Source organism: Vicia villosa, linkage group LG6 (assembly GCF_029867415.1).
Source record: "Vicia villosa cultivar HV-30 ecotype Madison, WI linkage group LG6, Vvil1.0, whole genome shotgun sequence".
In the NCBI taxonomy this organism is placed as follows: domain Eukaryota; kingdom Viridiplantae; phylum Streptophyta; class Magnoliopsida; order Fabales; family Fabaceae; genus Vicia; species Vicia villosa.
In genome coordinates, this window is record NC_081185.1 from 106,442,766 (window position 1) to 106,514,854 (window position 72,089).

At 34.2% G+C, this 72,089-nt stretch overlaps 3 protein-coding genes across 4 annotated transcripts; 1 reads left to right on the top strand and 2 right to left on the bottom strand.

Moving 5' to 3' along the window:
- Positions 1-20,648: 20,648 nt before the first annotated feature.
- LOC131614292 (uncharacterized) lies at positions 20,649-22,926 on the bottom strand. The gene is made up of 3 exons (XM_058885901.1): positions 22,560-22,926; positions 21,797-22,359; positions 20,649-20,783 (listed from the first exon to the last, which is right to left on the bottom strand). Exons 1-3 carry the CDS (start codon positions 22,924-22,926, stop codon positions 20,649-20,651), a joined length of 1,065 nt encoding a protein of 354 aa, XP_058741884.1.
- A 37,930-nt stretch (positions 22,927-60,856) lies between these two features.
- LOC131609488 (putative zinc transporter At3g08650) lies at positions 60,857-65,768 on the top strand. 2 transcript variants are annotated; one of them, XM_058881190.1, is made up of 6 exons: positions 60,857-61,044; positions 61,357-62,067; positions 62,522-62,806; positions 63,609-63,737; positions 64,448-64,545; positions 64,663-65,768. In XM_058881190.1, exons 2-6 carry the CDS (start codon positions 61,576-61,578, stop codon positions 65,474-65,476), a joined length of 1,818 nt encoding a protein of 605 aa, XP_058737173.1. In that variant the 5' UTR covers positions 60,857-61,044; positions 61,357-61,575; the 3' UTR covers positions 65,477-65,768. The 2 variants fall into 2 exon arrangements, with proteins under 2 accessions (XP_058737173.1, XP_058737172.1); XM_058881189.1 differs by having other exon boundaries at positions 60,857-61,040.
- A 2,829-nt stretch (positions 65,769-68,597) lies between these two features.
- Positions 68,598-70,385, bottom strand: LOC131609489 (protein RETICULATA-RELATED 2, chloroplastic-like). The gene is made up of 2 exons (XM_058881191.1): positions 70,181-70,385; positions 68,598-69,981 (listed from the first exon to the last, which is right to left on the bottom strand). The coding sequence occupies exon 2, from the start codon at positions 69,974-69,976 to the stop codon at positions 68,918-68,920; it is 1,059 nt and encodes a 352-aa protein (XP_058737174.1). The 5' UTR covers positions 69,977-69,981; positions 70,181-70,385; the 3' UTR covers positions 68,598-68,917.
- Between the last annotated feature and the right edge of the window lie 1,704 nt (positions 70,386-72,089).

Consider the following 72,089-nt stretch of genomic DNA (forward strand, 5'->3'; position numbering starts at 1 on the left):
GTAACTTCATGTTTCTATTAATATTCAATATTTTGATGATATTTTTGAAACAAAAATAAATTAATTTTAACATTGTTTAAAAATATTTGATGATAATTAAATTTTTTTATAATAACAAAAATCTTAAATTGACAAATTATAATGAAGAAATATTCTATCAAATTATATAATACAATTAATAATAAATATTTAATATAATTGATTAAACTCAATTTACAAATCAAATATATTATTCCATATATAAAATATTTGAATCAATAGTTAATTATTCCTATATATAAATATTTTTGTTTTGGAATTATTTATAAAACTATTTAAATCAATTGTAAACTTATTCTCGTTATTACATTTAATTAAATGTGTTAATATCAGTACCATATGTGCGTAGGGGTGGCAAAACGGGCCGGGGCCCGCCGGGCCGCTCGCGCACCCACCAAAAAATGGCGGGTTGGGTAGGGATTTTAGGCTCGCCGCTCGCCAAAGCCCGCCCCGCCAAAACCCGCCGCCCGCCATACCCGCTCCGCCAAAGCCCGCCGCTCGCCAAAGCCCGCTCCTCCTCCAAAACTCACTCTTTTTTTAGTTAATTCTAGTAATTGCAATTCTTGATGGTTTATTTTATACATTTATTTATAAATATATGTAATATTTTTTAAAAAAATTTGTTAAAAAATTACTTTTATAAAAAATTGTTTTAAAAAATAAGTGAAAAGTTTAATTAAAAGGTAAAAAAAGCCTATTAATCTATTAAAAAATATATAAATAAAAATAGACGGGTAAGCCCGCCGCCCTCCAACCCGCCATCTTGGCGGGGCGGCCATGACTTTTATGCCCATTTTACTTGGCGGGCATGCCCGCCCCGCTCGTTTTTTGGCGGGCATAAGGCGGGGCGGACGGGGCGGGCGGCCCGTTTTGCCACCCCTATATGTGCGTACCATATAGTTACCTGTGTGTATCCGTAATATATTATTTTGTATTTGGATAGAATTGACCAATTAAAGTTTTAATGGTAATATTTCAATTATATTATATTATATATAGATAAATATATATATATATATATATATATATATATATATATATATATATATATATATATATATATATATATATATATATATATATATATATATATATATATATATATATATATATATATATATATATATATATATATATATATATATTGATTATTGATGAACTTGTTCAATTAAATTTTAAATTTTATAAATGACAAACAAATTGTATGATTAATAAAAAATATCATACAATTTTGATATTATTTATTCATATATTACTTATGTTTCATTTTATTACTACTTATTCATACATTACTTATGTTTCATTCTATTACTATTTATTCATACAATACTTATGTTTCATTCGATTACTTATGCTTATTAACACCCATAGTTATTTTTAAATATTTTTTTTAAAAAAAGTCAATAGATCTAATATATTTATTTTATTTAATAATCTCTAAAAAATTTCATTTATATATATATATATATATATATATATATATATATATATATATATATATATATATATATATATATATAACTTTCATATTTTATATTTTAAATAATTTAGTAGTATTAGTAAGAAATCTTATTAAAGTGAAAATAGAAAATAGTAGTTAGTTTTTCTATACAGAGAATGACGATGGCACATGTTGTATTTTAAATATTTTGAAAATATACTTTATTTTTATAATAATATCTATGAATTTTTTATCAAAAAACTCAATACAATATATAAAAGCAATGATATGCCTAAAACATTTTATTAAAATATGTATCTAATAATATTTATCCTTTTGTTAAATGAGAGGTTAAAAATCTTCTAACAATATGAAATTTGGTTTCAAAATTATGTTGATAAATTCATTATTTTGGAAAGTTTCTATTAAATAATTTTGAAGGAAATCAAGTGAGATAAATTATATTTATTAATTTTTAATGATAATATGATTCACTCAATTTTTGGTGATACAACATCAATATAATTGGAGTACTAAATATATTTGTAACGTATTTATTTTATACCAATTAAGATATTGGTAAGTAATTGATATGATTTTAATGTATTGATTCTATATCAATTAAATTATTCCCAACGTACTGATTTTAAGGTATGGCTCGTTAAAATGGCTTTTATATCTTACAAAGTTAGATAATTTTAGGTAAATCATACAAAAGTACAATATTTACTCAAAATTATATTATTTTTAGGTAAATCATACAATATTGTAAAAACAATATAATTTTGTAAGATATAAAAGTACAATATTTTCTCAAATCTAATAATTTAAATATACATATGGTAAGTACTAAAAGAATAAGAAATCAAAAGCTGCAATCACATGCATTAAATCATAAATTAAAAGTTGCAATCAATCGATCAATGATTACTAAAGATAATTATGATATTTAACTTTTTTATAAGTAAATGATTTATGTCTTTTCATTCTAAACTCTTTATTTACCTAAAAAAATATACTGTTTTTTTCTTTATTCTTTGATTCTATTTTCTTATACATTTCAAAATTATGTATATGTTTTGAATTTGTAATATTTTATTATATTCTATAGTTTTTTTTTGTTCGACCTTAGAATAAATAAATATCAATAATATTTTATAAAACTAACTTTATAAATTATATATATATATATATATATATATATATATATATATATATATATATTGATAAACTTAATTTTTTTAATTTGACCTAACTAAAATATTCTTTAGTTATATGAATTAATATACAATATTATGTTATTTATATATTATAATATCTATAATTTTTATAGCTACTAAGATTTAATATAAATATCACTCAAAGATAAAATCAATTAATCAATGAAATTTATTTATTAAAATTTGCAATAATATACCAATTATTTCCATATCAAGAAAATAGGTGTACTACTTCATTATTTCAACAAACCATTCTTTAAAATCACGTTCAAATCGACCATAATGCTTGGATTATTATGGATAAGAAGTTAAAAATTGTAATCACATTAAATCAAAAAATTAAAAATAATAAATCAAAAGTTGCAATCAGATTAAATCAAAAATTAAAGTTGCAATCAAGGAAAATGATCATGATATTTAATTTTTTTATAGGTAAATGATTTATGTCTTTTCATTTCAAAACTCTTTATTTACCTAAACAAATATAATGTTTTTTTCTTTACTCTTTGATTCTATTTTCTTATAAATTTCAAAATTATGTATACATTTTTAATTTGTAATATTTTATCTTTATTTTTTGTTTTGTTCGACCTTATAATAAATAAATATCAATAATATTTTATAAAACTAACTTTTTATATATTGATAACCTTAATTTCTTAATTTGACCTAACTAAAATATTCTTTAGTTCTATGAATTAATATAAAATATTATCTTATTTACATATTATAATATCTACAATTTCTATAATTACTAAGATTTAATATAAATATCACTCAAATATAAAATCAATCAATTAAGATTTATTTATTAATATTTGCACTTAAAATATAAAAAATTAAAGTTCATTCTATGAATTAATATAAAATATCATGTTATTTACATAGTATAATATCTACATTTTTGACAAAACTTGCGCAAGCATAACCCAGTAATTTCAAGCAGGTTCTCCATTGTATATTGACACCAGCCAACTTGATTTCTACTTCTACAGCTCAAACTTTCGGGACAGTCAAAGAAGAATATTTATTTCAAACGAATCGTATAGACGATGTTTTCTACTTTCTGCACCAGAAAAAAATACAAAACACATATTAGGACAATATTTAAATTGTTACTAAAAAAAATAGAAAATAGGGATTGGAAACAACCCATGTAAAAAACGAACCATATACTATGGAGTGACGCCAATTGGTACTTCAGAATGATACATTACAAATTCAACCTGCAAATAACATGAAACGCCAATTAGTACTTCAGAATGATACACTACAAATTCAACCTGCAAATAACATGAAAGATATTTTCTATCAAGAAAAGAAAGAAAAAAATGTTAAATTCCGGTTTGTCCATGAATAGTTGTGGGAATGGCTGTAATTGCAAAAATAGTATAAACCAAAATTTTCCACATGAATAGTCGTGGGAATGGCTGTAATTGCAAAAATAGTATAAACCAAAATTTTCCACGATTAGGGTTGATGAATATGATAGATACTGTGAAAGTATGATGGTTATATATAGTAATGATAAAAGTGTTTTGGAACGTGGAAGGTGGAGGGCTTGGAAGGCAGGAGGGGGTTGGAAGGCAGAAGCATTATATGAGGTCATTAGTGCTGTAAGCAGTTGTGAGTTGTGAATGTGAATGGCCAGAGAAAGTAAATAATTTGTAACTGCGAGATCATGAGAGGTTGGAGGTTTAAAGTTCAATCCTACAATGGGAAAGGAATGATGTGGAATTTTGTGAGAAGAGATGCTGATGTGGCATAGCTAAGAGATGAGGAAATTGTAGACTTTTCTTATATGATAGATTGTCTTTTAATTTCAATATTTTGACATTTTGTATTATGGTTTATTGTGGGATTGATTATGACATTTTAGCATTTAGATATATGTAGTAGTTCTTCTATTAAGATTTTATTATTGAATGATAAATATGGATGGTTTATTGTAAGATTGATTTATAAGTATAATGTAATATTTATTAAAAAATGTCAAAATCCGTCTAACTTACTGTCTAAGAATGTTAAATATTGTCATGGAGTTAATCCCTAGATTGAAATACATAATTGTATTTCCTTATTATAAAGAAACACAGAAAATACGTAAACGAGGTTAACCCGGATAAAATGGGGTGCCACTCTAGTGAAGTGGTTTTGTGTATAACAGACATATTTTAATTTTAAAATTTAAACGAACTAAGATATTTTAAAATTTTTATAGGGTGTGTGATCACTACATGGAATGTAATGATCAACACCCTTTTTGTTTATATGGTGAGGCTTGTGTGTCATTCTTGGACTAGCATTTTCTATGTTAGTGTGTTGTCAAAAATTGTCTCACCCATGCAAGAATTATTGAAGCAAATCGATAGACCATAGATGGTTAGAAATGACAATCTAATCACTATGAATTTTTCTTCTGCCTTTTCTAAAGAAGGATAAATTAATATACTAACAATGGGACTTGTGAAATTAGCAAAACCAATGAGCATCCTTGCACATAATTTAGATATGTACTAGTTAGAAATGCAAAATATTCATTAGTTAATAGATCGTGTTCTTCTTTTGCTACTGCTACAAGAACATGTTCTACTTAGTAATATAACTAACTGATAAAGATTAGGAAAAAGGTGAGGTTATATTAGACATTTTAATAGAGAATCAAGTGTCTCACTTTTTGACATCGAAGTGTCTTTCTTTGTTATATGGTAAGCCTTATGTGTTTTACATAGACAGGTTTGACATTGTATTTTTGTCACATACAGCCGAATAAAATATAAGTCATGCACAAATTCATGAACTTTGTGACTCTAAGAATCTCTACAAACCTCGGAGGTTATCCCTAGCTCAACCATTCGTCATAAAGAGAACAACAATAATTCCTCATATACCATAAACATATATCTCAAGCTTTAGATTTAGACAATAATATCTAAACCTAGCTGGAATTTTAAGGGAAGTTGGATATTGTCCCGATGGTAGCTTTGTGTTTCACGATGTGGACGAGAAAGGGAAGACACATAGCTTGGGTTATCATAGTGAAAAACTAGATGTAACATTCAGACTCCTAAAAGTGCCTGAAGGAATGCCAATTAATTAGAGTTATAAAAAATTTGCGGGTTTGGGGTGATTGTCATTCTGCAATTTAATTGATCGCAAAAGTCACTCGAAGGGAGATCATTTTAAATTTGAGAAAAAAAAATTAAAATAACCATGTTTTAAAAAAAATACAAAAAAAAACCATAATTTGGGAAAATTTACACAAGTGTCTAGGTTTGGTAGGGCACCCAAGTGCATGAGCCACCTGGGATGGCGTTTACCTTTGAATTTTGTGCATATGCGCCATCTGGGATGGCGCCAATGTTGTCCCTAAATTAGGGTTGCCATCTCAGATGGCGCCTTAGTGTTAGGGTTTACACATAGGAGCCATCTCAGATGACTCCTATGTGTTAGGGCTTTTCTATAAAAATACCCCTCATTCCCCTTCATTTCGCACACAGTTTTCTCTTCCATTCTTCGATTTTCTCTCTGATTTTTTCATCATATCCGATTTGCCAATTTTTAAGAGGGATGGGCATGTTGCATTCTCACATGTGAAGCCCCCAATAAAAATGAAATTTTGGAACATTCACGACATTGACCATCTGAAGAGGTCGTTGATGCGCTGGTTAGAAGGAGAGTATGCGCTGGTGAAATCATTCGAAGAATCCAAAGGGTTAAAACGAGGACATGTATTATCACGGGAAAAACAAAGAGTTGGTTGGCTGAAGTGAAGACTAACCAAGATGTTTGTAACATGATGCATGGGACAAACGACATTGCGTTGGTTGTTGTGATATCGTAACAACTATCGTTAATCCTAATAATGTTATTTAATGTTTGTGTTGTCGATAGTGTTGTTTATGTTTATGTTGATTTTGTGTTTCTTGTGTGGTTGTATGAGCGTTGTAATAAATATGTTTCGCCATTAAATAAAATAAAGTTCATTGCTTCAAAATATTTTACAAAGTTGTTACACAATAGTTGGTGGAGGGCATATAATTAAACATGCTTTGAGGTTGTTCCATGACTAGGACATTTGTTTTTATTGTGCCCAAGCTGACGACAAATGCTACGATTTCTTTCCATTTTGTCATGAACATCCATTTCGATTCGAATACGGGTACTGTTGGGGCGACCCTTTTTCTTTCATCACATCATGTCATGATGCCAAACTACTTCCCCATCATACTCAGGCCAGTAATCCTCCTTCGCTACCACTGGAAATGCGACATTGTATACCTCGAGCAAGGTGTCAGTCTTGTAAATTTGAGATAGTAGTGACAGTGCATCTCAGTGCGCATATGCACATGTTGCTAGGACATGTGAGCAAGGCATACGAAATGCTTGAAACTTTCCACAGTCGCACCAATGATCATCTAGTAGAACCCTATACTGTTGTCTCGATAATCCATCATTGTGGTCCATTGTTACTTTAACACTGAAGGTGCGATTGAATCGATTGAAAGCAGTAACATGATGATTGTTGGCATTTGTTGATTGTTCTTTCAGAAATTTCAGGCAACTCTTGCTGAACAGCTGTCCCGATTCTCTAACAGCACTCTACCTTTTACCTCTTGTTGAGAATGGTGAAGCCATCCTAAAGTAGGTTGCATCCACCAGTGTAGTAATAGGAAGGTTTTGAATGCCCTTAAAAACACCATTCATGGATTCCACAAGATTTGTTGTCATGTGGCCCCATCGTACCCCGCTGTCATAAGCCCTAGTCCATTTCTCCCTGGCAAGGTTATCAATCCAACTTCCCGCATCCGGATTTGACAATAGAATTTCACTCTGATAATGTTGGAATGTAGGTTGGGTTAACGCATATCCTGCATTGACTAGTGTCTTCTGGAGGTGCCTATTCTTAATCTCCCACATGAAATTCTGGGCAATATGTCGAATACAGTATACATCCGTTAGTTAGATTGTTATAAGCACTTTCAATAGAAGCATGCCTATCAGAGATTAAACAAAGATCAGGCTGAGGAGCAACATGTTATCGGAGATTCCGTAGAAAGAAACTCCAATTCGCGACTGTTTCACCTTCCACTATTGCGAATGCTACTGGAAAAATATTGATGTTTCCATCTTGTGCAACAACCATCAACAGGGTTCCTTTGTATTTACCGTATAACTAAGTTCCATCGATTTACAGTATTGGTTTACAATATGCAAACCCTCGTATGCAAGGTTGGAATTCCCAGAAAATGCAATGGAATGAACTACACTAAGAATCCAAGGGGAAATATCGTGATGTACCACCAGCTTCTAGATCACTTACGACCGGAGGATGTATTATCTCTAATGTCTTCATCTTTGACGTACTTTTTTTATTATATGACCAATTTAATTTTTAAGTTTTATACATGCAGTTTATATGGAGACCATATCTGGAACTCAATCATGAACCTAACGCTGAAGATGCCGCTATTTGGACATCAAAGACGACCATTATTCCGTACAACATCGTCGAAATGCATCATTTTGATCGAGTTAAACTCCAATTCAGGATGCATCAAGAAATCCCTAGTCATCCAACTGATTTGGGAGAATGGCACCTGAAACGAGTCAATCATCAATGGAGTGTCCGAACCTGAAAGGAATCCGCTCCGGAATGGCGCCGGATGTGGAAAAATTGTAGCCAACATGTCCTCAACTTCCATGTTAGTGATACTGAAATGAAACCATCAAGACAATATACGAGTTGGTACAGATTTGTTACCACCCCCGATTTATTTGTGGCCGACCCTTTCTACTTAATAGACCCCCGCCAACAAAACTACATCATCCCACAAAAATCACAATATCCACAACAACAACAATACCCAGAACAAACCCAATATCAGTACAACTACCAAGAGTACAACCCATTCCAAACTCAGTCCCAACCACTTTACCAACAGCAAGACCAATACCAAGAACACAACCCATATCAAACCCAGTCCCAACCACTATTTCAACCACGCAGTCAACCACCTCGCCAAAATCGTAGACGACCCACTCAGTACTAAGAGGCAGGCTCCTCTAGATCATTCAACCTACACAACGAGGCTGGTTTCTCAAGATCAAAACTAAGTCCCGACTTGGGTCCACAAGATGAATGTGACCACCGTGACCCACTAATATCAAAAGCCTCTTACCACCATAGCCCATATGGCTACGCAACACTAACCAAAACATTTGCCTATTATCAAGGTAGTGCAAATGCCGCCGAGTGCTACCAACCAGAAATCATAACTCCACCTCCTCCCCCACCACCATTTCAAAGCTATGAGGGAGTGGGTAACCGACTTTACGACAGTTGCTGTAACACCCCAAATCTACCCCAAGATTTAATATGGAATCAGAGTGCAAAATCACAAAAATGACATATTTGAGGCGTCACATTATCAACTTAAAACATATAACATAACCGCTTATTAATAAAGATACATAACACAATCAACGGAGGAATCATAATCCAATAGTCATTCAAAATCAAAACAACTTTCAAACATCACAGCGGAAATCACAAAACTTATACACTTCAAGTTATAACATTCGTGGCAACATGCCAACAAATTAATAAACAACATGTTTTCATAAACGATAACAATATGCAATCAAGCATAATGACATAAAACAAGTAAACGACAAATCCTATGAGTGCTACGTATCACAGCAATAGACACCGACTCGAGCTACAAAGGTAAACGACTACTCCACATCGTTACCTGCACGTTACCAACAAAGGGTAGCATTCAAACAGAAGGGGTGAGATATCAAACAATATAAAGGAACGTATGATAATACTTATAGCAAAGAAAGATCATACGTTGCTCACCAATTCTCATCACCAAACCACTTTCATCTCAACAACAATGTTATTAACCATATACAATAAAGGAACATATGATAATACTTAGAGCAAAGAAAGATCATACATCGCTCACCACTTCTCATCACCAAATCACTTTCATCTCAACAACAATGATATTAACCATATACAATAACATATTCAAAAGCACAACTATATCATCAATACATCATAACCTTCACATCATAAACACAACCATTCCAAATGCAACTCAATATGCGACTTGACTTTATGCATATGCATGTGGTACCATTGGAGTAAAACTTCTGTCTCAAACATTTTCCACTTGGGACATCTCAAACATTTGCCATTAAGGCCGTCTCAAACATTTTTCCATTTAGGTCATCTCAAACAATGAAATGGATGCGACTCAAATGATGCACATCCACGAATACAACATAAACAACACGTCACAACATCGTCTAAAGAACATCAACTCAATGCCAAGATTCTATGGCAACAACCATATCTTTACTATGATAGTAACTTATCACTTCTCAATCACGTCTTTAAGGTATACAACTACACACAAATAATCAGCTTTGCAAAATATCATCAAATTGGCAACATACAATTTAAGAAAGACTTCCAAAAAGGTTTCCAAAGTTTTCAAGTCATTTTCATTATTTAAACATTGATTTAAGCTTCACTGAGGTTCAAACGACACTTTAAAAGGAGTTACAGATCTAAAGATACATCAATTAGGAGTTTCAAAAAGTTTTCAACAGCAAGGTTCGCTTAGCGGGCTCAAGCCCGCTTCGCAGAACTAAATCCATAAGTGAACAGTTTTCACAGCTCCGCTTAGCGGACCAGGGGCCGCTTAGCGGACATGCGATTATGTAGAAAAATAACAGAGATATCAGACCTGTGTAACCACACTTCCACCACCCAAAACCCTTCTCAAATAGCAATTTAAGGCACATATAACCAGTATTGAACATCCATTAACAACAATCATCATCAAAAACATGTTTAGAACATAATTTCATGGAAATCTATCATAAACCCTAACAATTTCAATTCACACATTCATGGATAACAAACATACAATCAATCCCCGCCATAAACTACTATCATACAATCCCTTATCATGAAAGAATCCCACCCTTACCTTGGATTTGGATTGAAGACAACTCTAATCTTCAATCTAGGGGTTGACCTAGATTTCTCCTCTTCTCTTCTCTCTTTCTCTTCTTTCACCAAAAGCAAATTCTAATTTCTATTCTCCAAATTCCCTTGTTTTGTTAAACACTTACTAACTTCTCATAATGCTAATGGGATCTAATTAGCATCTCTCAATTACTAATTCTAACTTAGGCCCAATTATTAATAGTTTTACTAGCTCATGTTATTTACTAATAATTTCCAATTAAATAACACAAAACTAACAAATCACATAATTAAGACATAATTATCAAATAATTCACACAACACACAATAACATAAATAATTAAAAGAAAAACGGTCGTTACATCTCCCCCCACTTAGAATATTTTCCTCCTCGAAAATTTACCTCAATTAAACAACTCAGGATACGAATCTCGCGTATTGCTTTCGAACTCCCACGTCAAACTATCTCCGGTAGCTCCCGACCAAACTACCTTCACCAAAGCAATCTCATTGCCTCTAAGCGTTTTTGTCTCGCGATCCTCAATCCGTACCGGCATAGTCTCCACCGTGAGATTATCCTGTACTTGCACATCATCCATATGAATTACATGAGAAGGATCATAAATATACTTCCGAAGTTGCGACACATGAAACACGTCATGAAAATTCAAAAGATTCGGCGGTAACGCCACCCTATACACCGCATTTCCATCCTTATCCGAAATCTGATACGGTCCAATAAAACAAGGAGTGACCTTCTTAGACTTTAATGCTCTCCCCACACCGGTCACCGGCGCGACTCTAAAAAACACATGCTCACCCGCCTGAAATTCCAAATCTTTCCTTCTCTTGTCATGATAGTTTTTCTGCCTACTCTAAGAAGTATTCATCTTCTCAAGAATCAACTTAACCTTCTCGTTCATCTCTCGAACAATCTCCGGTCCAAGCACTACACTCTCACCAGATTCATGCCAACACCACGGAGTCCTACATCTCTGACCATACAATTCTTCGAGAGGCGCCATTCCAATACTAGAATGGTAACTGTTGTTGTAAGTGAACTCGATCAATGAAAGATAAGTATCCCATGTACCTCCCTGCTCAAGAACACGAGCTCTCAACAAATCCTCCAATGATTGAATAGTCCTCTCCGTCTGACCATCTGTTTGAGGATGATACGCCGAACTCAACCTCAACTTAGTGCTCCTTGCAAACTTTTCCAAAAATCTGAAGTGAACCTCGGGTCTCGATCCAAAACAATACACAAAGGAACACCATGCAGCTTAACAATCACATAGGTATAAATCTCCGCCAACTTCGAAACTAGATAAGTGATGTTAATAGGTACAAAATGAGCCGACTTTATAAGCCTATCAACGATCACCCAAATCTAATCATGTCCTCTCACGGTATTCGGTAAACTCGTCACAAAATCCATAGAAATGATATCCTATTTCCATTTCGGAACTTCCAACGGTTGCATTAACCCTACAGGCTTCTGATGTTCAACTTTCGACTTCTGACAAGTCAAACATGCATACACAAACTGAGCTAAATCACGTTTCATTCCAGGCCACCAGAACAAATTCTTCAAATCTTGGTACATCTTAGTAGCTCCTGGATGAGTACTCAAATTATTTTTGTGACCTTCCTCAAGAATCTCCCTCTTCAAATCCACATCATCGGTGTAACACCCGTATATTTTAATTTTTAATTTAAATGAAAATTTAATTAATAATTAGAATTATTGGTGACTTGTAGGATTTAATTGGAAGGAAGATGGTTTATAGTGTTGGGCCAAGTGTGGTATTAGTAAAGAGGGGGTGCTATGTTAGTAAAGCCCTTTACTAATTAAAATGTTATTTTTCATAAAAATAAGGAAAATGGGGAGAAAGGGAAAAGGAACGTGAAAAGCAGAGCAGAAGAGGTGAGGGATTGGGAAGCTGGTACGTGAAGAGGAGCAATGGAGGGAGAGACCAATCAAGAATCTTTGGCTAAGGTAAGGGGGGACTCTCTGGTTATCATCTATTATCGTGTTCTTAGATAATAATATTGATTAGGGATGTTGTTGGGTCAATTGGATCATATGTTAGGTTTAGGGAGGTTATGAATTGATGAAAATTGCATGAATTATTGATAGATTATGTGTTGTTTTGATGTGTGATGATGAATAGTGATGCAATTGATGATTAACTGCCTGCATATGATGTTTAGAGTCAGTTTTGGACTCAGATTAAATCAGATCGCAGGATCTGACGCAGACCCGATAGTCTGCGAAATCGCCAGTTCGCGCCGCGTCCTAGTGTTGGCGCCGCGAAGGCGTACTTTTTCCTCGCATCGCGCCGCGTGCATAGGTTTGCGCCGCGAACGTGTTTTTGTGGTTCAGGTCGCGCCGCGAACTTTGGTTGCGCCGCGTGCTGTAGCGTTAGTTGTTTTCTTGGAAAAGTTAAATGATGTGTAACTTTCGAACCGTAGGTCCGTTTTTAGTGCTGTTTCGAGCACGATGAATCTTATAAGATAGCCTACGTGTTTAAATGATGAAATGAGGTGTGAATCCAATAATTTTTAAATATGATTTTATTTCTTGATGAATGATGTATTGTACATATATGTGATGAGATGTGTTAAATACATGATATGTTGAAATATTAATCATGTGACGATTTGTTTGATTGGATGATGTATTGTTGACATATATGATGAAATGTGACAATATAAGATGTTGTTTTGAAAATATCATGATGTGATGATTTGTAGAGAATTGTATGATGTTGATTGATTTGTTTTGGAATGATGTGGGTACATGTGTGTTCTTCTTATTGATGATGATGATTAATGTGGACACATGTATGTTCTTTAATGATGATGATGATGATGATTGATTGTATTGAATGATGCTAATGTATATAAACATACTTTGATGATGATGATGATGTTAATGATGATGATGAAATGAGTATTTGATGATGTTACTCATTAGACTTGACGATGGTATAAGTATGTTGTATATGTTGCATTCATTCATGTGCATTGATGATACTGTATCCATAAGGGTGTGTTGGATCAGTGAAGGGCATGATTCCCATTGTGTGGAATCTGTGCTGGCAGGGCCGTATCTGGATGATGTTGGATCGGTCATGGGTTATTCCCATTTGATGAGGTTGGTACCACATGCATAGTGTCAGTTCATACATATGCATACTTTTATAACATGATTGGATGTATTCCAGTGTTATAAATATTGATGATGTGTTGGTTGTGTGTTTTGTTGAATTAATGTTGAGTATGATTGTCTGTTTGAAAGATGTGTTCTGTTGATGTTTGTGTAAACGATAGATGTTCCTGATAATCTGAATATGATGAAATTGGGTGAATGATATAACTATGATGTGTTGTTATTTAAGATGCAATAACATTTGTTAACTGTGATGAGACTCACCCTTACTGTTGACATTTTCAGATTGAGGATAGCTGCCTTCGACTTGGTGAGGATTAGCTCATAAGTCAGCGTATTAGTGTAGCGTCAGGTGTCATGCTCTGATATTGTAACACTGGGGGAACGTTAGATTAGAGTTTATGATGACACTCTATCGTGTTGTTATTGTATTAAATTATGTGGGATATTGCATAGATGATGTTATGCTTATCCGTATGATGAATTTTCCGCTGTGTAAACATGAGATGTTTATGTATTATGACAGATTATTCCTTAGTGAAAGCATGACAATGAATATATGATGAATTCGTTTTTAATTGGAATTGTGGCACCCTTGTTTTCATGTTTTACTCTGAAAATTAATTATTAATTCCCGTGGGGTTTAGAAGGGTGTTACAATAGTGGTATCAGAGCAGGTCGGTCCGTCCGGCCAATTGTTGAGTCAGTTGAGTTGCACGACGGTTGAATACTGTCGGCATTTTTACTCCTTGGTATGCGACATGTGAGTGAATCACTGTCGGTACGTGGTTGTTTGTCTGCAGGAGTTGGGTTGAAGCTAAGTGGGGGAGAAGCTTCACTTCTCAGTTTTGTTTCAGTTGAAGAAGATTGATTCAGTAGGCTGTTGTTGGAAACAGTGCGAGCGTTGTCGGAGTTTGTTGTTTCCCGAGTTGAAGGTGACTTGGAATTAAGACTTCACTGGGAATTGAGTTGGAACATCTGGAAGGAAGGTGATTAGAGGTAATTGACAGTTATTGTAAGAGAAGGAGATTGGAGAGTTACGATGTGTCAGCTCTGCTGGTGTGCTGCGAAGTTGTCAGTTGAGTAGCCTTGCGTCTCGGAAGAGGTTCAGTTACGAGTTTGCAAGGAGGATTGTTGTCGTGATGTTGCAGAAAGCGGACTTCGGCGGGGGAATGTGTCACTTAAGTTATAAGGATGTTTGGAAGTGAAGAGATACGATAAGGGGCTGTTTGGAATGTGATAGAGTTGAAGAGAATGAGTTTGTGAGAGAGATTTTCGTAAGCAAAACGCAGGAAAATTGCTGAATAGCTGCAGAACTTCGAAAATTCATAACTGGAGTTCTGGACATCCGAATTGAGTTCTGTTTGAAGCGTCGGAAAGCTAACGAGATGAATTTTGTTAAAAAAAATAGTTGCAGCAGCTGTAACATATTTAATTGTGATAGGATGACGTTGGTAAGAGGCGGAGTTACGGTTACTCTTGTTCTTATAACTAGACTTGTTTATTGGTACTGCACGGGATGTCAGTGTCAGTTTTGAAGGGATCGAAGGAACAATTAGCAGGTTTGTTGAGGAGTAATTTTAAGAATTGAATTTACCAATTGAGGAGTTTTGGATATATCGTATAGAGTGTCACTGCATGATGTCAGTGTTGCATTTTTCGGACAATGATTGGAAAATTCATATCTTGAGTTCCGAGTGTCGGATTGATGTGCCGTTTGAATCTACGAAGAGGAGGGATTGTGTTCTAATTTATGGGAGAGTTATAAATACAGTAGAGTGACCCTATGAGGAAAGGTTCCGAAGTCGGTTATAGAAGCGTGAAACTTGTTGAATAAGAATGCTTACTACCGTGATTGTTGGAAACAAAATTGAGTGTAACATGTTGTTGATGAGATGTTCGGTAATAAGGATGGTTTGAGAGCCGATGAATTTTAGTGAAGAGTGCATTAGTAGTAAAGATGGAATAAACTTTAGAACTCTTGGAATCGTATTTGTGATGGCAAAGTAACGATAAGTATAAAAGAAAAATTTTAAAGGATTCCTGACACCTATTGAATGTGAGGAAGACTTTGTTGAGATGTCGAGTGGAATGATAATTAGGCACGAAATATGTCGTAGAATTTGGAGTAGGACCACGAGTTATGAACGTTGTCTTGGTCTTGCAGGTTAATTGTATGGTTTAAGATTTGAAGTGTTTTGGGATTATAAGAGTTGAAGTACCTCTTTGATCAGAAAGGGCCTAATATGAGGCGACAGAGATGATTAGAGTATTTTTCTAGGATTATAATTTTGGTTTGAATTACCATTCGGGTAAGGAGAATGTTGTGCTACTGTGTTGCGTATGAAGTCTTTAAATATGTCGGTGCTGATGATGAATGAGTTGGATTTAATTGGACAATTTTTGAGACTTGAGTTGGTATGTGAAGGCACTCCTAGTAGTGTTTGATTGGGTATGCTAGAAGATTACTAGTGGTATTCGTGACGAGATTATAGAAGGCCAGGAAGATGATGTTGAGTTGATCGATAGGTTGACTTTGAATTACCAAGGTAAAGGCGGTGGATTCAGAATCAACGAGAATAGTATAATGAGGTTGAGTGATTAGATTTGTGTTCCTGATGTTTTGAGCTTCGGAAGAATATTCTAGAAGAAGGACACCATAGTGAATTATTGAACTATGACGATGCTATTGAGTTTGGGTGCAAACTCGGAAAGGGACACTATTATGTAGTAACGACGGTTTATGCTTAAATGTGATTTCCAACTAATATTGACAAATTTAGGACTTGATCACCCTAAATCTCTTGTTGGTAGTAGACGGAAATCATATAGATGGGATGAACTTGTTTTGTTACCTTAATGGTATAAGTTGTGATGGATATTAAGCCGTGAGGATAATCACTCACTATGTTGTGTAAACTTATGAAGAAGTGAATATGGAAGAGTGCAACATGGTGGATGATGACTTAAGACGGGTAATCAGAGTCGCGCAGCGAAAGTGTGATGAGGAGTAGTGTTATGAGTACTACTCGCGGGAAGTAAGGAATTAATATGTCGGAAGCCTACATAGAGGATATGTATTGATCTATATGTTGGATTTAGAATCCATTGGATGTAAGGAAGTCGTGTCGAAGAATTATAACTCTTTTGAATAATTGCCGAGATGATGAATATGTTATTACGGTTGTACGTAGTTAACGAGTATGTATCCGGCGAAATTAAAACGAAGAGTTGATGCTATATGACGTTGTAATAATTTTGTGTTGTTGTTAAGGGGTTATTGTAGATTCCATATATAATGAGGAATTATACTCTATGAAGGGAGAAATTGATTTAATTCTTAGAAAAGAGCGAAACTCAATTTGAGTTGTTTTGTAAGAAATGGTATATTGAGGCTGATGAGTGTAATTATAACTACTTGTGTGTACTTGTTCTGATGGTTAGGATGTTTAATAGATGTAGTAACTCAGGGATTTGTTTTGAGTGCGAGTAAGTATTACTGAGTGGTAAATTGGTACCATGAATGATGAAGAATGATTCTTGAAACGAATGAGTAAAGAGAGTCGGAATCGGGTAAAACTCAGAAATCTATTTGGTATAGATGATTATGATGAGTAGTCAGAGTAGTGCGGAAAAAGCGGAATGTAACGTGTTGGATAATTACTGGTGTGACTCAAGAGGAGTCAGATAATTGGAATTCAATGGTATAAGAATACGAGTATTGAGTTTCTTGAAGGAAGTGGTTGATGAAAAATGTAAGTATTACATTATCACTTAGATGGAAAAGTGTGTCTAAGGTTGGTATGTTTGGTAGATGGAATGCATTACTGCAGTGTTGATCAGTGTGATCATACTATGGATTGTGTAATTGTAATTCTCAGTTGTTGAATGTATTGTATAGGTTATGCCTCAACGTTCTATTGTAGTTAACCTTTTAGAGATATAATGAGTGGTACAACTTTTGATGGTCAAATGCGACGTAAGAACTGGGATTTGAATGTATGAAACATGTTTCCTGTTGGTTATGTCAGATGGATTTTGAGGATTGACCGATGGTAATGTTAATTGGGAGCTGGAGAGTCAGGTGGAGGACTCTTATACGAGCTGGTTACTTGAGGTATGTTTTCGAGGACGAAAACTCTTTTAGTGGGGGAGAGTTGTAACACCCGTATATTTTAATTTTTAATTTAAATGGAAATTTAATTAATAATTAGAATTATTGGTGACTTGTAGGATTTAATTGGAAGGAAGATGGTTTATAGTGTTGGGCCAAGTGTGGTATTAGTAAAGAGGGGGTGCTATGTTAGTAAAGCCCTTTACTAATTAAAATGTTATTTTTCATAAAAATAAGGAAAATGGGGAGAAAGGGAAAAGGAACGTGAAAAGCAGAGCAGAAGAGGTGAGGGATTGGGAAGCTGGTACGTGAAGAGGAGCAATGGAGGGAGAGACCAATCAAGAATCTTTGGCTAAGGTAAGGGGGGACTCTCTGGTTATCATCTATTATCGTGTTCTTAGATAATAATATTGATTAGGGATGTTGTTGGGTCAATTGGATCATATGTTAGGTTTAGGGAGGTTATGAATTGATGAAAATTGCATGAATTATTGATAGATTATGTGTTGTTTTGATGTGTGATGATGAATAGTGATGCAATTGATGATTAACTGCCTGCATATGATGTTTAGAGTCAGTTTTGGACTCAGATTAAATCAGATCGCAGGATCTGACGCAGACCCGATAGTCTGCGAAATCGCCAGTTCGCGCCGCGTCCTAGTGTTGGCGCCGCGAAGGCGTACTTTTTCCTCGCATCGCGCCGCGTGCATAGGTTTGCGCCGCGAACGTGTTTTTGTGGTTCAGGTCGCGCCGCGAACTTTGGTTGCGCCGCGTGCTGTAGCGTTAGTTGTTTTCTTGGAAAAGTTAAATGATGTGTAACTTTCGAACCGTAGGTCCGTTTTTAGTGCTGTTTCGAGCACGATGAATCTTATAAGATAGCCTACGTGTTTAAATGATGAAATGAGGTGTGAATCCAATAATTTTTAAATATGATTTTATTTCTTGATGAATGATGTATTGTACATATATGTGATGAGATGTGTTAAATACATGATATGTTGAAATATTAATCATGTGACGATTTGTTTGATTGGATGATGTATTGTTGACATATATGATGAAATGTGACAATATAAGATGTTGTTTTGAAAATATCATGATGTGATGATTTGTAGAGAATTGTATGATGTTGATTGATTTGTTTTGGAATGATGTGGGTACATGTGTGTTCTTCTTATTGATGATGATGATTAATGTGGACACATGTATGTTCTTTAATGATGATGATGATGATGATGATTGATTGTATTGAATGATGCTAATGTATATAAACATACTTTGATGATGATGATGATGTTAATGATGATGATGAAATGAGTATTTGATGATGTTACTCATTAGACTTGACGATGGTATAAGTATGTTGTATATGTTGCATTCATTCATGTGCATTGATGATACTGTATCCATAAGGGTGTGTTGGATCAGTGAAGGGCATGATTCCCATTGTGTGGAATCTGTGCTGGCAGGGCCGTATCTGGATGATGTTGGATCGGTCATGGGTTATTCCCATTTGATGAGGTTGGTACCACATGCATAGTGTCAGTTCATACATATGCATACTTTTATAACATGATTGGATGTATTCCAGTGTTATAAATATTGATGATGTGTTGGTTGTGTGTTTTGTTGAATTAATGTTGAGTATGATTGTCTGTTTGAAAGATGTGTTCTGTTGATGTTTGTGTAAACGATAGATGTTCCTGATAATCTGAATATGATGAAATTGGGTGAATGATATAACTATGATGTGTTGTTATTTAAGATGCAATAACATTTGTTAACTGTGATGAGACTCACCCTTACTGTTGACATTTTCAGATTGAGGATAGCTGCCTTCGACTTGGTGAGGATTAGCTCATAAGTCAGCGTATTAGTGTAGCGTCAGGTGTCATGCTCTGATATTGTAACACTGGGGGAACGTTAGATTAGAGTTTATGATGATACTCTATCGTGTTGTTATTGTATTAAATTATGTGGGATATTGCATAGATGATGTTATGCTTATCCGTATGATGAATTTTCCGCTGTGTAAACATGAGATGTTTATGTATTATGACAGATTATTCCTTAGTGAAAGCATGACAATGAATATATGATGAATTCGTTTTTAATTGGAATTGTGGCACCCTTGTTTTCATGTTTTACTCTGAAAATTAATTATTAATTCCCGTGGGGTTTAGAAGGGTGTTACAATCGGGAATGCAAATCCGATTACGGAATCTCAACACACCTTGTACATACAACTTAAAATCACTATCCTCATATTGATCGATTCCAACCATCGAGTCTACCAACTTCACATCTAACTTCTGAGCCTCCTTGATACTATCCAGAAAATCTTTATTAATCTTCAGCATACCCAATCTAACACTCTTAGGTGTCACCTCACACACCAAACTCATATCTCTAAATCGCTCAATCAATTCCAGTTCCTTAACCATCATTGCCAACATATGTAAAGTCTTTCGGCTTAAAGCATCGACCACAACATTAGCTTTTTCTGGATGATAATTCAAACCGAAATTATAGTCTTTCAACAATTCCAACCACCTTCGTTGCCTCATATTCGACTCCTTATTATCAAACAAATACTTTAAACTCTTATGGTCGCTAAATACTTCAAATCTAGAACCATAGAGATAATGCCTCTAAATCTTCAATACAAACACAACAGGAGCAAGTTCCAAATTATGCGTAGGATGGTTCTTCTCATGAACTCTTAACTGTCTCGACGCATAAGCAACAAATTTATCATTCTGCAGAAGCACACCTCCTAAACCCATCTTAGAATTATCACAATAAACCATAAAAGATTCTTCCAGATTAGGCAATATCAAAATCGGGACCGACATCAATCTCTTCTTCAACTCGGTAAAACTCTCTTCACATTGAAGATCCCACACTAAAGCCTTACCCTTACAAGTCAACTTAGTCAACGGAAGTGCCAACTTAGAAAATACTTCAATGAACCTTCTATAATAACCGGCTAATCCCAAAAACTTCTAATCTCGGTAGCCGACTTAGGAGTTTCCCATCTCAACACAACACCTACTTTAGATGGATCCACAATAATACCATCACTTGAAATAACATGAACAAGAAAACTAACTTCTTCCAACTAGAATTCACATTTGGACAACTTCACATACAACTTCTTCTCTTTCAAAACTTGCAATACCAACTTCGAGTGCTCAGCATGATCTGATTCCGATTTAGAGTAAATCAAAATATCATCAATAAACACCACCACAAACCGATCCAGATACTCAAGAAAAATATGGTTCATGTACTCCATAAATACTCCCGGCACATAAGTAACACCGAAGGGCATTACAGAACACTCATAATGTCCATAATGTGTCCTGAAATCCGTCTTCTGCATATCCTCATCTTTCACTTTAATCTGATGGTAACCCGATCTCAAATCAATCTTACTAAACACACGAGCACCAACCAATTGATCCATCAAGTCATCTATTCTTGGAAGTGGATACTTGTTCTTGATTGTCACCTTATTCAACTGCCTGTAATCAATACAAAGTCTCATACTTCCATCCTTCTTCTTTACCAACAACACTGGAGCTCCCCACGGCGACACACTTGGTCTGACAAACTTCTTCTCAAGCATTTCTTCCAGTTTCTTCTTTAATTCCGATAATTCTGATGCGGACATCATGTACGGTGTCATAGACACGGGTCTAGTACCAGGTACAAGATCAATATAAAATTCAACTTCTCTCTCTAGCGGTACATCAGGAATTTCATCAGGGAAAACTTCAGGAAATTCTCGCACCACCTTTAACTCGTCTATTATAGCTTGATTCTCAATAGACATCGATGCCACCAACGCAAACACTTGCACTTCTTCTTTCATCAATAGGCGCAATTGTCTAGCAGACAACAACTTAACACCTTCTTCTTCAGGAGTAGAGAACCTCACAGACTTATCATAACAATTAATATGAACATGGTTATACTCTAACCAGTTCATACCCAAGATCACATCCAACCCTCTCAACAGCAAGCAAACAAAATCAACAACAAAGTCTTTGTTGAAAATCGACACGGGACACTTTAAACATACGAGAGAAGTAGTCACCGATCCCTTAGCTGGAGTATCAATGACCATCTCTCCATTCATAGTAGACAACACAAGACCCAATCTTTCAACACAATCAGCAGAGATAAAGCAATGAGTAGCACCAGCATTAATAATAGTAATTAAATGAGTGCTATTAATAAAACAAGTACCTTTGATGAGTGCATCCTCACTAGTGGTTTGAGTTCCCGACAAGGAAAACACCTTTCCACTAATTTGTTTCTTCTTGGGCTTTTGACACTTACTTCTAATGTGGCCCTCTTCACCACAGTTGAAACAAACCATCTCCTTATGCATGCACTCAGACGACGCATGTCCAAACTTCCCACAACGGAGACACCTCTTGCTTCAACAGTACACACATTACTCTTATGGCCAGCCTTACCACACTTGAAGCACACAATACCAGCAGGAGCATTTCCCCCACTAGTTCTCTTGCCCTCAATATCTTTTTGCTTACCCTTGCCAACTAAAGCGTCATAAGGCTTACCACGGCCTTGTTGACTTTTGTCCCGCTTATCACTAATAACCCGATAATGAGCATTGTTATCCTCCTCATAGATCCGAAAACTATCAACCAAATCAGCAAAGACACGAATCTTCTGGTAACTAATTGCCTTCTTGATTTCCGGGTGCAATCTGTTCTCAAACTTGATGCACTTCGAAAATTCACCAGTTGGTCCATCATAATGCTGATAGAATTTAGCCAACTCTCCCAACTTAGCAGCATACTCAACAACCGACTTATTCCCTTGTCTCAACTCAAGGAACTCGATTTCCTTCTTGCCACGAACATCTTCAGGAAAGTACTTCCTCAAGAACTCCATACGGAACACAACCCAAGTGATCTCCTCACCATTAGCCTCCAACCTCGGACGAGTCTCCAACCATCACTCATCAGCCTCGACTGCTAGCATACGAGTCCCATATCAAACCTTCTGATCTGGAGTACAATCCATCACACAGAAGATTCTCTCAATCTCCTTCAGTCATGTCAATGCGCCATCAGGATCATGAGTTCCATTGAAGACAGGTGGATTCTCTCTTTGGAAGGTAGCCAAATTGCGAGAGGCAGCATTCTTACTATCATTCAGATGATGTTCCAAATCTTGAGCCACTGCTTTCACAGCAGCAACAATTGCAACATCAATCCTTCCGGCCATCTCAACTTGTCACTATAACACAAAAGCAATCACAACTAAATAACAATACTCGATTGTTAGAACACACTACGACACGACACTTGGCCGAACGGACCGACCTGCTCTGATACCACTAATATAACACCCCAAATCTACCCACGATTTAATATGGAATCAGAGTGCAAAATCACAAAAATGACATATTTGAGGCGTCATATTATCAACTTAAAACATATAACATAACCGCTCGTTAATAAAGATACATAACACAATCAACGGAGGAATCATAATCCAATAGTCATTCAAAATCAAAACAACTTTTAAACATCGCAGCGGAATTTACAAAACTTATAGACTTCAAGTTATAAAATTTGTGGCAACATTCCAACAACTAAACAACATGTTTTTATAAACGATAATTATATCCAATCAAGTATAACGACATAAAACAAGTAAACGACAAATCCCCCGAGTGCTACGTATCAGAGCAATAGACACCAGCTCGAGCTACAAAGGTAAACGGCTACTCCACATTGTTACCTGCACGTTACCAACAAAGGGTAACATTCAAACAGAAGGGGTGAAATATCAAACAGTATAAAGGAACGTATGATAATAATTATTGCAAAGAAAGATCATACATCGCTCACCACTTCTCATCACCAAACCACTTTCATCTCCACAACAATGTTATTAACCATATACAATAACATATTCATAAGCACAACTATATCATCAATACATCATAACCTTCACATCATAAACACAACCGTTCCAAATGCAACTCAATATGCGACTTGACTTTATGCACATGCATGTGGTACCATTGGAGCAAAACTCATGTCTTAAACATTTACCACTTGGGCCATCTCAAACATTTTCCATTAAGGCCGTCTCAAACAACTTTCCATTTAGGCCGTCTCAAACATTTTTCCATTTAGGCCGTCTCAAACAATGAAATGGATGCGACTCAAATGATGCACATCCATAAATACAACATAAACAACATGTCACAACATCGTCTAAACAACATCAACTCAATGCCAAGATTCTATAGCAACAAACATATCATTACTATGATAGTAACTTATCACTTCTCAATCCCGTCTTTACGGTATACAACCACACACAAATAATCAACTTCGCAATATATCATCAAATCTGCAACATACAATTTAAGAAAGACTTCCAAAAAGGTTTCAAATCATTTTCATTATATAAACATTGATTTAAGCTTCACTGAGGTTCAAACGGCACTTTAAAAGGAGTTACGGATCAAAAGATACATCAATTAGAAGTTTCAAAAAGTTTTCAACAAGGTTCGCTTAGCGGGCTCAATCGCGCTTTGCAGAACTAAATCCAGAAGTGAATAGTTTTCGTAGCTCCGCTTAGCGGACGCGGGATTTAAGGCCTGTGTAACCACACTTCCACCACCCAAAACCCTTCTCAAACAGCAATTTAAGGCACATATAACCAATATTGAACATCCATTAACAACAATCATCATCAAAAACATGTTTAGAACACAATTTCATGGAAATCTATCATAAACCCTAACAACTTCAATTCACACATTCATGGATAACAAACATACAATCAATCCCCACCATAAACTAGTATCATACAATCCCTTATCATGAAAGAATCACACAGTTACCTTGGGTATGGATTGAAGACAATTGTAATCTTCAATCTTGGCGTTGACCTAGCTTTCTCCTCTTCTCTTCTCTCTTTCTCTTCTTTCACCAAAAGCAAATTCTAATTTCTATTCTCCAAATTTGCTTGTTTTGTTAAACCCTTACTAACTTCTCATAATGCTAAATGGCTCTAATTAACACCTCTCAATCACTAATTCTAACTTAGGCCAATTACTAATAGATTTACTAGCTCATGTTATTTACTAATAATTCCAAATTAAAAAACACAAAACCAATTAATCACATAATTAACACATAATTATCAAATAATTCACACAACACACAATAACATAAATAATTAAAAGAAAAACGATCGTTACAGTTGCCTTCCGGGACGTTACGGTGGCCTTGACGATTTTCTTAATACCGATCTTATTGACGACACAATTGCAGGGCCATCCACAGAGACACAACAAGAACCACAAAGGGGAAGGGGTAGGGCTCGCAGCGTTACACGTGTTCCACGTCCTCATATAGCTCCTAGATGCAGAACCGGCGATCGTTACAGTGATGAGAGACACTAATCGTATTTTAATTTTCCTTTTATCAGTTGTTGTTTCTGGTTTTTTCCAATGTATCTGTCAATTTAAATTAATAAAATTGTTTGTTTTCGACTTTTTTTCAATCATTCAATCAATATTTGTTAAAAAAAACAAAAACAAAAAAAACAAACATAGGCGCCATCTGAGATGGCAACTCTAAAAAGGGCACAACATTGTCTCCATCCCAGATGGCGCATATGCACAAAATTCAAAGGTAGGCGCCATCCCAGGTGGCTCATGCACCTGGGTGCCCTACCAAACATGGTCATTTGTGTAATTTTTCCCAAATTATAGTTTTTTTTTTAAACATGGTTATTTTAATTTTTTTTTCTAAATTTGAAATAGCCTTAAAATGCATTTTAACTTCTATGCAGTCTTTAAAGTTAAAATTGTCTTGCTATAGAAAGAAAAGGAATAACAACTTAATACAACTTAACAGGTGGTTGGACCGTTGTAGACAGCATAACAGGTGGTTGCTGACTACTCAGCCAAATTGCATTGATCCGTTTATAACTTAGGCACTCAGTTGTTGCCATAGCAACACACAAAAGAAATCATCAATGGGGTTAGATCACTTAGATGTGATTGAAGAGCTAGAAAAATATTGTTACATACATGTCATCCAAAAATTAGAGCATGATTGAAGATGCAATTTTGGCTTATGCTACAATTTAGAGCCTTAACAAAAATCCCCTTGTAATAGTGATTTTTCCAAACTCACAGGTCAACCAAAAATTAAACAAAAGTTGTTTGAGATTGAGATGATTACTTCCACTCCTAAGTGGGTTACGTATTTTTGATTGCTTTTCCTTCAAAAAAACAATCCTTAGAAGATAATTGTCTTCTTGCTAATTATTTTAATTTAAGATGTCTTATAACACCATAGCAACTTCTTTGCATCCTCTATTTGATACAATAGTATAAATAAGTAATAATCACATATTTGAACCTTTGCCCTAGACATCAAATGTCCATACAAAAATTAGTCACCTTTACTCCTCACAATGTTTCTCAAATTTGTGCTCAATGTTCTATATATAAGTTTGCTAAGGAAAGAGAAAAAAAATATACTTAAATTAAGTGAGGTGTTTTAAACATTAAGAAGATAATATTAGATGAATGGAGAAGAAACAATTTAGTTCCGATCTACAAAAACAAGGGGGATATATAAAATTGTGCAAATTATAGGAGATTAAACTTATAAGTCATACCTTGGAGTTATGAGAAAGAGTGATTGAATGGAGACTAAGAAAAGAGACACAAGTCTCTCAGAATCAATTTGATTTCATGCATGGGAGGTTGACCATAGAATCAAGTTATCTACTATGATTTGTGATGGAGGAGTATTGGATGGACCAACGAGACTTGCACTTAATTTTTATTGACTTGGAGAAGGTGTATAATATAGTACCTAGAGATTTTATGGAAAATCTTAGAGAATAAATGAGTTAGGATTGCATATATGTGAGTTATCCAAGATATGTACGAAGGGGTATCGACTAGTGTGCGGACACAGGGTGGCGAAACGGTCGATTTTTCCATTACAAAAAATTTGCATCAAGGTTCAAACTTAAGTCCCTATCATTTTATTTTAATTTTGGATGTACTAATAGAACACGTTCAAGAGCTAGCATTGAGATGCATGTTTTGTCCAGATGATGTAGTCCTACTTGAAGATTAAAAAGAGGATCTAAATGAGAGGTTTGACGATTGAAAACGATCTTTATAAATGCATGGCTTTCGCCTAAGCATAAGTAAGACAGAGTATATGGAATGTAAATTGAATAAAATGAGAAGCATTATTAACCTAGAGGTGAATGTAAGAGACTATATCATCCCATAAGTCACGCAATTTAAATATCTTGGGTTCGTAATACAAAAACACAAAGAAATAGAAGGGACGCAGACTATCGAATTCAAGTGAGATGGATGAAATAGATGAGGACTTCATGAATTTTATGTGACACAAAAGTACCGCTCAAGATGAACGCAGATTTTATCGGATTGCGATCAGACCTGCGTTGGTTTATGAGACAAAATGTTAGGCGGTTAAGAATCAACACGAGAATAAATTAAGTGTAGCAAAAATGATAATATAAGAAAAGCGGCACAAGTCTCTCATAATCAAGTTGATTTAATGCATGGGAGGTTGACCATAGAATCAATTTATCTACTACGATGTGTGATGGAAGAGTATCTGATGGACCAATGAGACTTGCACTTAATTTTTATTGACTTAGAGAAGGTGTATAACAAAGTACCTAGAGATTGTATGGGAAACCCTAGAGAATAAATGAGTTAGGATTGCATATATGTGAGTTATCCAAGATATGTACGAAGGGGTATTGACTAGTGTGCGGACACGGGGTGACAAAATGGTCGATTTTTCCATTACAAAAAATGTGTATCAAGGTTCAAACTTAAGTCCCTATCATTTTACTTTAATTTTGGATGTACTAACATAACACATTCAAGAGTCAGCATATAGATGCATGTTTTGCCTAAATGATGTAGGTCTACTCGAAGATTAAAAAGAGGATCTAAATGAGAGGTTTCATTATTGAAGACGATCTTTATAAATGCATGGCTTTCGCCTAAGCATAAGTAAGACAGATTATATGGAATGTAAGTTGAACAAAATGAGAAGCATTTTTAACCTAGAGGTGAAAGTAGGAGACTATATCATCCCATAAGTCACACAATTTAAATATCTAGGGTTTGTAATACAAAAAGACGAATAAATATAAGGGACGCAAACTATCGAATTCAAGTGAGATGGCTGAAATAGATGAGGACTTCATGAATTTTATGTGACACAAAAGTACCGCTCAAGATGAAGGTAAATTTTATCAGATTGCGATCAGACCTGTGATGGTTTACGAGATAAAATGTTAGGCGGTTAAGAATCAACACGAGAATAAAGTAAGTGAAGCAAAGATGAGAATATTGTGTTGGACGTGGGGTAAGACTAGACATTATAAGATTAGAAATTTAAAAATTAGATAAAGTGTTGGGTTTCACCTATAGAAGAAACGATTGTGGAAAATAAACTTAGGTGGTTTTGACATATAGAAAGAAAATATGTGAATTGCGTGGTAAGTAAAGTACATCAGATGGAGATGAGTCAAACAACTGGAGATAGAGGAATGCCTAGAAAAATCATAGGATAAATTATAAGAAAGATCTTGAAATTAATGATTTGGATAGAAGTCTAATTCTCAATAAAACATTATGGTGGAAGTTGATCCATCTAGCCGACCACACTTAGTGAGATTTTGTTTTTTGACTGAATCACACTTAGTAAGATAAAACTTGACTGTTGTCGTCATTGTTACTTATCATTTAAATCATTTTTGTAAGCATACTCTAAATTTTATTGGTCGTGTTTTAACATGTGTATGTTGTCATTTTGTGTGATAGAGAAAGAAAAACTAATCATCGATATTATAACTGAACAATAAAATAAACAGTTAAAAGACTTTTAAAAAAAATAAAAATAACAATAAATTAATAATATTTCAGTTTTGAATGACATCAAACCAATGGTGTTAGATGATAATTGTTTTATCTGAATAGATTTATACATTTTTAATAACCAAGGGCTTACCACTTGGCCGGTACATAGAAGTTTCATATTTGCATAAAACTCTTTTTTTTTTTATAAGTGAATGTTGACTTTTAAATTTATTGAACGAAGAATGCATTTGGTTTATCATATAGTGTAAATATATTAATTGAACTTAAAAAAAATAAATTTTCTCTTATAAGTATTTCTATAAAATTATGAAGTGTTTTAGTGCAATAAATAAATTTAACTAAAAACAAAAAGATAAAATTGAAAACATCAATTTTTATCATAACTTTATTCACTTTTAAAAGAAAATTTATATTACAACATAATTTTCTTATGCATATGAAATAGTCTAAGCAGAAATTATTTTGATAATTTTTATTTATAAAAATTACTTATTTATCATAATAACTCTCGAAACTTTTTTGAAGATAGATATTCTTGAATTCAAATACCGTCAACTTTAACTCCAACTCAATGGCGATTTTCAATCCAATATTTAGATGGGAACAAGATTAAATAATAAATAATCATCCGATTGATCTGAATTATTTAATAATCTACGCACAATAACTTTATATAAATACAAATAAATATTTAAAACTATATATATATATATATATATATATATATATATATATATATATATATATATATATATAGTTTTTTTTTATAAAAATAATAAATTTTTGGGGTAATTACAATCAACTCTGACCAAACACATGTGAAACTTTATTCATTTGATGTAGTATAGACCACAAACTTATAAGGACATATATTTATGCACCATGGAACACCACACACGAGCCTAACTTTTATGAAGAAAAAAAAAAACAATTTATAGGTGTTTTTTTAATAAACACTTATTTATGAAAAAATGTGCAACGGTTTTATTAACTAAAAATAAAAATATAAAGGGTTAGTAAAATTCTTTTTTTACAATTCAATGTTGATTTTTTATTTTTCAAAATACTTTATAATAGTAATTAAAATGAAAAAATGTGCAACGGTTTTATTAACTAAAAATAAAAATATAAAAGGTTAGTAAAATTCTTTTTTTACAATTCAATGTTGATTTTTTATTTTTCAAAATACTTTATAATAGTAATTAAAAGTATAAAATATATAACTAATAGTTTAAAACAAAATATATATTTGAGAATGGTATTATTTTAAGTAGAGTTTTTATTTCAAGGAAACAAAAAGGTTTAATTATTTTCATAAGATCAAGGGAAAGAAATGGAAAATTAATTGTTTCATTTTTTAGAGGTAAGAAGTAACAATCAACTAAAAATTAAAAGCAATTGATCTCACATAGTAAGCTCGATTGGCTAGTTGAGGAACATAGAAAGAAAATTAAAATCAAAGAGAATACATAGCATAAGAAAATCAAAGAAAACAATATGTTGATAAAACAAATAATGGAACACCAAAATCATATTAGCGTGTAGTTTATATAAGAGAACAACCAAATATTTGTTAAAGAAGGAAGGTAATGGTCACACTAACACAATTATAACTTTAAAAATATAAAATGAAACAAACATGAGAGGTATTATTCTCAAGAGAGTGTTGGTTAGTTAATAAAAATATTATGAAAAAGATTAATTGGACGGAGATATTTTTCTTTCGTGAACATTTAGATATTAATTGTAGAATTTATTGTTCGAATATCCGTCATCCACTTAAAATTAATCCAACTAATCAAACTATCTTTTTTGCCTTAGCGCGACCGAAAGCCATTTTATAAACAAATGATGCTTTATCGATTTCGATGCGAACAGTGGCGGAGCCAGGAACCTGGTCCAGGGGTGCAAACAGTTGAACATTAATTAATTATAACAATGTATATTCAAAAAATTATATTATACTAAGAAATTACACATACTCAATAATTATCATCTACACTTTATAATTGTCCTCTAGGTGGTCTCATGTTATGAAATCGTTGAATAATCAACTCATTATCTAGTTTGCTGAACACATCTTTCTCAATAAAAGTAACAAGACAATCATTCATCCATTCATCACCTATTCTTCAAAATCTTCATAGCATAAAAGGACCATTCAACGGATTTTGTGGCAACAGGCAAAATCATTGCTAACTTCAAAAGCTTATACACTAATGGATAAACAATGTGTGTTAGAACAAGAATTGTTCTGATCAATATTCTTAGTTTTGATGATAACAATGTATACAAATTTTGTATAAGATAATGTGGTACTCTAATCTTATGCATTTTCCATTTCAGGAAATATATAAAGAGTATGCACAATTCCGCGCAAGAAGCGCTGACTCAGAATGTTCAAGTATGCAACATCAGAACATGCTCTGGCAAGACATCAGAAGATGGTCAAGCAGAATCAGAACATGGTCTATTGAAGCATCAGAAGAACTTGAGATCAGAAGCAGAAGCACTGAAGTTCTCATGGCATCACGCTAGAAGCACTTCAAGGTCAGAAGACAAGAAGATGCTCTGCACCAAGCTGTTTGACTCTGATGAAATTCAAACATTGTATCTACAAACATCAGATCAGAAGCAAGTACAAGATGGCAGGCTACGCTGACTGACAAAAGGAACGTTAGAAGCTATTAAAGGCAAAGTCAGTAAAAGCAGGAAAAGCAAGGCTCGAGGTAGTTGACAAAAGAGTGAAACATTAAATGCAATGTTGTACGGATCACGCAACGCATTAAATGCTCCCAACGGTCATCTTCTCAAAACGCCTATAGGTTCCTAGAGTGATCAAGGTGTGATCAGAATACTCTAGAAGACTTAGAGGGTATCTAAGTGGAAAACCATTGTAATCAAGATTGATTAGTGAATTAAATCCTCAGGTGAGGTAAATTGTAACACCCTGGATTTCCGCTTACCCCGCGGGGCTTCCGGCCTACCAAGCATGTCACCAGCTTAATCAATAATCCCCCTAGGTCCGCTTACCGGCTGCCCAAGAAATATTGTTTTTGCCTCCCGCAGGAATCGAACCACATACCTAGGGGTTAAGTACGTATTCATAGCAATTCCTGCTACCACTTGAGCTAGTAGCTCAATTGGTAGCAGGAATTGCTATGAATACGTACTTAACCCCTAGGTACGTGGTTTGATTCCTGCAGGAGGCAAAAACAATATTTCCTGGGCAGCCGGTAAGTGGACCTAGGGGGATTATTGATTAAGCTGGTGACATGCTTGGTAGGCCGGAAGCCCTGCGGGGTAAGCGGAAATCCAGGGTGTTACATAAATCACTCTAAGAGGGTGGACTGGAGTAGTTTCTGAAAGATCACTTATTCCTTTCAAAGATTCAAATTGAACACTCCCACGCTTTCCAGGATCTGACAGTAACTCTTCCAAATTAAATTCAATATGTTGTTGTTGAGAAATAGAACATTGTTCATCCGATGGTAATTTTCGTTTAAAATTTTTCTCCATAATCTCCTATAACAACAAAAATATATTCATAAATTTTTAAATAAAAGATTAATAGGAATAATGCACATATGAGATATCTACACATAACAAAAGATTTCTGACTTGTAAGTCATAACAGGATGATTTTTTTTTAAGGACCATAAGTCACTCATATTGAGTTTACAAGTTACAACACACTACCATATAAACTAATAACCATAAAATCTTAAACTCTAAGTTATAGTTATTTTTAATTCAAAGTTGCGATATTGTACTGTACCATGAATTCTAAGGCATAAGCAATTTACAAAATTGAACAAATTTTATGAATGTGTTCCATGAATTCTAAGCCATGAACAACTTTTAATTCTAACTTCTATGCTATAAACTATGGCATATCAATCCCATAAATAGTTTACAAAATTAGGGGGAAAATATTCACATTCAGAAAAGGGGAAAATATTCACAAAACCCTAAATTCAATTTTTGAAATTGATTACCTTAATGGTTGTTTTATTGATGTTAAAGGCTACAAAATCACTACTAGTTGCTTGATTAATTGTTTCTTTGTTTTATAAATTTGTTAACGAAAAGAAGGTGGTGAAGAGGATGACAATGGATGATGGCTGGGAACGGTAGTGGTGTCGCTGTAACAGCAATCTGCGATGGAGATTGGAAGAAATTTTGTGTTTTTCGTCAAAAACTCAGAGAGCGCTTAGAGTTAGAGAGAAGGAAAAAATATGAAAATAAGGGAAAGAAAATAAGTTTGGGCCACTTGGGTCAAGGGTGCAAAAAAAATCTCAGGGGGTTCAAAATTCAAATTATATAGGGATATAGGTTCATTTATTTTAAATCCAGGGGGTTCAATTGAACCCCCTCAAAATACTCTCCCTTCGCCACTGGATGCGAAACTCAAATTAACGCTTAGTTCCTTCCATGTGCGAGTAGCAAGCAACGTTGTCCGCTTGAATGCGATAGAGGCATAATCTGCGAGAATCTAAATTATGTTTTATCCATTCTAATACGATGGATACACAATGTTCCTTACTCCCATGGTTAAGTAGCAAGAAATGTTTTTCGCCTGAATGCAATCTGAACATCTTTCGCTAAAACTAACCAACCCACAAACACTTTATACCCATAACTACATAGCCTTGAGTTTCCCATCGCACATGGGAATACGTAGGAGCGAAATTTAACGTCTGGTCAGGCACCCTAATAAAATATATTTTTTAGTCCCTTTACTCATGTTTGTAATTATCCCGCAATAAGTAGAAGATCGCAGATAACATTTTGCTAACACTCTTCACAAAACCAACTAACGATTCCCGTTGAGTACAACGGATGTGAGGGGTGTTAATACCTTCCCCTCGCATAACCGACTCTCGAACCCATATATGGTTGTGATGAACATTACTTTTCGTTCTTTAGGGGTTTTATCAACATTTTCCCTTCCCTTTTGGAATAAATAAACTTCGGTAGCGACTCTATTTTATTTTGAGCGTTTGTTACGCTCGGGTATTTTTCATGCCGCAACACTAAGAATGAATGAATAGTACCAGAAATGGAAAAATGGATGAGTACTTGAGAAGCCCAAATCATCTCTTTCTATTCCTCCATTGGTGGCTCAAGAATGTAGTTGTGTTTACCAACAACAGTAGAAGCAATTGTTTTAGAAGCAAACAGAATTGGAAGTATTGGTGTAGAAGAAAAATCCATTTTTGTTCTCTGAAAATTAATGTGGAGGAAAATGGAAATGGCAGGAGAGTTTAAGAGTGTGGGACTTTGAGGAAGAAGAAGAAAATGTAAAATGAAAAACAAAGGGATAATTATATTGAAGAATGTCTCAATTTCCCCCGAATGAAGTGGGACAAGTGGCGCCTCAAAAACGGACACTTGGCGTTTGAATTTCTGAAAGAAATTTAATTAAATATCTTTCATTAATGAGGTTTAATCGAGTGAACATGATTGACCTTGGAAATAAAATTATTGATTATCAACTGCACCCACGTCTGTGACGTGACGCTTTAGTGGAAAGTAGTCATGATGACTAAAAAATCTCTAGTTAATATGACGTGTGCAGGCTATTCGAAACATTGTGGAACGGTTACAAAAAATGCCACCTTTCTGCCATGTGATACATATGATCGAAAGTGGCATTTTTGGGGCATTTTTTAGCTTGGGAATTCTAGATGGAGAAAAGTCAACGAAGAATACTAATAGCTACGTTGAAAAAATGCTAAAATGTCAAGAAGTCTCGACTGAAAAGCTTCGACACATCAACCACGTCGACTAAAGTAGTTCGACTAGCGTGGTTAGCATGGTATGGAAGAATCTCAAGAACATATCCATAAGATTAGGATCACTCTTTCTTCAAAACATGACCAAAATTTCAAAAAGGGTTTTCGACAAAATAATTGGGTTCGACGAGCTCACCAGTTATCTTGGACTTAGCATATTTTCTAAGTCTAAAAGTCAGTTAAGCGGAAGATTATTTCAACAAGTGCTATAGAAGTAAGTCAAATATTCTTAAAGATAGTTGAGAAGTTTGAAAGAGTTATCAACATAGTTATCAGCATGATACTTGGTTTTACAGCAGTTTCTTCTTTAAAGACGCGTGGAAACATTTTAGAGGATTGAAGACCCACGTAGTAGGACATGCGTCTAACATGTGACAAACTACCATTGTCGACATTTATTTAGGACTAGTATATAAAGCAGATTCATGCATTGTAATCAGGGTCACAAGATTCTCACTAATTCTCTATAGAACTAAAGTACCAAGTTACAGAGCGAAATAGTTTATGAGAAATGTGAGTCTGCGTCCACTATTTAAATTTCATGCAAATCTTTTGTATTCGAAGCATTTACGTTAAAGGTCATTTACTTCATTTACTTTGTTTCTCATCTATTATCTTTATCTAAATTTTATGGTTTGCATCCAGTTATTTGTTATTCAGACGTCATAAACTCAAAACACACTTTTCTCTACATATTTTCTTTGCACAAATTATCTTTGAGATTTTTCGAGTTAATTTTTTAAGTGAACAAAACTCGTGCTTGCTTACTAAAAACATTAGTAAACAAATTCAGACTACAATGTTAGCTTTCCTATGGAGGTTGAAATTCGGACGCTTCTATTTAAGTATTTGCACCTTTCCATCTCCCTTCCGAATTTCATTTATGCAAACAAAGAAAAATCAGAGATTTTCTCCTCATTTGCATTCTCAGAGCTTGTTTCATCATTTGTCAAGCATACTCAAATCTTTTATCTATTGCATTGAAGCTTAGGTATCTCTACTCCACTGCTTTGGTTGTATCTGAAGTTCTGCTTCATTGCATTGGTAAGTTACTCATTTTCTTTCCATTTTGATTTCACATACATGCATTACCTAAATAGTTTATTGGTATGATGCATTACTCTTATGCAATAGATATGTCATATTTTTTTGTCATGAACTACTTTGCTTAGAAATTTTAAACGTTAGAGCTTAGGGTTCGTGCATTCTTTGTTTTTGCTTCTTGCTTCTAGTTTAATGCAGTTCGGATTTTGAGAATTACTTGTTATCTGTTTTTTTGGATTGGTTTGTTTATATGCTTGTTATGCTTCGTTGTTTTTTGTTTATATACTCTATTAAGCTTGTTTGTTTGTAGAAAAAATATTGGACAATCAAGAAAGCTTGAGACATGATAGAGTGGCCCAACATGTTTCCATTTACAGGGAGAAAGTTAGACCCTCACGACCTACAATTGGAGAAACTTAATTTGCTAGTAAATGTTTGTCTTCTTGGGTACATGTGTCTTTGACATCGTCTTTTCGGATTCATGTGTCCTCTACTACCCTAGAAGCCCCTCATGCCCCATACGCCCTAGACCAGATGTTGTTGTGCACAATGGTTTCCCGTGGCGAGTTTGAGGATGACACACCTCAAATAGCCACTGCACAGGCCATTTTAGCAGAGGCACGACATGTTTTGCAGTACATATGGCAGAGGAAGAACAGGGGTGTCAGATATACGCAGTAGTTGTCTTTTACTTTGTATATTTTGATATTTTGACGTTTTGTATTATTGTTTGTTCTGGGATTGATTATGACATTTTGATATTTTACATTTGAAATTTGGCATTTTGGCATTCAAATATACAGATTAATTATATTCTAGTCTTATTATTGAATGACAAATGTGTATGGTTTATTGTGAGATTGATTTATAAACGACTTATAATATAAGATTTATTAAAAATGTCAAAATTCTTTTAACTTACTGTCTAAATGTGTAAAATATTGTCGTGGGGTTAATCCGGAGATTGGAATCTGAAATTGTATTTTTTTTCATTATAAGGAATCATAAAAAACACGCATGCAAGGTTAGTCTAGAGATTGAAATCCATGCCATTTTTTGCCATAAAAATAGTGCTACTATAATGAATTGTGTAATCAGTGCATAAGGTGTTTAATAGGAGCATCAAGATTTTGAAATTCAGACAATATTAAGGATATTTTGAGGTTTTCATAGAATGTGAAATTTAGACAATATTAATTAAATTTTGAGGTTTCCATAGAATGTGTGATCACTACATAGGTGTAATGAACATCAGTTTTCTTAGTTATATGGTGAGCCTTATGTGTCACACTTGGATTAACATTTGTTATGTTAACATGATGTCAAGAAATGTCTAAGTCATGCAAGAATTACTGAAGCAAATAGATAGACCATAGATTGTTAGAAATGACAGTCTAGTTACTAGAATTTTTCTTCTTCCTGTTCTAAAGAAGGCTAAACTAGGATGCTAACAGTGGTACTTGTGAAATTAGTAAAAATAATGAATACATAATATCCTTATACATAGTTTAGATGTGTACTAGTTTAGAAATACAAAATATGTAGGAATACAAAATATACATTAGTTAATAGAACATGTTCTTATTTCGCTACTACTACAAGAACATGTTCTACTTAGTAAACATAACTAACTGATAAAGATAAGAAAAAAGTGAGGTTACATTACACATTTTAATGAATTGGTGTATACAGTCCTATTAAAACAAAAAGCATGATATAGAATTGAAACATAACCATTCATATTGGTAAATTTGATATGGATTACCGCCACAAAATTTGGGTGCACATTTTAATTTCGGTGAGCATATAGAACCTAATGGCTGTTGTAAAACACAAGAACTTCTACTGCATAATTTGCAAGCCTCTAGTTGTGGATAAAATTTTCAAAATTCATAATGAAAAGAAAAATAAAGAATTATGTTTCTCACTTTTTTGATATTGAAGTGTCTATCTTTGTTATATGGTAAGCCTGCATATTTTTGAAGTCAAACACTTCACAACAAGTAGAACCAGCTAGTCACTTTTAAAAATAAGAACACGATATAGTCGTTCTAATGAATAAAAATAGCCAAAGACTTTTTTTCTATGAGAGGATTTAAATAAATAAAAATAGCCACAGACAAGCAATAATTGGTTCCTCTAACATGACTAAGAAAGAAGAAAATAATTCTGAGTAATTAGAGATTTAAAATTCAACGTAAAAATGTGATTTACAAAACTCAATGTTTAGGAAAAGGGTGTCATCGTAAAGAGATTTTCCTCAACATGACTTTTCTTCACCCTAGAAGTATCACACATTTCGATCTTGAATTTCTATATTAATCAATTCAAATCTGCCAAATACTTGTAGAGTGTGTTTGGATGAAGCATTTTAATGAGGTAATGTAATGTTTTTAAGGAATTTAACATGATTTGCAAAAGATTTATTGTTTGGATATAAAAATTAAGAATTGTTAAGATAATAGAAATCTATGGAGTATTTTATCTAAGTTAAATTTAATCATTTTGAAATGACATCAAAAACCAAAGAATTTGAAATTCCCCTCATACTCCATAGAATGTATTTGTTACTGTTATTTCTTCAAATTTTACAAATTGGTCTTCATATTTTTCAAATTTACAAAATTAACCCCAAAACTTTTCAAAAAATTGCAAATTGGTCCTTAATAATTTTTAAAATTTACAATTTGATCCTTCAAATTTTCAAAAATTGCAAATTGGTCCCTATTTTTCAATTTTCTAATTTGGTCCAAAAAAATTTAATTTTATAAAAAATGACCTAAAAATTTAACAATGAATTTTCTTAACACTCTATCCAAACAAAAAAATTTAAAAATGAATGAATTTCAATTGAATCATTTAAATTGCTTTGAATTTTATATCCTTTAAAATTTTCAATTACCTCATCCAAACACACTCTTAATGATTACAAAACACGCGAATATAGTCCCAGCACCTCCTAGCCTCTATACATTATACTAGTAAAGACTTTCCAAATATCATTCAAGTTTGATTTTCATCCTTAATTTTTTTATAAATCAATGCATAGATTGCATAGAAAAACATATTTTATGCACATTTGTTAAATATAATTAACTTTTCTAACTCATTTCTTGAAACTGGTCCGCATAGAAAGCACAACTTTCTCCACTAGTTAAGAACATAACAATATTTTATACAAGATTTAAAAGCAAACATTAAGAAGCTTGACCACCACTAAGCTATATTATAAAATTTAACTCGTAACTCAAATCTTAGAAACATGTATAAAATGATAAATAACATAAACATAACTTCTACATCCTAAATAACAAAATGATCCGAGTTACGACCTAGTTCTTGGGTCATGAGTTATGACAGATAGATGGAATTTAGATGAATTAAGAGACTCTGAGAAATATTTGGTTTCTTTGGTAGTTTTTTGTACCTGTTGAGGATGGTTTTGGATACACATTGTGACTAAGAATTTCTATCTATTTTCATTTTGCATAGAAAATGGAAACTGCCCCTGAGTTGGAATACATTCAAATGGTAGGAATACATTCAAATGGTGTAGTTTTTTTGGTTAAATTTATTTTCAATTTCATCAAGGAAGCATAAATTCTTCTAACATGTATGTATGTGTAACAGTGTCATTAGAGGGGATAATGTAGATTTTATTTTTTAATAAACAATTTGTATCTAGTGGGTTTCGAACCTGAGACCTTGAGGGGATAATGTAGATTGTTCATAGATATTTTAATATGTCACATTTTTCTTTTTCTTTTTTGAACTTTTATATGTCGATACAAACAACAATGTCACAATAATTATATAAATGATAGTACTTTATTGTATAGATTTAATTGAGAAAATTTCTTTATCAACCCCCATGTCTTCTTGGTCACCTCTGGTGAAAAATCCAAACTACCCCTGACTTCGGAAGTTCATTTCCGAAATGCAAGAAAAAAGCGTTTTCGGAGATGCATCTCCGAAAGCGCCTTTTTTTTTTGAAAAAATTGTCTTATTTCGGAAGTTCATTTCCGAAAACAGCATTTCGGAAGTTCACTTCCGAAATACTGCGCGTTCTGCAGATTTAACAAAACACTCCCCCTCCCCCATTCATTTACCCTAACTCAAATCAAAACACAACCCCTCTTCAAATTTTCTGCCAAAATCAAGTGTAAGATCAAAGAGCATTCCCAAGTCTTCTTCCAAACTCATCATCAAACACTAATTGGTAAGTTCTACATTGTTTTTTCAAGTTTTAGATCTATTTAAATAAACTCTAATAGGGTGTTTAGAAACTGAAAAAATCACATTAAGATAGGTTAGTACTGATATTAGGATGTTTAGTAGGCATAAAAGTAGTATTGGTTTAGGTTTTTTGGGTCTGCCATTGGAGGCTGTATTGAAGGTCTGCGCAGGGGTGTTTCGGAAGTTCATTTCTGAAAACACCTCCATCCCAGTTTTCGGAAATGAACTTCCGAACTGTACCAGAAGTTCTTTTTTTTTTGTTTTTTCATTTGTCTCGCATATTAATCGATTTCGATTGTTTACAGGAACATGTCAGGCAACCAACCAGCACGCATCAGACAGGGGAGAGAGTCCCAGACTGCGTCGGCTAGACGCGAGTGGGCGGCGGCCCAGCTGGCGTCGACCCAGGGACGGGGGCAGGGCCGGGGACGCCGTGTGCGAGTTCCCGTGGACGTGGGAGAGGGTACATCTGGTTCAGGATCTAGGAGTCGGCTGGCTCGGGCATCTTCTTCCCGCCAGCGAGAGGAGGAGGAGGAGGAGGAGGTGGCGGTAGTGACTTACCACGATCCGGAGGGGATACCGGAAGTTGACCCTCTAGTCAGGGAGGAGGATGAGCAGGAGGACGGCTATCCGGGAGGGCCCTTTGACACCTCTGTGCTGATTCACTACCACGATCACGTCGCTCGGCGGATCTGGGAGGGAGAGGTATTTTTTTTAATTTAACCGTTTAATTGTCACCATTTTTTATAGTTTAACCGTTTATTTGTCGCTTATTTAATATATGTCGCTTATTTAATATATGTCGTTTATTTATTTTTTTTTTCAACAGGAGCGAGAGCCGTTGAAAATGGTGAACCACGCTCGGAAGATATTTAGTCTGTTTAAACCAACAGCTGAGTGGTTTAACGACCATGTGCGAGATTCAGGGCTTTGCGGGCTCTGCATGACGGGTTACACCACCATCAGCACCGGCATGCAGGGGGCATTTGTGGAGCGCTGGCACAAGGAGACGTCCTCTTTCCACCTGCCGGTTGGGGAGATGACGATCACCTTGCACGACGTGCAGTGTCTTCTCCACCTGCCTATTAGGGGGCCACTGTTGCACCACTCCCGGATCCAGAGGGTCGAGGCCATTGAGTGGATGACGCTCTATTTGGGCATGGAGCACGAGGTTGCTCACTTTGAGTGCGTCACGACATCTGGGCCTCATGTCCGGTTCACCACACTGAGCACTTATTTTGAGCATCACCTGGATGCGGCTGCCGAGGCTGAGGGTGAGGGTGACGAGCTATTCACAGAGTATCACCGCGGCTGCGCTCTCCGGTGCTGGTACATGCATGTGGTAGGCGCTGGATGCTTTGTGGATAAGAGTGTCAGGTACGTCGACGTGACCTAACTCCGCTACTTCATGGACTTGGATACCGTTCACCAGTGGAACTGGGGGGCAGCTACTCTGGCATATCTCTACCAGAAGCTGAATGAGGCCTCCAACTGGAGGACGAGGCAGTTGGTCGGATCCTGCACACTGCTTACGGTACGTTTTATTTTAACACATTATCGTATTTATTTATTTATTTATGTTTCGTATTTATTTTTAATACATTATCGTGTTTCTGTTTCGGAGCTGGATCATCTCCTACTTCTCCCACATCCACGACTTTCACATCGATCCTGCGTACGTGGACGCCATGCCCAGGGCCGCCATATACGCTCTCCAGAGGGGGAACGATGCGGTGGGACCATACCGTTTGTACCTGGACCGCACGATGCACGACGACGTCACTTGGAGGCCGTTCGTTGACTACGCTCAGATTGTCCCCTTTGACGGAATTGCTCTATATTCAGGCTGGTTGGCATGCGGGACCGGCATCATGGTCCGGTATCTCCCTGAGCGGTGCATGCGTCAGTTCGGATTCGTGCAGCGGATACCCAGGTCACCCTTTGAGGCAGCTCCCGACACAGTGACCCGAGTGCAGCTCACTACCATATGGGAGGACTGGCAGCATCATGTGGTACCGCAGGAGTACCGTCTCACTCGGGTCACACAGGACTGGCACAGTGAGGAGGGGTACGTCACATGGTTCTACCGGGTGTCCCATCCTCTGCTGAGACCCGACGTTCCCGGCGCTCCTAGGCCAGCACATGAGGAGATCCTGGAGAACCAGCAGGCCGAGGATGACCACGCCATTGATCTCCTGCCCATCTGCCAGCGGATAGAGATGCTTGAGCGGGACGCGTTGGATCGAGGTCTCGTTCATCAGGGCGGTCCAGATGCAGTCGCCGTGATGGAGATGATCGTCACTGATGCGGGTCGTGCGGCGGGGTACAGGCGGCAGAGGAGGGCCCAGGGTGAGAGGGTTAGGCACACCCAGTAGTGGTCGGGTTTATTTATTTTTTGTTTTCGGATTGTATCTTTAGCACACTATTTTTATTTGTTTCGGTTTGTATATATTATTTTCATCGGATTAGTATTTTTTTTTGTTTATTTATCATATTAGTATTTTCAGTTTATCTATTGCTTATTTTATTTGGCGTTTACGTTTAATTAAAATGCGATACTGTTTTAGATAAAACATAAAAAAAAACACAGTTTCTGCATAATTCGGAAATGAACTTCCGAATTCACCCCCCATGAGGTGTTTTCGGAAGTTCATCTCCGAAGACACCCCCCATGAGGTGTTTTCGGAGATGCACTTCCGAATTATGGAAATTTTTTATAAAAAAAAGCGCTTCGGAAGTTCATTTCCGAAGCAGGGGTATTTTGGGATTTTCGCTGGGGGTGACCCCCATAGGGAGGTGGCTAAAGAAATTTTCTTTAATTGATAAACATTCTGATTATAAAAAGTTTTAACACATGTTATTAATAATATCACACTATTATACCACTTGATTAAATTAGTTCATAAAAAATTTCTACAATTTTTTGTGATTAGATGTAATTGAATACATGTTATTTTATCACACTGTAGAAAATATAAAAAAAGTAGCAAGTCTGGAGAACTAAAAAAATGAGTACTTTGAAATGCTCTTCCTAGAGACATTACCGCGTCTCACACTACCAGTATTTTTTCCAAGCAAAAATTTATTAAAACAAGGAACAATCCTTAAACTCCATACATATATAGTGTTAAGAATTAATAGATTTTTTCTCAACAAAAATGTAATAAATTTTAGAAATCTAAATGAGATTTTAATGGGTTAATGTACCTTTTAAAATAATTTTAATCTAAATTTTCCTACCTATATACAAATAGTGCAGGATATATATTTTATTGAACTAAAATAATTAAATGATCTACAAATATCACTCTCAAAAGATTTATTGCTACATAATCTCTCCAATTACCAAACAAAAGTTTTAATGCTACACCCTTTGTTATATTGGTATATTTTTTCCTACAACATGATATAAAACGTTTTTCTTTTTGCAATCGTAAGAGATGACTAATGGCCATAATAATGGCCATTTGCATCGCATCTTCGTGTCGTTGTATTATAAGTAATAGCGCAAACAAATAAATGCATGATATGCTTTTTGAATCCTGCCTTTCAAAATTTAAAAAATATTGTCCAAATTTTCATTATTATTTTTCACACTATTTTCCAACATTGTTATTGGCTCCCTTGATATGGTTTCTTGATTTATGTTATTTTGCTTCTTTCTTCAAATATAAGTTGTACTTTATCATAAGTAACATTCATCATCCAATCATAAAAATCAAAATCATTTAAAACATCAACGACAGAGTATACTTCTCATTCTTTTCCTATTTGATAAAAAGTGGTGCATGTTGTCTTAAGATTTAACATTTCAGAAGCAAAATTTACAACAGCTTTTACACGCTATTTTAGTTTGAATCTCCATTGAAATATCTTTTAGAATAGATATAGTGAAGATAATGAAACAATTTTCCCTTTTTTTAGATAAAAAAAAACAATATAAGATGCTGAAAAAAGCAAATTAGTGACGGTTAAATCCGTCGCGGATTAGATTTGCGTCAGTAAAACAATCGTTGTGAATCTTGTCTTAATATCCAATAATGTTTTTAAACCGATGAAATGTTAAATTATATGAAAAATTTGCAATGGTTTCGACGCTATACATATTTTGAAAATAAGTTTTAGACGGTTGCGAAGCTGTACATCTGTTGCAAATAAATTAACGACGGTTGTAAGTTTGCATCTGTTACAAAATGGTGTCATGTAAAATGAAAATTTTGTGATAGTCAAGTCGATGAAAAAAATTATTTTCACTAAAATTTAGCGACAATCACGATGGTATACAGCTGTTACAAAGGGTCATTTGCGATGGTTTACAATGGTGACAAAATTTTATTTATTTTTCAAACTTTACATTGAAACCCAATGTTAAAAATTTGAATTTTTTTTAAGCTTTACATATAAACCCAATGTTAAAAAGTTGGAAATTTTATTTACTTTTTAAGCTTTACATAATTTTTTTACTCATTCACTTTCCTAGATCTATTATAAAATTTTACTAAATCTATTATAAAAGATATATTAAGCTAAAAAATATTATAAGAAATAGAAATGATGTAATATTACATGTTGTTAGTTATTAATATTATTATTATATTATTTTATTGTATCTTTATAAGGGTAGTTTAGTCTTATCTAGCTTTTAGTATTTATACTCTTGTGTAACCCTTACTCTTCAGTTCTTGTTCATTCTATTGGAACCCTAAATCAAAAGGTCTTTCTTATTCTCTATGTTTGTATACGTTTACTATTGTTAACATGGTATTAAAGAGCTCGATTTGATTTCAGATCTGCGGTAAAGTGGCCACATATTTTTTACGGTGTTGATTAATTTGAAGCGTTGACGGTACTGTTTGAAATTAATCTTACAATTGTGGACTTTACGGTGTTGATTTATTGAATGTTGATGGTACTGTTTGGAATAAATCTTACGATCGTTCGGTTTACGGTGTTTGGCAAATTTCACTAGTGGTTTGGTAATGTTTATTTGCTTTCTCATACTGTTCCTATATGCTTGACGTCATATTCATGGTGTTTCTTTAGTTATGGTACTTGTTTCCATAAAGGCATGACTGAATAAAAAAAAGAAAAAAATTGATAGTTTGGAGAAGAATATATTTGGATATATTTGACGTGACAGTGGTTATTTTGGGACCAATTTTAGTTGATACTTTTTTTTAATTGCGGTGTTTTGGTTAATTCATAATTATTTACAATGAGTAATGATAAAGATGATTCTCTTCAGTCTGTCAGTGTCCAACTCAATGGAGAAAATTATCCTTATTGGAGTTACGTAATGAAAAAAAATTTGAAAGGAAAAAGGATGTGGAGGTATGTTGATGGAACCTCCGTTAAACCTACTGATAAAAAGGATGAAGCAAAATATGTAAAAGAGTTGGAAACATGGGATGTTAGTAATTCTAAGATCCTTACTTGGATCAATAATTCCGTTTCTCAGTCAATAGGTGTGCAACTGGCAAAATATGATACTGCTAAGGAGGTTTGGGATCATTTGAAACGTTTGTATGCTCAATCTAATTTTGCAAAACGATACCAGCTGGAGAGTGACATTAGAGCTCTGAAACAGAATAATATGACTATTCAAGAATTTTATTCGACTATGAATAATTTGTGGGATCAATTGGCTCTTATGGAATCAACTGAATTGAAAGTTGTCAAAGCGTACACTGATCAAAGAGAAGAGCAACGTTTGGTTCAATTTCTGATGACGCTTAGGGATGATTTTGAGGGACTCCGTGGGGGTATTTTGCATCGTAACTAGGGGTGGGAATAGGCCAGGCCGGCCTACAGGGGCCTACGGCCCAGCCTACATAGGCCTAGGCCAGGCCAGGCCTATTTAATAAAGAGACCAGGCTTAGGCTTTTTTAAAAGCCTATTTTATTAAATAGGCCAGGCTTAGGCTATTAAAAAAGCCTATGAAGCCTTATAGGCCGGCCTATATTTTCATATATATTAGAGATATGTTAAATAAATTGGTTCATGTATGCATATATATATATATATATATATATATAACAAATGTTGAATAGGTTCACTTATATATGTATATATAGGCCGACCTACAAGACTTCTTAAGTTATATAGATTAATTGAAAACTTTAATGAGATACAGGCTTTTTAAATAGGCTTTCAGGCCAGGCCAGGCTTTTAAAAAGGCCAGGCCAGGCCAAAAAACTGAGTCTATGATAGGCCTTAGGCCAGGCTTAGGCCTATAAAGTTTATCGTAGGCCAGGCCCAGGCCTTCTAAAGCCTAGCCTAGCCTAGCCTATTTCCACCCCTAATCGTAACCCTCTTCCTACTGTTGATTCAGTTTTTAATGAATTGTTGGCTGAAGAAATTAGACTCAAGTCCCACTCCAGTTTGATTCCAAATAAAGGAGTTCTCCCTACTCCTCCGTCTGTTTTTGCTGCTCCAGTTCACAAATAAAATCTCAAGGTAGGATTGTGTTAGGTAGTGATGAATGTGCTTTTTGTAAGGAGAAAGGTCATTGGAAAGCACAATGCCCCAGATTGATGAAAGGAAATAAGAAAAATTTCAAGAGTTCATCATCCAATGTGGTTGTTGTTGCTCCTGCTACCATTGGTTCTAGTTTTGATCATGTATATCCATCCGAGACAACTTTTCAAATATCTGATATTTCAGAGCAGCTCCAAAATCTTCTTGCTACTCAGTCACGTGCCATGTCTGCCTCCTCTAATAAAGGTTTGAACTCTTCTTGTTTGTCAGGTATATCTCCTCCCATATGGATTCTTGACTCTGGAGCATCACATCATATGTCATATGATGCAAAATCATTTGTGTCCTTGAATACTACATCATCTATGTCAGTTATGACTGCTGATGGCACTAATATGCCATTAGCAGGCATTAGTTCTGTCTCCACACCTATTTTTTCATTTTCTGATGTTTATTATATTCCTAACCTCACTTTGAGTCTTGCTTCTGTTAGTCAATTGTGTGACTCTGGTTACTCAGTTATGTTTTCTTCCACTTCTTGTTGTGTGCAGGATCCTCATTCCGGGAGGCTGATTGGGACAGGCCGTAGACAAGGGAGACTTTATGTTTTGGATGAGTTGAGAGTCTCAGATACTGCAGCCTCAACCTCTACTTCCACAACTGATTTATTATCCTCTTTTCGTTTGAATTCTTCATCTTCTAGTTTTTATTTATGGCATTACCGTCTTGGACATGTCTCTGCTTCTAGATTAAAGTATTTGGCTTCTACTGGAGCTTTAGGAAAGTTACAAACCAGTGATATCTCAGATTGTTGTGGTTGTAAACTTGCTAAATTTTCAGCTTTACCATTTAGTAAAAGTGTTTCCATTTCATATGCACCATTTGACTTAATTCACTTTGATGTATGGGGTCCATCAGCGCTTGTTACTAAGGATGGATCTAGATATTATATTTCGTTTATTGATGACTATACTCGTTATTGTTGGGTTTACCTTATGAAAAATCGTTCTGAATTTTTTAACTTTTATTGTATATTTCGTGCTATGGTTAAGACTCAGCATAATGATGTTATAAAGTGCTTCCGTTGTGATTTAGGTGGTGAATATACCTCTAATAAATTCTCTGAATTGCTTGCTTTTGATGGTACAATTCATCAAACATCTTGTACTGATACACCTCAACAGAATGGAGTTACTGAAAGGAAACACCGGCACATTATTGAGACTGCTCGTTCTCTTTTGTTGTCTGCTTCGGTTCCTAGTAAAATTTGGGGTGAAGTTGTTCTTACTGCTGTTCATATTATTAATAGAATTCCATCGTCTGTCACATCAGGTTTGTCTCCCTTTGAAAAATTATATAACTCCATCCCTGATTATTCCTCTTTGAAAGTGTTTGGTTCTACTTGTTTTGTTCTTCGCCTACAAGTAGAACGTAGTAAGTTGTCTTCTCATTCTGCTATATGTGTTTTTCTTGGTTATGGAGATGGCCAAAAGGGTTGTCGTTGTTATGATCCTAGTGCAAAGAAATTGTATGTTTCTCGTCATGTTATTTTCCTTGAACACATTCCTTTTTACTCTCTTTCTTCTGATTCTTATATTACTAGCAGTTCAAAACTTACTCACATCGATCCTTTTGGTCATAATGACACTGTTTCTAGTGATTGTAATTTTGAGAATTGCAGGACTGATACTACTATTACTCCAAATACTAACTTCCCTCTTGTCCCCATGGCTACCCAAGAACCTCATGCGACTGTTGATCCTCCGACTCCCCGTTATCCCTCTCGTGATCGTAAGTTTACTCAATTGCCTGATTTTGTCTATTCTACTTACTCTGCTTCGTTTGCTTCTTTTCTAACATCTATCCACAGTTTGTGTGAGCCCTCTTCCTATAAAGAGGCTATTCTTGAACCCTCTTTGGCAGCAGGCTAGACAGAAGAACTTTCTGCTTTGCACAAAACAGATACTTGGGAATTAGTACCTCTTCCTCCTGGAAAACGTGCTATTGGGTCTCGTTGGATATACAAGATCAAAACTAAGTCTGACGGGTCAGTTGAGCGCTACAAAGCACGACTTGTTGCTAAGGGATTATCTCAACAATATGGTATGGATTATGAAGAAACTTTTGCTCCTGTTGCTAAGATGACTACTATTCGCACTCTTATTGCAGTAGCATCTACTCGTTAGTGGCATATTTCTCAAATGGATGTTAAAAAGACATTTTTAAATGGTGATCTTCAAGAAGAAGTTTATATGGTACCCCCACAAGGTGTTTCTCATAATCAAGGGGAAGTGTGTAAGTTGAAGAAGGCATTATATGGTCTGAAACAAGTTCCACGAGAATGGTTTGAGAAGTTTACCACTGTGATTACATCTATTGGCTTTCACTCTAGTAATCATGATTCTGCTTTGTTTGTCAGGACTACTTATCATGGTCGTATTTTACTCTCACTATATGTTGATGATATGATTATTACAGGTGATGATATGGATGGAATTAATGATTTGAAATTAGAGTTAGCAAAATAGTTTGAGATGAAGGACTTAGGTTCTCTGCGCTATTTCTTGGGGATTGAAGTTGCCTACTCTCCTAGAGGCTATCTTCTCTCCCAATCCAAGTATATTGCCAACATTCTTGAACAGACTCGTCTTTCTGATACTAGAATAGCATATAGTCCTCTTGAGTTGAATGTGAAATATGCTCCATCTGACGGTATTCCTCTGCCAGATCCCACCTTATATCGTGCTTTGGTTGGCAGCCTGGTGTACCTTATGATTACTAGACCAGACAATGCATATGCGGTTCATGTTGTTAGCCAATTTGTTGTCTCTCCTACTACAGTGCATTGGGCAGCTGTTCTTCGCATATGTCGTTATCTTCGGGGAACCCAGTTTCAAAGCCTTCTCTTTCCCTCATCATCATCATTGGAACTTCGTGCTTATTCTGATGCAGATTGGGCTGGTGACCCCACAGATCGTAAGTCTACCACAGGGTTTTGTGTCTTTCTTGGAGATTCTCTTATTTCTTGGAAGAGTAAGAAACAAGATATTGTCTCTCGTTCTTCTACAGAAGCTGAGTATCGTGCTATGGCATCCACCACTACAGAAATAGTTTGGTTACAATGGTTACTTTCTGATATGGGCGTCACTCTTTCTGAACCAACTCCTATGTATTGTGATAACAAAAGTGCAACTCAAATTGCCCACAACTCGGTCTTTCATGAACGTACCAAACACATCGAGATTGATTGTCACTTCACTCGTCATCATCTTCAGCATGGAACAATTACTCTACCGTTTGTCTCCTCTATTTTTCAGATTGCTGATTTGTTTACGAAGACGCATTCCATTAAACGTTTTCGTTTTTTGATTGATAAACTCTCGATGCTCTCTGCTAATGCATCTTGAGTTTGAGGGGAGATGTTAGTTATTAATATTATTATTATTATATTATTTTATTGTATCTTTGTAAGGGTAGTTTAGTCTTATCTAGCTTTTAGTATTTATACTCTTGTGTAACCCTTACTCTTCAGTTCTTATTCATTCTATTGGAACCCTAAATCAAAAGGTCTTTCTTATTCTCTATGTTTGTATACGTTTACTATTGTTAACACATGTATCAATTTGGTTGAATTTTTTAACAATAATTAAACATTAATTCAATGATAGGATTAATCTTGATTTCCTTGTTTCTAACTAATTATAATTTACAAATATTTGTCATTTGAAAGATAAAAAATTATATTCGATATATTCTTTCAGTTCTTTTCTTTCTTTAGTCAGATCCAGGTGATCAGAGTTATGTGCAGGGAATTTAGTTTGTTTCATATCCATCTTCATCAAAATTTATAGAGCCGTCAGGATTTGTTGGATTAAACCTCGTAAAATTTAGAGTGATTCTTGGTTGAATTTTTCTATGGTTTCTCATTATGTAGTATACTTGTGAATGATCTCCATAAAAATGTCCTTAGAAAAAATTTAAATATTGTGAAGTGAAAGTAAATTCATTTAAATTACATGTAGTATACTAGACATTTCAATTCATGTTTATGTAATATTACATGTATCAATCTGGTTGAATTTTTTAACAATAATTAATATCTAGGTTAATTCAATTATAGGATTAATCTTGATTTCCTTGTTTCTAACTAATTATAATTTACAAATATTTGTCATTTGAACGATAAAAAATTATATTCAATATAAATTTTCAAAATCGAGATTTATGTAGCATTAGAAGGTTGGTGAAAATTTCTTTTTAAAAGTAAATTGTAAAATCATATTAATATACTTGGAATGGATTCCAGATATCGAAGAACCAACAAAAAATAAAAAATATCTAAAAATACAAAGAGAAAAAAGAGAATACATGACATAAGAAAAACAAAGAAAAGAAAAAGTTGGTAAAAGAGTTAATGGGACGCCAAAATCACTAGCATATAATTTGGTAAAAGAGTTAATGGGACGCCAAAATCACTAGCATATAGTTTATTTGTATAAGAAGAAAACCAAATGTTTGTTAAAGAAGAAAGATAATGGTCACACTCACATAAAACTGATTTTTCAAAAATGAAACAAGCATGAGAGATATTACTCTCATGAGTGGTGGTTAGTTAATAAAATTATTACCAAAAATGCATGTTTGAAGAAGATTTCAAACAAAAAAAGTATGAATTGAGTATAATTAATATCATCCATTAATTTTTATCTCATTGATTTATTAACAAACTAATTTTGTTCTTTTTCAAAAAAAAATTCATAATTTTCTCTTGCCATTTTATTTGCTTATTTAATACTTTTTATGAATATTGTTCTATATACAACATTTTTATAAAAAAAAAATTTAATATTAAAATATATTTAGCTCTTTGTTTTTTAATTTAAAAAACACCTAGCGTAACTGTCATACCCTAATTTTTTACCCTTAAGATCCCACATATTTGGCATCATTGGCATGACATCAAGATCCCAAGCTTGTTTGCTCATTGTTGTTGTTACACTAACCTCATGACTATACCAAAAATACCTGGCTACCTTGTTTCTTTTCCTAGGCAAGGTGTTGAATCAAGAAGCTCAAATGTTGAATTAATCAGGATTTTGTGTACTTCAATCTCCTGCACTCATTCATGATGACCAAGAGTTTCCCTCTCATCAATTATCAAATTAGGGTTTTGGTTAAAGTTGACTTATGTCTGACTTTTGACCAAAAGCTTGATCCCATGGCTTAAGGCATGATTCAAGAGTTCAAGAAGCTTCATTGGTCCATTTATTTTGGGCTCAATTGATTTGGAAGATTGACTTATTAACCAGGGAAGATTTTTGGTCCAATTGATAAAAAGTCAACATTTTGTCAAATGTCAAAGTTTGACTCTTGAGGCACTTGGTCACCCATGGACTCCTAAAGTCAAAAGTCAAGGAAACGTGAAGTTTGAATTGATTTAATCAAGAGAAAACTCAAACGTCAAATAAGAGTCAAAGATGTGAATTTTAAGGACTTAGATAATTTCTAAGTGTTTAAAACCATGTTTAAGTTGCCAACTTCTCATGTTTATATCTCTCTCTCATTTTAATTCCAAAATTGTCACACAAAAAAAGGGGTTGCAATTCAAGATGATGTTTGATACTACATGTTGATAAAAAAAATTTAAGGTCAAAAGCTTTCCATAAGTGTGAGAAATTGATTCAAAAAAGTCAACGTTTCATTTGCAAATTGTCAAAATACTTAGAATTTTTCTAAGTGTCCAAGCATGATTAAGTACATGACTTTCCAAGTCAATTATGGTCAACTCAAACAACATTTTTCAACACTTGTGGTCTGTATTTAAAGAGGACATTTCCTACTACATCATGATGAAAATTTGAGCTTAAAATCATTTACCATGTGAAAGTTATGAAGTTTCAAAGTTGGGTTCTCAACATGTTTTTGACTTGGCCATTTTGCAAATTTTCTGTAAGTGTTTTGAACTATGATCAATTAGCTCACTTTCCCTCTTTGATTCTCTCTCAATTTTAATCCAAATAATGCAACCTTGGGCTGCAATTGAAGAGTTCATCAAGTTCTACAACTTTGCTTTTGGGACTTTTTGTGAAATTCATTTTCTATCATGGAGTTATGTAGGCATGAATAAAGCAACTCATCAATGTTTGAATCGGAAAAGTGACATGATTTTGTTCCAATTCATAAGGTCTGAACTAGTGCATGGATTTGAGGTCAATTTTGGGGGATTTTCTAGCATCTTCATAAATTGTTGTCAACACAAAAGTTGTTCCTTTATGTACCAGCTTTATAAAGATACCATAATAGTGAAATTTGATCATTGACAAGAAGCTAAAAACGTGCTGCAAATTGAGCACTTGGGAGAATAAATTTGTCATTTTATGGGAAAAGTAAAAACCTTCAAAACTTGTTCAACAAGGTTTAGCATTGTTTGAGATCAGTTCAGGATCAAAGTCAGAGTTCATCCAACCCTAAAAGGAATGCCCAAAGTGTCTATCCAAGCCTATGATACAAAAGAGCATCTTTTCTCCATTTTACCATTTTTGTTTGAATTCATCCAACGAGAAATTCTCAAGCTTGGCATCTGATACAAACCTGATTCCTAACCAAAGGATGAGCCTCTATAAAAGCCAAACTCAGCCATTGTATCAAACATACAGAAAAATCACCTTAAAACTCCATTTTCAACCTTCAAAGTCCATTTTTTTTAAACTCCTCATTCTTCCTTTTCCCTTCCATTTTTTCCTTACATTCACCACCCATAAATTGAATATAAACCTCTGTATGCAGTTGTGAGTCACTGTAACCTCTAAAACCAAACCACCCAACTTAACTTTTCTCAACCTGCAACTTGACTTGGTTAAATAGTTTGAGCAAGATTCAGAGCAAAGTGTAGCGGGGAAAATCTGATATCAAAGTCATAGGATGACTCGAATCAATATTTCAGTGAAAGTCGCCACCGCGCTTTATTGTTTCCAAAGGAAAAGGGAAAAGAACGAAAAAAACCAAAGTTTGTTTTTTTTTTTAAAACAAAAAGAAGAGATTCTTAGGTACGGGTGTTGCTTATACAAGGGGAAGGTTTTAAGCACCCCTCATATCTGTGGTACTTCACAGGAACCTTTTTGAAAATCTGTGTCGTGTGTGTGCTAAAAAAGGGTTTGTTTTATTTTTAAAATAAGCTCGGCAAAGCGTTAAGCTTTGGGCCTACATACCTCCTCGGTGCAATGGAGAAGTCAGAGCTAATGTAGTTCCGCTTAAAAGGGGAAAACGTTTTAAAAACGAATAAACACTTTATTGTCGTTAGAGAGAAATACTCAGCCATTGATCTTGAGCATGAGAACAAACGAGTTCTTTGCATCGCAAATGAAAGAAGGGCTCCAACTCGGATAAAATCGACGAGTATGCCACTAGCTCTCTCACGCGGAAAAGATCTCATTATATCAATCAATTTCAAAATCGTGGGGTATAACCACTCGTTTCGACAATTAACGGTGTCTAAACTTTTGAAGAAAAGCCACTAAGGGCGAAAGATATTTTTTGAGAAAAGGTTTTGAAAAGGTTGCAAACATAAGAATATTTTGGAAAAAGGGAGAAGATTTTGAAAATTTAAGAAGTGGGAGGAGATGAAGAGGCTATCCTATTGCGTAAAATAAAAGCTAAGGAAAAGAACGGTCTAACCGAAATAAGAAGCCAACACTTGACATTAAGAGTCAAGGTAGATTTCCATCCTTTGGACTTATCAATACCAAACCAACACATTATCACTTGGGGATCCAGATAAACTTATTATCTTAGCACCACTTTGCATTAAGCACATTAAGATTTTGACTAAAATCGGGCAGAGTAACGGCTGTTTTCGGGTAAAATCCTTATCTCAATGCCTTGGAATTAACCATCAAGGGCTTTCAAGGAAATACTTGCACATACAAACAGACAACAATCCAATGCCAGACAGACAGAATAACAGCAGAGTAATAACAGAATATGAGTCCAGAGGCACTAGGTCCATAAGTCCGAATCTCCAAAATGCTAGGGATAGTAACCAATAGTCCAAAGAGAGCCTTATGTGTTTTTTAGATTTTGGTTGTTTATTAGTGTTTTAGCATAAAAGTAAAGTATGGTCCAAGTGGACAAAAGGAAAATAGCGGAAGCATAAACATATGTCCAAGTGGACAAAGAGAAAATAGCGGAATTATAAACGTCCAAATGGACAAAGAGAAAATGGCGGAATGTAAATATGATGAAATGATAAAATAAAGCGATAAAGCGAGAAATATAAAGAGCGGTATAATAAATGGCGGAAATTAAAGTTAGTTGTTAGATGTTAAAGATAACCATCTTGAAACTTGTCAAGTATGTTATCAAAGTTAGTAATGAAGATCGATGGTGAGTGAATGATGTACTCGGATTTAAGGTCAATGGAAACTTATCAGAAGCTTGATAAAATCATAGCGACTACACGATAAATTTCCATAAGTCATAAATCAACCGCATACAATTCTCTTCCATATTTGATCTTTTATCGAGTCGGGACAAATGTAGGAGAACTCTCCATGTATCAAGATCATCAATCAAAAGAAATAAGAAGGAGAAGAAGAAATGATCTAGCCTTTATCAAGAATCCATAGAATTCTCAAGATATCAAGACTTTCATCGATCAAGAGAAAGTAAGATGAAAAGATAAGAATGAAAACATAAATTGATCTAGTCTTTATCAAGAATCCATAGAATTCTCAAGATATTAAGACTTTCATCGATCAAAAGAAAGTAAGATGAAAAGATAAGAATGAAAACACAAAAGATAATCAACTCACACTATCATTAATATCATTCATCCATTTTGGTGGATTAGGTCATTTCAAACCTATCAACACCCTAGATCCAATGATATTAATGAAGTGGAGGAAGAAGGAAGCCAAAACAAGCATAAAAAAGGCAAAAAAACACATTCTGCCAGCAGGAAATCGATTTACCTCTGTAGGAAATCGATTTCCTGAGTGCGGAGTTCAAATTTTGAAAAAAAATAAGGTGGAAATCGATTTCCTACAGAGGGAAATCGATTTCCTGCACACAGCATTCAAAAAATCAGCATTAGGAGGCATAAAACTTGACTTAAGCAAACATACAAACACCTTATGATCACACATCAATTGGAGCACGAATTTTCCATCAATTCACCAACAAATAGCACCAATATAGCATCAAAGATGCATTGAACACAAACAACAAAGAATCACATTGTGATATACAAAAAGGATGAAGAAAATTACCAAATCTTGAACAAAACTTAGATCTACTTCAAGAATCACCAACACAAATCTTGATCTCTCAACAATTGAAGAAAAAAGAGTGAAATAGATGGTGGTTTAGCTCAAAGTTTGTGAGGTTCAAGATGTGACTCACAATCTTTATGAAAGAACAATGAGCTTTGGTGAATTTGGTAAGGATGAGGAGAGAAATTGCAAGGGGTTTTTTGGCTCTCAAAGCTTCAGAAATGAGAGAGTAGTGGCCTCTATTTATAGGATGAGAGCAAGAGTAGTGGTAGTTTGGTCTTTTTGCATTTGGTAATTAGCTTGTGTTTAATTGGTGATTAAAGTGGCAATTAAATGGTAAAAAGTGGTAAAATGGGGTTTAAGTGGGTCTAATGAAGGGGTTAATTTTGATGAGGTGGAAAATTGGTAAAATGATAAAAAATAATCAAAGAAAAAGGTGCCAAAATGATGTCAAGCTTCCCTCCTTATATTTTTTGAATTTCGCCTTAAGGAAATCGATTTCCCCAGGAGTGAAATCGATTTCACTCTATTCCAGAAGAGAATTTGGCGCAAAATACACTAGGGAAATCGATTTACCCAGGAGGGAAATCGATTTCATGCTGTCCAGAATGTGATTTTGTTGATGATTGCTGCAGGGAAATCGATTTACCCAGTAGGGAAATCGATTTCATCAGTCAAAAATGTGAAAAATGCCTTGTTTATTGCATGTTTTGGCTTGGTACCTACAAAACAAAAGCCTACAAAGAAACAAAGCAATGTTTTTGGTATTTGGGTTAGTATAAAACAAATTAAAGAAAATTAGGTGCTTGATAGTTCCCCTCAAAGACGAAGCAAACATAACACCGAAAAATGAAATCTCAAGATTGTGATCTTGATTAATGATTGAGATGCAAATGATGTATGATCTTAGGGTCAAAAATTGGGGTATGACACAAAGTAGGAATTACATTACACTCCTGGGACATCAAGCAAACTGTAAGCATCATTTTCTCTTATTGAAAGTGTCTGAGAAGAAGCAACGGACTACTTCCGTTAGGTAAAATTTCTGGAATTCGACGTCACACTTATACACATCATTCTTGCCATTTCTCTTTACAGTCATGTTTTTGAGAGGGGGAGTGAAAACCCTAAGCTATTGTGCTTTAATTGTGCTTATATGGAATGTTATTTCATTTAGAATTTTGTAGGGTTTTCTGGTTTTCTCATGCTTGCGTGCTTTTCAATATGCTCAATAAAACTAAATGCCATTTTTCGTATTCCTCGTGGAATTCCGAGTAAGATGATATACCTATTTGCCATTTTTTATTCAAAAAAATTGTTGAGTAATGGTGGGTTTGGATGTGCTAGAGGTTAAAGACAATCCCATGCAATCATTTTCCTTCCATTCAAAAATTTGTGTTGTTCGCTTCTGATTGGCCAGTGCCATTAATTTCCTTTTTATTTTAATTAAGTCACGTTCTTAACAGCTTAGGCAGCTTGGGGTGTTGGTAAGGTTTGGTGAATGTGACCAACAGGAGTTGGATTCAACACTAATAAGGTCTTTTTTTTTTCTTGGCCTATTTTCTTAGTTTTTAGTCTTTTTCTCCATTTCATTTTGTATTTTTCTTTCTGTTTTTTTTAAACTCTCAATATTTTTAAAAAGTCCCAAAATATATAGTTTGTTTACTTAAATATTTATTTATGATTTTTTGATTTGATAGTTCTTTTTATGTCATTTATTAAACTTGTTTATAATCTTTTTGTTCTTGGTGATACATGTAACACCCCAAATCTACCCAACGGTTTATAATAAAATCAGAGTGCTAAAGGTTCCAATCAACATGAGGTATTATATTTCAACTTTAAAGCAACCGTATAAAAACTCATTATACCAGATACATAACACTTATAAATAGGGAGAAACTCATAACAAGCAATTAGTTTTCAAAACCAAATCAACTTTATTAAAATAATGCGGCGGAAATCCACAACTCTTAAACTTCAAACGATAGCATCTTTATCCAACTTGGAAACAACAAAAATTAAACTTATTCGGAAACAACTTAAGAATTCAACTTAAACATAGTAAAGAACAAAACAAGCGCCAATTTCCCCCGAGTGCTACGTATTAGAGCAAAAGACACCAACTCGAACTAATAACGGTAACAACTACTCTTCTTGGTTACCTGCACGTTACCAATAGAGGGTAAGATTCAAACAGAAGGGGTGAGATATCAAACAGTATAAAGGAACATATGATAATAATTATAGCGAAAATAAGATCACACGCAATTCACCACTTCTCAACACAATACAACTTTTATCACAACAAAACCATCAACAAAGCATAAAAACGATTTAAACTTCACAACGATATCATCAACACAGTATGACAACCACTTCATCATCACAACAACTCCAAAAATTTCACTTAATATGCGACTCATTACTATGCATATGCATGTGGTACCATTGGAGCAGAACTCCCAACTTAGAAATGGAACAGAACTCCCAACTTAGAAACAGAGCAAAACTCCAACTTAAAAATCTGCCAGGTTATCGAGGCGTCAACAAGGCATAAGCCTTCAATTTATTTTTACAATCCAGGCCAACTTAATAATGCTATGCTATGCATGTGATATCAACCACAACACCAACTTAATCAACACAACACAACAACGACAAAATGCAACAACTTAATCAAATTGGTCACAAGATCGATAACTTCAAAACAACTTAATAACATTGGTCATAGGACCTACAACTTAATCAACAACAACAACTTATAACAACAGCAACCCAATTCAATCAACATTGACTATATGTCCTACAACAACAAAAATAAATTCAACAGCAACATACGACTTATCAACATTGGCCATAGGGTCTACAACAACAACAATAAATTCAACAGCAACATACGACTTATCAACATTGGCCATAGGGCCTACAACAACAACAATAAATTCAACAACAACATACAACTTATCAACATTGGCCATAGGGCCTACAACAACAACAATAAATTCAACAACAACATACAACTTATCAACATTGGCCATAAGGCCTACAACGTTTTATCGCCCACAATTGGAGGCAATTCAACTAAATTCATCATATTAATCAGCAAACATCATAGTACACGAGACAAGTAACGACATGACACTGTTAATTCAACCTCTTAATAAAATAATATTTATTGTTAATTCATCACAAGGCATCATTATCAGCTCATACAGATCGAATTCGTACAACCAATTGCATCAAGCATACAACATCCTTGTCAACTCATACAGATCGAATACGTACCACAATTATAATTTATATTAAATATTTTTATACTGGTTCCTAATTCATTTTTATAAGATAAAAATTTATTTTAGCTTTCCAACGGTCCAAACGCCGCGTCATACGGACACCCGAGTTAAAAGTTATGACTTTTTAAAGTTTTTAAGAAAATTCAATCTGATTAAGTGAAACCCGGTTCCCACAAAATGGGAACCGGTTCCCCTATTAAAAACAACATATTTACGCCACAAAAGGTCTGGGAACCCGGTTCCTCCAAACTGGGAACCAGTTCTCGCTGTAGCAGTTTCAAAAAAACTCTGTTTTTGGCTGCTACGAGTTTAACCCTTCAAAACCCCAAAATCTCTATTCTCCCATACCAAAACATCATTTTAAGTCACAATTTTTCAGGTCCAACATTAGTATCAAATAGTTACTCCAATACACATATCAATTGCATCAATTGCTCAACAAATCATTCATCAATTTCAAAATTCATCAACAACATCAAAATTATCATTGTTACACAAACATGGATATTAAAGCATATAATCAAATCTCCACCATAACCTATCATCATTCAAACCCTTATAATGCAAGAATCTCACCCTTACCTGATTTGAATTGAAGACAACTCTAAGCTTCCAATGGAGTTTTCCCTAGCTTTCTCTCCTCTTCTATTTCCACCTTCTTTCACAAATTTCAATTCTATTTTCTTTTCCCCAATTTACTTTTATTCCACTTAAACATATAATTATATTTTCTTATTGGGCTTAGTATTCATACCCCCCCTTTTACTACCACCAACCACTCAATAAGCCCATATAGAATAATCTAATAATTATATTAATATTATTACCAATATCAATCAACTAATCAACCAACATCAACATAGTAACTTATATCCACATATTCCAACATTTCACAACTTTGACAATTAATCCGAAATAATTTAATTAAATAATTAATTAAATTATCGGGGCGTAACAACTCTCCACCACTTAGAATATTTTTGTCCTCGAAAATCTACTCGACAGGACCACCCTTAACGCGAATTCTGCATCCAACTCTTTCTGTCTCAAGTCACGTCTGAAGACACTTCGACCACTACCTTCCCGACATAACAACAATCCAACATGGTGTAAATCAACTACACACATGCTAATCATCCAACACCTTCGCGACATAATCATTACTAACTTATCAATCACTTCAACAATATTGTGGCACATCAACATTTAAAATAGTAACAACCATCACATGCTTATACTTTGATATACAACATCACATTATTCTCTTAACAACACTTGCAACATCAGAACACATCTACAACTTCATTCTCGCACATATAAGTATGTCAAATATCAACAACTCTATTCATGCCGAAACCATCGCTAGATACATCAAAAAAATTTCCAAGGGATAATTGGTTGACCCATCAGAAATCACATAAAATTAGGATTTGAGTTTAGAAGATGAACAACGCTAAAATCGCCTTAATCTCTCTAATTATATTCCACCTCTACGATAAAATAATTAACTAACTGTTTTTTATTTTAAATGATTATTATTTTTATACAAAAATAAAGAATTCAAAATGATATCTAATCTTTTTGTTTTTTAAGCTATTGACAAAATTCATACTCTAATTAAATTTCAAAAACATCCATAATAAGAATATATTTTATTTCCAAAAAAAAAATTCAAAATTAATGGAAGAAGTAAAATAGTTGTAAATGGTATTATTATGTTTATATAAATTGTTAATGAATAATATACATAATTATTTATTGGCAAATATATGTATGGGACAATTGAGTTGAATCAATCATCAGCGGTTTCTGCGTGCGCAAAGTCGCTGGTTTTGGTTCCCAAATTTTCATTGTGTGCCAAATTTCTTATCTTTTCAATTAAATAAAATCCAATTAGGGTTTTCAAAGTCTTCTCCTTTTCTTTCGTTCTCCAATCCCCATTTTCCAACGATCCCCCAATCATGTAAGTAAGCAATCTTTCCCCTCAGCTCTTTCAATTTTCAATTTTTCTCTTAAATATCACAATGCTTATGCTTTTTCTGAATTTTGGGGTTTAATTGGGTTTTTGGGTATTCTTAGTTCATCCTCAACAATTTGTTAGGTAATTGTAATTGTAATTGTAATTGTAATTGTAATTGTAATTGTAATTGTAATTGTAATTGTAATTGTAATTGTAATTGTTTATTCTGTGTACCTATCATTGAAATTGTATATTTTTATCTTTTGTATTTCATTTTATTCATTGGTCTCTCATAATTCTTTGCTCTTTTCTGTATCAGCTGCTGCTAGGTTGATCATAAGGGACTTTATATCATATGCTAATTCATAAATTCATTGGATTTGATTGGACTGGCATTTTTCTGGAATTTGATATCAACAAACAAACAAACACTTTCTGATTTAATTTGATAGAATAGAGGTTAATGGAGTTGTAGTTTCTGGGTATTTTTGATTTGGGGCTGTTGGCATAGAGAAAGTGTTCCTTCGTTTCGAGGGATATGTTGCACATGGCTCCAAATCTGAAGTTAAGATTAGGTGTTTCCTTGTTGTTAATACTGTTGAGCTGCTTTCTTGTAATCGGAAATTCGAATGCGGAATTGGAAAATGAAGTTTTGCATAGTAAGGTAAGAGCTGCTCCACATAAGGATGTTGGATCCGTTGTAATTGATGGTACTGGTGTAGAGAATTCGTATAAGGTTGAGAATGGAAATAATGTGGTGGGTAATAAGAAGGGTGGAAGCAGTAAAGTTTCGGTTTCGACGGTTGCGTTGTTTACGTTGGCAATGGCAGCTGCCACTGGTTTAGGTGCAGTGCCGTTTTTCTTTGTAGAACTTGATCCACAATGGGCCGGGTTATGTAACGGAATGGCTGCAGGTGTTATGTTGGCTGCGAGTTTTGATTTAATACAGGAAGGGCAGGAGTATGGTTCTGGAAGCTGGGTTGTTACTGGAATTCTAGCTGGTGGGATCTTTATTTGGCTATGTCAAAAGGTGATATTGCTTATTCCTGTTCTCTGTCTGCCATTCTTTCTCCGCTTTGTATTTACCTGGTGTTGTTATTTTTCCTCAGTAGTGATACTTTGCACGTATATATATGTATATATGCCTTATGATGGTTTGATGCTACATTATTGATATGAATAAGCTCTGTATCGTTGGCGATTTTTTGTTAAAAAATAAAAACTAAGGTTTTTCTTATTCACATCTCATGTGTATCGTGCAAGTCATTCATATTGATTTTTGGTGAAATTTTCAACCAGTCTACTCAAGGAATGTCAGCAAAATTGATGAACTGATCAGTTACTAAAAGTATCATGTATAGGACCTTGTCTTTTTCTATTTTTTCGGGATGCATTTTTGTTCGGTAATTTTCAAATTTTACCAGTAGAGTCTATTTTAGATTTATAGTATTCTCATTTTTGTCTTGCTGTCTCTTGGATTTCAGTTTCTTGAGCAATACGGGGAAGTAAGCATGTTGGATTTAAAAGGTGCTGATGCAACCAAAGTTGTTCTTGTCATTGGAATCATGACTCTACATTCTTTTGGAGAGGGATCTGGGGTTGGGGTCTCCTTTGCTGGCTCAAAGGGTTTTAGTCAAGGCCTGTTGGTAACCTTGGCTATTGCGGTGCACAACATACCCGAGGGATTAGCTGTGAGCATGGTGCTTGCATCAAGGGGTGTTTCTCCACAAAATGCTATGTTATGGAGTGTAATTACATCTCTACCGCAGGTATACCCTAATTTAAGTTTTAATAATCCTACATTGTTAAGAAGAATATTATTTTGACTTTATTTGGACACATCACTTTGACGAGTTTCCTTTTCTATTTTATACAAATCTTAATTATACCATCGGCCACTCGTTGTAAGCCTCATACCCATGCTCACATTATCCACGGGAACAAGGTTATGATTGGATAGCTTGTGATCGTTTCACTCTATTTAGCTATATAGTTTATCTTTTTTTCAATGGTGAATATTAGAATATGTAATATTATTATTATTATTATTATTATTATTATTATGTTGTTGTTGTTGTTGTAGTAGTAGTTGTGCTTTTCACTAATTGGCACTTCATTCAATCTAAGAGGACAACTCTCTCTATGTACTATGTTATCACTTGGACAGTCAAAGATTTGGTAGTCTTTTGAGTTATTATTAATGATACTGTATGTAATGGAATCACATCCATGGGGAAGTTTGTTTTGCCATAATATGAAGTTGCATTGGCAGTACATACCTAATATAGGTTGTTTTTGTAGTAACGAAATTTCATCTTTCAGCTAGTCTAGCCTAATTAATACTGTTAATAGGTCTATATTGATATGAATACATGTTGCAGACACAAACACTGGCCTAGACACACTTCTAGTTATTTGATCTTGTTTTGTTTTCCTTGTTGAATTCAGGAAAGATAATTAAGCGTATCGAATGATAACAATTCTTTAATCAAATGCAGTTAATTTGTTTAATAAAATCATTGATGTTTTTGACTGTAGCCTCTTAATATCTTATTCTTTATGTTGATGCAGCCAATTGTAGCTGTTCCTTCTTTCATTTGTGCGGATGCATTCAGCAAGTTTCTTCCTTTTTGTACGGGATTTGCTGCTGGATGCATGATTTGGATGGTTATTGCTGAAGTACTTCCTGATGCATTCAAGGTTATTTACCTTAATAATTTTACACCAAAGATATTATGATATGTTGTTTAACATAGCATTTTCGAGATGTAAAAGTTTATTTACATAACTTCACTATTTTAATTCTTTTGTTGTTGTTGAGAGAATCTAGTCCTTAAAGCTTAAGCTATTAAAGAAAGGCTATGTATAGTTTTATATCTTTTACTATTCTTCTAAAGCAAATCTTCTTTTTCGCTTAATGCGTTAAAAAAAAAAATTTAAACCACTTTACCATGTGTTATTGAATTGCTAATAATTGGGATGACAAGGATTACACTGCTGACCACTTGGATAACATGTTGAAATTATAAGATGAAATCGGAAGAATAGAGACCCCGAATAATTTATATAATGATATGTTATGATTGTAACAAAACACTAGCCTAATGCTCCTTTTATATTAATAATCTAGGCCATGTACTATCCAGCTCAACCCTTTTAGAACTAACATAACATATGAATAACCTTTATATTCACAGAGCATCAAATGTGCCCTTTTCTTTGTGGAGAAAGGTTAACCTTTTATATAATCCTTCTCTTTAACCTTTTATATAATCCTTCTCTTCGCGGAATTTGCAAGACTTCATCTCCTTGAGCCACAGATACATTTATATGCTATTATCTTCTGTTTATCTTTTGTAGAGTTGTCTTTTCATATATATCTGAATCATTTCCTTTCTTTTTGGTTATAGGAAGCCTCACCTTCGCAGGTTGCATCAGCTGCAACCCTTTCTGTAGCATTTATGGAAGCTCTCAGCACCTTCTTTGAGAACTTCACCCATGATTACAAGTGAGTTTGTGTGTGCGCGTATATGTATGGTGTTATCGGTTATATTTTGTTGTTTGGGTTTGTTTCTTTGACAAATAATGTTTAGTTTCCCTCTGACTTATGATTTATTTGTTGCAGCTCTGAGGATGCTTCTGGCTTCTTTGTTTCATTACTTTTTGGCCTAGGCCCGTTTCTTGGCGGGATTTTTCTGGTTGCATTTGCTCTTGCTTTTCATCTCAAGCACGCCCTTCTCATGGGCACTGCTTGCGGTATTGCCTTTGTCCTTGGTGCTTGGCGACCCTTACAGCTTATTTTGTCTTCAAAATTGGGACTTATTCCTGTCACGTTTCTCCTTGCAATGGGAGCCGCTTTGGTCCACATATCTTCTTCTGGTGTATTGAAGCTTGCTGCTTCAAAAAAAACCTCAGCCCATAGCTTACCTACAATCACTGGCTTCCCACTCAGTATTCACACCCTTCAATCATTCATATCATGTGGTGCAGTTGCTATTCATGCTCTGGCTGAAGGACTTGCATTGGGAGTGGCTGCCCCAAAGGCATATGGACTTGGTCGTCATATGGTCCTTCCAGTCTCTTTACACGGGCTTCCTCGAGGTGCAGCTGTGGCTAGCTGTATATTTGGAGCCACTGATAGCTGGCATGGTTCTCTTGCAGCAGCTGCCATAATTGGATTCATGGGTCCGATATCTGCAATTGGAGCTATTCTAAGTGGTATCGATTATAGTGGTCTTGATCACATTATGGTTCTTGCCTGTGGGGGATTAATTCCTAGCTTTAGCAGTGTAGTTAAGAGATCGCTTAGTTTGGATAAACGGAAAAGCACTTGTGGCCTTATCATAGGTATCGGTTTTGCTACTTTATGTCTAACATTCACTAGATTGGTTTGCTTGCATACACCATACTGTAATTCTGCACCAGAGGCTGTAAGATAAGACATTATATGCTATATTTCCTGCTTGGTCTGTGATTAGTGTTCCTGCAACATACACTTCTTTAGTTCAATTTCCCAAGGCATCGTTGCACAAATTTGAAGAGATTAACAGCGAATCACAAGTGGAAGTTCCACAAGAAGGGAGAATATACTGAATGACTGAGTTTTATTTCAGAACTTGTCCATGTGTAATATTTTAGTGTTTACTTGTATATAAGCTTTTACCCATGATTTAACTGTTTTACAGTGTAGAACTATTGAGAAGTGGAACATATATTATTCTCTTTTTTCCTTTTCTTGGTCTTATTTACAAACAGAGCAAATATTGGATGGTTGCTGGCATATTATCTTAAGGTAGAACCCTGCGAGTAATGATATATGAGTTATGATGTTTTGTGTTTATTTTATTGAAGATTTAGGACTTTTCTTCCTTCCAAAAATACGCATAAAAATCAAATAAATTATGAATGATATTGCCGAAAATGTTATGCCTGTAATACTAGTAATTGGTCTGTAATACTAGTAATTGGTCTGTAGTTTTGCTTTCCTGCATAAGATTACAGAAAATCTACTTATGACACTTTAAGCAAGCAAGTGGTCGCTGGTTTGATCCCTTATTCTTGCGCACGAAAAAACCCGGTTGAGCGTAAAAAAACTCATTTTAAGTCACTGCTAAATGGCAATGTATATTTTGTATATATAACATGGTTAAAAAAATAGTTAGCAAAGGATTCATTTCAATGTATCATGTTAGACCTTATCAAAGCAAAATGAAAACGATTGAAAGTGTAAATTGATCACTTTAGTGTAGATTTTTTAAAGAGTCAATCATGTATACAAGTAAAAGTAATGTTGAAGAGTTTCATCAAAATAGTGTTACATTTTTATGTCAAAACATTGAATTATCCCATCAAGATTAGCTTTTCTCTATAGGGAGGGGCAGTGATGTTGAATGGGTGGAGAATGATTGAAAGAATGATGTTGAATGCTTAGAGAAAATGATGGAAGGAGGGACAAATCAAAGAATACTGTGAATTGAGTCTTTTGTTGGATGAGACCATATATGTTTGTTCGATATATTTCGTCAAATCACACAGTGATGAATTTCTATTAAACGACACCGTAAAACTTTACACTATCTATAATAATAATAATAATAATAATAATAATAATAATAATAATAATAATAATAATAATAATAATAATAATAATTTTTCTATTTTTTTTAAGAAGTAAATATCGTGAATTGAATTATTTGTATAGCAAATTGCAATTTATAAAGAATAAAGGTAAAGAATGATAGGCTTTAATAATCTTTTGCGGCAATAACAGTGTTCTATCATTACTTTATTTGAAATCATAGATTTTATGTCAAATAGTAAAGATATGCATAAAACTCTTGTAATTTTAGAAAGAAAACAAAGACCTCGAGGAAAGCATGATATCATTATCCACAGTAGTTATGATAATAGGATTATTTGTTCCTACTTATTTGAAGTGGAAATAGGTGAGTCACTTCTTTTATTGGTTTGGATGAGGATAAATTGCTAAAAGGCAAAACTTAAAAAGTACTAAACAGTAAAGCTGAAATATATTGAGTGAAATGAAATAAAATGTGATGAAATAAGGGGAAGGGAAGAAATTTGTGATATATGAAATGAGATGTGATGGAATGAAATAAAATTTTGAATAATTATAAAAGAATGAAATGAAGCATTTTTTAAATCTTTTTTTACTTTGAGTATATTGACAAAATTATTCTATTTAATTATAAAATATCAAAAAATTAAATCACATGTTCCACACCGCTTTATAATAATTCATTCGGCTAATTTTACCATGGTTTTAAAATGAACTTCATAATAATTCATTCAGCTAGGTTTATCATGGTTTTAAAAAATTGAACATCACGACGTTATTTAGTCGCAATATTACAGTTTCGGTAGTGCCCGCATATGTATCAGACCATAATTGCGGTATGATTGTAAATCACACTAATAGCATGTTTGTTTCTGCGATGGAAAACCAACAAACGCTCGCGCAATTCCAGTATGATTGTAAATCACACCGATGGCATATTTGTTTCTGCAGTGGAAAATCAAGAGATGTGCATCGGACCTAGAAGCTATATCTCTTTTTCACGGTGAATAGCCATGAAATGGGCAAATAGGAATTTGAAGCTACACTTTTGTAACTTCTCAAGTGTAGCTTCTCCTTTTCACAGTGAGATAGCCTTGAAACGCGCAAATATAAATTTGAAATTACACTTTGTAGTTTCTCTTTTTCACAGTAAGATAGTCTTGAAACACAAAAAAATGCATAAATATAAATTTGAAACTACACTTTGTAGTTTCTCTTTTTCACAGTAAGATAGTCTTGAAACCAAAAAAAAACGCATAAATATAAATTTGAAACTACACTTTGTAGTTTCTCTTTTTCACAGTAAGATAGTCTTGAAACACACAAATAGGAATTAAGCTTAGTGAGATAGTGTTGAAACACACAAATAGGAATTAAACTTCACATTGAGATAATTTGAAATTACACTTTGTAGCTAGATAGTCTTGAAACACACAAATAAAAATTAAGCTTAGTGAGACACACAAATAAGAATTAAGCTTCACATTGAGATAATTTGAAACTCCACTTTGTAGCTTCTCTTTTTCACATTGAGATAGTCTTAAAACACAAATAGAAACACACAAATAGAAATTTGGACGCGTATCCAAACTGCAATAGAGCTGGAAGTGCAACCACAATTTAACACTTGAGTTTTACTATATCCAAATAAGATATACTCCATAAAAAAACAGAATGGACGGTAGAAAAAACAGGGATCAATAATACTCAGTCCTTCTACTCTACAAAATATGTCTCTTTTTTGGTTTTCTTAATGAACCAAGTTAATTTATTTCAAAAATTAAGCCAACAAAGTCCTAATATCATAAAAAATACTTGAGTAAAAAATAAAATACACCAAGACAATTGAAATTGCACAATTTGACACCAATATTTTGCATTTCATTTTATTTAGCCAACACTCCAAACTAGATTTATGATACTTTTACAATGACAAAATAACAATTGGTCTAGAAAAAGACAACAAAAGGCTACTCAGAGAATAGAAACAAAAACAGCAACATAGGAGCCATAACATTTTCAGATGGTACATTGTTGTGGGTCCAAAATCAAACACATGGCCAAACTAGTTTGTCACCTTATTCTTTCATGTTGATTTTCAGCAACATAACATCAAAACCTGCCAGAAATTTGTACCAAATATACCCATCTTAATCTACCATACATTCTTATTTGTTGCTGCCAAAGTTTGTGAAAATAGGAAAATCTATAGAAAATTCAGAAGAAAAAAAACTAAACAAGCACTCATCTATCCAACAACCTTAGTCAAAGCAATAGATAAAACCAAACTAAGTGATGCTATTCACTTTGTTGGTGTTGTTTGGTTGCTACTCTCCAAAGCTTCTTCTACCCTTTCCCTTTCAGCTTTCTCAATCAATCCAACCTCCAATTCCGACGGCTTCTTTTCACCGGAACTTTGTGCTCCTGTCAACCTTGCCAAGACCACAAAAGACATTCCTCCAAGAACATTGTTCACAACCCTAAGCACCAACACGGACGCCTTGAACACCAAAGGATTAACCGCTTTCTCCAACAGGAACTCGGCACCGTTTAGTGTTTGGTACCTTAAGTTGCTGCTGACACCCATATGAGCAGCCCAAGTGAGAGAGTTGAGTAAAGTAGGTGGCGCTTTGTTCGGTGTTTCAAACGTTGGATCCATCTTCTTCCTCAACTTAATCAACCCGTTTGAAAGCGCGGTCCCAGCAAGACCTGCACCGAATCCAACAGCAGCGAAAATGGTTCCTTTGTAGACCAAAGTACCTAACCTATCAATCAAACTAAAAGCACCGGGCTCAAACATGTGACTCTTAGGACAGGAAGCAAAGATTGCAGGCACACTAGCTGAAGCAGATCCTAAGGTTGGTGCTAACAGATACATGAGAGTGAAATTGAGAATAGCACCGACAACAAGAGTTGAAAAAACAAAGTCGAGTTCGTTCAAACCGAAATTAGGCCTCGAAGCCATATCACCTAAAACACATGCAGAAACACCAACCAACTCTTCCATCAAAACCTTGAAAGGAAATTGTGGATCAGCAGCAACCCTTGATCTCCAACCATTCAGAAACAAACCCAAAATCCCAAAAGACGAATCTTTGGAATTTGAGTTTCCATCATCCTTACCAGCACCACCCCAATTCTCACCTCCACCACCACCACTACCACCACCACGGCCAACCCCATCACCTCCTTCACCTCCAGCAAACGAAAGCTTCAATCTTTGAGGCAAATGGGTTGGTTTGGTGAGATACAAAGAACGGTTACTCAACAGTGGAGGTGACGATGGAGATGAAAATGGAATTGCATGGCTGTTTGTTTTACCAGAGGGGGGTGTAAAACGCAAAAGAGCCATACTTGCCATTTGATCTGCAACAAATGAAATATAAAAATTTAAAAAAAAAAAAAAACCTAAACTTTGCAATAAAATCAACACTCTAACATCATTTATTCATCATCATTCATGAAAATAAATGGATCGATATTCGATAAAATCAATAAGATCATGCAAATAAAAATCAAATTTTTAAACACAAATATTAAAATAATTGATTAAGGGTTTGTTTACCTGGATCTGGATGATGCGATCAGTGAAAAAGCGGAAGGATCGATGAAGGTTTGGTGGGAGTGTGAGTGAGAGAATAAGCTTAAACCTTACAATGAAGAAGAAAAAAGCGCTTTTTATATTAAGTTGTGAATTTTTTTGTTTTTTGTTTTTTTTTTATTTGAGAGTGAAACTTAGGAAATAGAAGGAGTGACAGGAGTGAGTGAATTCAATGTCAGAGCGTTATAAATAATAGTAGTAGGTGTATACCAATGTTATCGAACCGGGTTGGACCGGTTTGGTCTGTCTGTTAAACCCAGGAAAACCGGAGTGACAGAAGAAAACTGAACCGGTTTAGTCCGGTTCAGGAAAAAATTAAGAAATTGGACGAAGAAAAAGCGGAAAGAAACAGAACAAATAAGGAATATTTGACGGCGGCAGGATGACTTTGGTAAAAAGGGTTTTTATCAATGTACCTATTTTATATATTTAATTAATATTGTAAAAATAGATTTTATTAAAAGAAAATTTATTAAAATTTTCGTATTTTAGGAATTGAAAAAAAAAACTTGCTTAAATTGTCTATATAATTTTTTTTTTTATATTAATTAAGTAAAGAATGTATCTTTACTATGTACATAGACTAGATACATTAAATGTTTAATGTATCTAAAGAAAAATATAGTAGTTTTGACTCATAAATAAAAGGGAAAGATTTGAGTTTTTTTTTTTTAATGTTGGGGTGATGTATCTAAACAATGTATTTTTAGGTTAGGATTTATCATTGGGTGATGTATTATTAAGTGGTCTTTTATTTTAACAGATTTATGATGGATTAAAAATTTTCATTCTTATCAATAGGGGAATAAGTTGGGGATAAGATGCCAAAAAGACTATTGATAATAAAATAGGGGATTAAAAATTTTCATTCTTATCAATAGAGGATAAGATACCAAAAGTAAATATATATTATATCTTAAAAGTTATTTTATCAAAAGTTAAAAATAATTGTTTTCTTCAATTGTTTTAAAAGAAAATAGATTTATATTTTATTTTTTAGAAAAAGCCTGAAAAAGAGTTGGGATGTGAGATCCTACTTTAATTTTGGACTCATTTATTTTTAAAGTTTTGTATTCTTGATTTAAAAATTAAGCTATAATTTTTTAAAATCCTACTTTAATTTTCAGATTCATTTATTCTTAAAATTTTATACTCTAAATTTTAAAAATTAAGCCATATAATTTTTAAAAATCCTATAATTTAACGGATACAAATATAATAAAAATGTCTATTGATAAGTGGGATACCTCAAATGATAAGTTTTAGATAACTTAAATGCGTGTAGGATGTTGAACCAGAATTTAATCACTAACGATATTATTTATTTATATTTATGCAACGTTTTGAGTCAATTTGTATATTTCTTATGAGATGGTAAGGGTGTTCTTTTTTTTAGTTTTTTTTTTGAATTTCTCTCTGAATTTTAATTAGGGTTGGATTGTTGTTTTTGATGCTTTGAGGTTTTTAACTTTATTTGTATTCTCTTTAATTTTGGGTTCTTTTATTTTTAATATATGATTTCTATTGTATTATTAAAAAAATTATATAAAAAATTGCTTGATATTTATAAGTTAGTAATTTTGAAAAATAAAATAACAATGAATTTATTGTATTTTCTTTATTTATATTTTTCTTATCAAAATTAATATTTTAAAAATTTATGTAAAATACATGAATGTAAGTATGTAACAAGTTTTTAAAACTATGTACTATTTTATATATTTAATAATGTGAAAATAGGTTATAAAAAAAAATTACATTAAATTCCAAATTTTAGGAATTGGTTGAAAAACTCCAATAAAATTTTATATATATATATATATATATATATATATATATATATATATATATATATATATATATATATATATAT

Coding starts and splice junctions, on each gene's coding strand:
- LOC131609488 (XM_058881190.1), top strand. CDS start 61,576: ATGTTGCACATGGCTCCAAATCTGAAGTTAAGATTAGGTGTTTCCTTG. Junction 62,068..62,521: donor TTATTTGGCTATGTCAAAAG/GTGATATTGCTT, acceptor CTTGGATTTCAG/TTTCTTGAGCAATACGGGGA. Junction 64,546..64,662: donor AACTTCACCCATGATTACAA/GTGAGTTTGTGT, acceptor TATTTGTTGCAG/CTCTGAGGATGCTTCTGGCT.
- LOC131614292 (XM_058885901.1), bottom strand. CDS start 22,926: ATGGAGTTCTTGAGGAAGTACTTTCCTGAAGATGTTCGTGGCAAGAAG. Junction 22,360..22,559: donor TGACGCTTTAGTTGGCAAGG/GTAAGCAAAAAG, acceptor ACTGTGGTGAAG/AGGGCCACATTAGAAGTAAG. Junction 20,784..21,796: donor CTATAATAGACGAGTTAAAG/GTGGTGCGAGAA, acceptor GATAATTCTAAG/ATGGGTTTAGGAGGTGTGCT.
- LOC131609489 (XM_058881191.1), bottom strand. CDS start 69,976: ATGGCAAGTATGGCTCTTTTGCGTTTTACACCCCCCTCTGGTAAAACA.